At 54.4% G+C, this 69583-nt stretch overlaps 1 protein-coding gene and 1 long non-coding RNA gene across 2 annotated transcripts; both read left to right on the plus strand.

Annotated features, from left to right (window-relative positions):
- The first annotated feature begins 3677 nt into the window (after window positions 1-3677).
- Window positions 3678-5565, plus strand: LOC123827919. Its single transcript, XR_006787383.1, has 3 exons — window positions 3678-3755; window positions 4710-4843; window positions 5370-5565. It is a non-coding gene; the product is annotated as an uncharacterized LOC123827919 (long non-coding RNA).
- Window positions 5566-19762: 14197 nt separating this feature from the next.
- On the plus strand, window positions 19763-31782 carry LOC123827946 (60S ribosomal protein L32-like). The gene is made up of 3 exons (XM_045852388.1): window positions 19763-19904; window positions 25390-25552; window positions 31259-31782. Exons 1-3 carry the CDS (start codon window positions 19763-19765, stop codon window positions 31731-31733), a joined length of 780 nt encoding a protein of 259 aa, XP_045708344.1. The 3' UTR covers window positions 31734-31782.
- Window positions 31783-69583: the final 37801 nt, after the last annotated feature.

The following is a 69583-nucleotide window of genomic DNA, read 5'->3' on the forward strand; positions in this document are numbered from 1 at the left end:
CTTGTTGCCTGTTTTACAGTCTTAGGAGGAGACTTCATACCATCGAACATGCGCTCCTCATTCTGCCGTGGATCTGGCAGAATGAAATGACTTTAGCGTCCTCTTTCAACCGTCCAATTTAATCTGCTTCGCTGCAGGTACGGTTCAGGGGGATAAAGGATTTGCACGACAAGTGGTTATCGGCCAGTGTCCAATCAGTGTACTCTTCCGTGTAGAAACCAGGTATTTCAAAGAAGGAATTTCCCTGTCTAGAGACTTTGAAGTGCATGATTTGAGAGGGAAGAAGGAACCACAAAAGGGGGTGGGGATGTTACCCCAAGATTAGTAGCTGCAGGAAGTCACTGCCCCCTTACAAGCGAAGAAACCGGAGGGAAGTCATTGCCGCTGAGACTGAGCTGGCGCAGCAGAAACCTAGAAGCCACCCTTGCCAGCCTTCGCTGTGGCTGCCGCCATAGCCAGAGGCACGGCTGGAAGGTGGAATAATAACATCGTCCTTCCTCCCCATCTTCCAACAGGGGTAGCAGGAGTCTGGCTGGCAGGGATTCTGGGAAATGTAGTTTCCAGGCATCCTGTCCCGAAGTCTGGGGTGAGGACAGAGAAGGGAGAGAGTGGAGCTGAAGAACGAGAGACACTTGTCCGCTCCCGAGTGTCTCCCAGGACATCTGCCGTGTTCATTTATAGCAGATGCGCATTGCTTGAGATATCTCGCCTTGACATCACAGATATCACCCCTGTGAGATCATATACAATTCTGATCTGGCATATACACACAATTCTGAAGTTGTATGGATGCCAGTAAGCGTTACATTGAAAATGTTCATGTTAATATTTATTCTGACTTTTTTTTTGTAAGAAAGAAGACCAAAGCTATCATTTGCATCCTTTGCCTCCATCGTGCCAACCCTGTCTTTCTATGATGATCAAAAATAATTAAATTTAAATGGAAAAGGTAGTGAAGAAATGATATGAAACCCTCCTTAAACCTCCTATGTGCCTCTCCCCCCCGTTGAGAGAAGAAGTCAGGCAGCAGATAAAATGCCCCGGCAACCCCGGCCGAGAAGCAGCTGGGGGAGATGTGACATGCTACAGGAGCCCAGCTGCCCCCTGGGGTCGGGGGCTTCTGGTGGTCTACGCAAGTCACGGAACTGGAGAGTTGAGGACACAGACAGAAGCCCTTCGCTCCGCTTTGTGGCCCAGCAGTGTTTTACGGGGCAGCCTTAAATACAAAGAAAAAAGAAAAAAGCCTCTAGGCCGTAGTGGCATTGCATAAACAGGACTGGCTCCTCGTTTTTGTTCGAGTTCATTCTCATCTCTTCCCGGGAGTCTGGGAGGTGCTTCTGGGGGGCACTTGCCTCCCTGGCGGGAGGTGGCTCAGCAGACTGGCAATCACCATCGTGTTCACAAGCCCAGTCCCGTAGCTGGAGGGTCCAGGCGGCTGCTCCCTCCCTCCCTCCCTCCCGAGCTGCCGTGGGACGAGGCGGAGCGGCTGACACCACACTGAGGGGGCTGGCGAGCTGCAGACAAGTAATCCGCCGGGGGAGAGACCTCTTTGATCTTCGCACCAGACAGCAATTTCGGCAGAAACCTTCTCTTTTTTTCACGGCGGCGGGATGAGCATCGGCGACTCACCTGGCGTGTGTGGGGGTTGCCAAGAGGAAGCAGAGCTGGTCTGTAGCTCACCTGTGTGCTAAGCCGTGCAGTGAGAAAGGTCCGTGTCTTTGTTAACTACCAGAAATGGTCTGAGTGTCTCATACAGGCAGGTCATGTGTTGTCTCATGTTTTTAATGACCTGGTGGATTTCGGCGGCTGTAAGATGCTCGCCGGGCCCGAGTCAGGTCACGGCTGCTTTCTCTTGGATCCTGGGAGTGAACCGTACGCATTCCATCACCGTTGTTAAATCCAGTGCAGTGCTCGCCTTTCGATTTCCCGGGCAGCACCCGCTGTCAGCCTCCAGGGAGGGAACAGAGCTGTAGGTGGGCCCTTGGGAAGGCTTCCGACCCATCGTGTGGCCACTTGAAGGACCAGGAAGGCTGCTTAGGTAGAGAGTGGTCCGGAGAAGAAAGCAGGTCTGGACAAAGGGCGTCTGCTGATGCCTGTGGCCAGGCTTCTCATCCCAGGCCGTGCTGGCCCGGTCAGCGTCTGCGGACGGACAGCGCAGCCAGTGCCTTGGGAAAGGGGCCGTGGTAGCTGCGGGAGGCCCCGTCTGTCCCGCCTGTAAGTCCTCTCCGTGAAGCACCCAGTTCAGCTCATCGGAATCCGCTGGTTTCGGGATCGTGGTCTTTTCTTGAATTCAGTAAGCTACGCTGCCTCCAGCTGGACAGGCGGTAGGGCGTCTATGGTAGCCACTGTTATTTGGATCCTGTGTTCATCTTCTGCATGTACCAACAGGCTATCAGTAAATACCTACAGAGCGAGTCAGCAGACGGGTTCTGAGCTCGGGCCATTGACTTCCTGGTGGAACCCCCTCTCCCAGCATCTGCGGGACACGCCGGCTTCCTTGCCTGTGTGGGCGTCTGCCAGGCTCGCCCGGGAGGGGTTGCGTTCAGGGGCACAGGCCACGTGACGTGTCAGGCAGATCAAAGCAGGGATTTCAGGGCTGCCTGCAGGGGGAAATGGGTAGTCATTAGTGCAAGGATGTGGAATGGGTCATGTTGATGGAAAGAGCCTGGAGCCTTGGCAGAAGGCTCCCACAGGCTGCCAAGACGGACAGACCGGCCGCGTGAGTTGTGCACGAGGGAGGCTTGCAGGGTCGGCGCTGCTGCGTGAGGGGGAACGGGGTCCGAGGTTTACTGACACCCAGGCCCCGGGCACACCGATCGTAAGCGCCTCTTCACCTCCGGCCACAGTTTTTGCTTTGTTTTTAAGTGGAGCCTCCAGGGACCGTTGGGGGGGCATAGAGACACTTGATGACGATGTTTCATTCTGAGAGCCAAGCTGTGGTTTCTCATTTGCCATTTCTTTTCATTGCTTCACGTTAATATGTTTTGTCTCTAGATTCAGGATCAAAGGAACCTTCCCCTTGCCCTTGATCACTCATCTCTCCTCCCCCCGCCCCCCCGCCGTGGGCAGTCTAATGCATGAATGAAACCACGTCCACGGCCCGGAATATGTGCGTCTGCTGGCTTCTCCGCCGTGGCTGCAGCCACCGTACGCCTTTTCGGTAGCTCGGAGGTGAGGCGTAGAATGTGCGGTGGGTTGGAGACACAGGTAGTGGTGTGGGGAGAGAATGCATGGGAGGTGAGACCCATCTCAGCAGGGGGCTGCTGCTGTGCTCTGGAAAGTCTCTGCTAACAGATTGAGAGCGTAGGAGGTCTGGGTGCAGCTGTGTGTGTGTGTGTCCTTGGGAGTCTGCGGACAAATCACGGAACCTCCGGAGACAAGTTCCACCGATTGGCTGGGAGACGTGTGAACTTATCCATCGCCTCATTGAGTCCGTAATCCGTTTCTCCAAAGGAGGGATGATGTTTGATCCTTTCTGCAATCTTCGTAAACATCTCAGGACATGCTGTCCCTGCAAGGAGCGGATTCCGCTGCTCTGAACCTTGTGACAGCGCAGTTTGTTACTTTCTGAGTTATCTCTGTCCTCTTCCTTTGCCCTCCCGCAGTCGCCTTCCAGCTCCCGCCGACCTCCTTCCGCACACCGGTGCCGTGGACGGCAGTGCAGACCGGGGGAGTGTGCACACGGCACGTGGCTGCCTCACCTTCGGTGGTCGAGGGTGCGGTTCCCACCCTGGGAGCAGACTTCGCCGTTATGGGTGATCTTGTGTATGGGGACCGGCTTGCGGTACATATGAGAGATGTGAAGATAATAAGCAATTAGGGGCGTTGGGGACATGGGACTTTGCTCATTTCTCTGTCTTCAGAAAGGGGTTAAGATTTGGCCAATCTTAACTTATAGAGGGAGACTACACTGTACCTACAAAACCATATATCTATAAATATGATATAGTTTATGATATAATAATGTGATGCATTTTATTATGTTATGTATTACATATGTTATATGTACTATGCATAGTGCATGTCATACACATGGTTCCATATGTGTGCTTGTGTCATGTGTATACATGTGATTCCAGTGAGAACAGCCACATCTGGCTTTCCCAGAGTTCTCTGTGGCTTTGCCCCTCGGATACGGCAGAGGTGTTTGTTGCTGCTCTGTTACAGGATGCTCTTTTCCCTTGGGAAAGAAACAATGTCTTAAACTTTTCATCTGTGATCTTGTTTTTTAAGATTTTATTTTTAGAGAGGGGAAGGGAGGGAGAAAGAGAGGGAGAGAAACATCCGTGTGTGGTTGCCACTCAAGTGTCCCCTACTGGGGATCTGACCTGTCCTGCAGCCCAGGCATGTGCCCCAACTGGGAACTGAACCAAAGACCCTTTGGTTCGCAGGCTGGTGCTCAACCCACTGAGCCACACCAGCCAGGGCTGTACTTCTGTGTTTGATTCAGTGGCTCCTGGCATGTCCCACCGAGCTCCCTGGGCTAGGAGGCTCCGTGGTTTTCAGTGCAGTCCCGCTAGGCTGGGCCGGAGGAGCCAGCTTGCATGGAAGCCTGAGATGAGAGTCTTCCATCGAAACTTTCAGAAGTGAGGACATTTTGTTTCCAGATAGGGAACAGTACTGTGTCTGGGCCGGCCACCTCTGCCCACACTTCCTCCTGGAGGCTGTGCCAGCAGACACGGGGGCTGAGTGCTTCTCTCCGCCCTTAGGCGCTGCCCTGGGGGCATGCGGCGTGGATGCCACCGGATGCACCGTGCAAACAGCGGCCTTCCTCTGTATCGACTGGGCAAGGTCCCAGTCCTGTGGGTGAACACGTCGCTTTACGGCAGCGTGTGGGCTCCGAGTGAGTATTATGGAACAGAGAAGCGCTTTGTCTAAGCGCGGGGTCCCTTTCTAGGTGGGGGAGACTAGCGCTCCTGCCCACGGGAAGAGCTGGAGCGCAGCGATGGGTGAGAACAGGCCGACGGTCAGGGCTGCTGCAGGAGGCGTGACGAGGGCCTTTCTGAGGACCTGCCACCTAAACTGCATGCACGGGGCAGGGAGCAATCGGCCAGGCAAGGACCTGGGGGAGGAGGCTTCCAGGTGGGGGAAGAGTAGGTGTAAACATCCCCAGGGAGTGACAATGTACCCTAACTACTCCATCTTCTAAGAGCACCCTTTTCCCCGTGCACCCCTACTTTCTTGTGGTTCAAAGAGAAGCATTCTTTCAGAGCCCGTGAGCATACGGGGTGGGGGGGCTGCTTCCAACAGCATGGGTTATTTACTTTTTTAAACAGACTTGACTTTAAAAAAATATTTTCGTTTTAATTTTTTATTGTCACCTCTTAAAAGTACTTTTACGTTCATTTCATTTTTTTCATTGCTTTTAGTGAGAGAGGAGGGTGGAGAGAGACACATGGATCTGAGAGAGAAACGCAGACTGGCTGCCTCCCGTTCATGCCCTGACCGGGGATGGAACCCGCAACCCGGTGTGTGCCCTGACCGGGGATCAAACCTGCAGACTTTCAGTTATGGGACGAAGCTCTGGCCACCTGAGTCACACCAGCCAGGGCTCTGTGCACTTGGCTTTCGAGAGCAGGTTTTGAGCAGAAGGTACAGAGATTTCCCATACGCCCCCCTCCATCCCCCACCCCCCGGTCCCGTACATGCGCAGCCTCCCCCACCCCCCATCCTGCACATGCGCAGACACCCCCACCCCCGGTCCCGCACATGTGCAGCCTCCCCCACTATCGGCGCCCCCCAGAGCAGTGCATTTGTTGCACCCGAGGGCCCGCATCGACCTGTCGTCATCACCCTGAGTCCACGCGTCACCTCAGGGCTCGCTTTTGGTGGTGTGTATTCGGTGGGTTTGGACAAATTACAGCGGATACAAAGAGTTTTACTAAAAACCCTCCGACTGACTGGTTATTGGCAAGTACAATGCAGCCTCCCAAACGGCGCGTACGTGGCAGGAGGAGGACAAAGGAACACAGCCAGGGCAGCTCTTCCCCCCTCTTTCTTCAAGATCGTAAAGGTCCTTGACACGTGGAAGGCAGGCTTTTATTAACTAGGCGTTTGTATCATAAACATAATTCCCAGACAAGCAGGAAAGTCCCAGAATTCTGAGTCATTGACGTCTGAATGGACGTTTTGTCAGGCCAAGCATTTGCTGCTACAAATAAAGCATTGACGAGTGAAACAGTGGCTTGAAACGAACAGGGAAAGTTTTAAAATGTGCACTTGGCCTTCAGAAGACAGTGCTGTGATTTATAACAGATTTCCCCTTTAATCTGTGCTCGCATTACAAGAAAATCTCTCTTTTTGGCCACAGATAGCCATCCATGCCCCATGCGAAGGAGGCCCATTAGCTGCAAATAACAAAACAATTACATACAATTTCATGCGGAAAAAACAAGACATGCTCTGGATAGAGGGTGGGTATCGGCTCCTGGCGGGCAGGACACAGGGCCGCCATAGCGTCTTTTTCCATGACGGGAAGTACAAGAAAACGAGGAAGGATTCTCCTTGTGCAGTACAACTTTGTCAGAAAGATCGGTGTGGTTTATTTCTTATTCGGGGCTGCCGGAAGCACGGCTGGGTTGTTTTAACACCTGTGTACACTGCAACAATAGAAAGGTGTGGCAGTAGAACTGGAGAAAGTTCAGAGAGGGGCGAAGAGTCAGGTGTGTGAGGCTCCGGGCTCTGAGCTCTATTTAAAAGAACTAAATACTCCATGAGGACTTGGCCTCACCAGCAAGAGATGACGGGAACCACTAGCTGTGCCCACACGGCGCTCGAAGGGAACGAGTTTCAAAAACGAGAGAGTGAATTAGCTTGGTACGAATGCTGGGCTGGACACTCAACGGGTGGAAGTCAGGAGGAAGGGGAGCCTCCTTGTGCAGATAAGGTCGCAGAATTTGAAACTGAGACACCCGCCCAGGATGCCCCCTCTAAGCCTCAGGGACCACCATGGAAAAGGTGGGCGAGGGAGACCCTAAGAGCTGGGCGCGATGGGTAGGCAAGTCTGACGCCATCTTACCAGCCCATCCTCCCTCTTGACTGAACCTGGACCCAGGCGCCCGCCCTATATCCCTCCCGAGTGAGGACTGACCCACAGAAAGGGGGGAATCGTAACCACGCAGAAATCTTGTTTTCTTTAATCTAGCCTTTTATTTCGATTTTTTTTTTGCTTTGACTCCCGCTGGCCTCACCCCGCGCCCTGACTCACCTACCTCCTGCCTCCTGGCTTCATCAGAGGCCCTCAGGACAGTGAGGCTCTGGTCAGCAGCCAGTAATCTCAGAAACAAGGTCCTGGGTCTATTGACTGTTGAGACAGAGTTTTCAATCAAACCAAAGACAGTATCTTGGCCTCAGCTGTGCTTTAGCTTCAGCCCCGGGAAAGTGGAATGATTCCACTGAACAGATCCCTGCGAACTTGGGCAGAACAACTGCATGGCTGACAACAGGCCCAGATGCAGCGATCCGTTATCCCCCAACTCAGCGCTGACCGCAGCCCTAACGCCATCGGTCACCGTGATGAATGACCGTTCCCCTGTATCATTCATCCCTGGCAGCCATCCGGGAGCGGGGCCTTTGAGCACGAGCTACCTGTGGCTCCTGGCCTGGCGCCATCTCCTTAAGAAACTCTTACTTTCTTGGCTGCAGCTTCCCCCCATCCCCCCAAAAAACCACCCCACCCTGCTCATGGGCTTAAGTACCATTTTTTTCCACCTTAAACTTTCCGTTTTCTTAACCCTTCCAAACAGATTTTTCCCTGACTCAAACTGTCCACTTGGGCAAGGAAGCCCAGCCCGAGAAACTCGGGTCGTGCAGAGGAGGGGGTGCAGCTGTCCATTCCGGGGGGTCTGACTGTGTGGGCGCAGCTCCCGTAGCGGGAGGAAATGCCGGGTCCTCTTCTGTCATTCAGTGGGATGGAATCATTCTCCCCCGCGGTACTGCAGGTCCCGGGGCTGAGTCTCACAGTTCCTCTGCTTTCTCCCCGACACGGAACCTGTCTGGGCTCTAGCCGAACACTCCTGGGGGTGGGCGAATCCGTCCTTTGGAGCCGGCTCATTTATTGGTGTTTCCGTCCATATTCACAATCGCGGCAGCACCATGAAATCGCCTGGTGGAGTTTACAAACCTTTATTCCCTGGGCCCCCCGTCCCCCCAGAGACCCAATTGTTCTGGGGAAGGTGCCGGCTTCAGTGTCATTGAAGACCCTTCACACGAGGGGCCGCTGAGGTTGAGAGCGAGGGCCCTGGTGTAGGAAATGCTGCCTCCTGCTGAGGAACTCGCTCCCTGGAGCCCCCGGCCAGGGGGGCCTGATTCTGTCCCCTGGAGCTAATCCGCTTCCTCTTTCCTGGGACAGGCTTTCCGACTCGTGAGGTCGATGACCTGCCCCATCACTTCCCCGAGGCTGTTTCTTCACGGGGGCAAAGTCACTCAGTTTTCTCCAAGTCCCTCCTGTCCTGCGGTTTTAGTTCCTCACCATCCTCATCGTAAGCCGTCTTGTCAGGATGCCACTTCCAGTGTGTGTCTCTTCACGCTTTCGTTTCATCGCGAGCTTGCTGCCGGCTAAATCCCCTCAATTTTCTCCTGCAAGGAGCTCTCGGCTCAGCCAGGGAGCCGAGCATGCCAGCGAACCAAAGCTTCCCCATCCTGTAATTACGAAATTGATTGTTAAAGTCTGGATGCAGGACTTCTGTTTATCCTCACTGAATTTTACCTTGCTGGGTTTAGCTAGTTAATTGTGTCCTCCACACAATGAAGGATTGCTTATCTAGTAAGGCATCTTCCTATCTTTATCCATGTTATCGATCACAGTGGCAATAATAGCTTCTAGGTATATTAAATTTTCCTTGGCTTTATTGGGGCGACACTGGTTAATACAATTGTATAGGTTTCAAGTGTACAATTCTGTAACACATCGTGTGCAATGGCTTCTATCTGTTCGCTACGAGAGCACCTCAGTGACTGTGAACACTTGTGGCCCAGAAGCGTCACCAGCCTGGATGGAAAGAGACGGGTAGCGCCCCAGTGTCCACGGGCAGGAGGTATGGCGGGAAGGCTGCAGAGTCACCAGCGAAGTGTTCTTAGAACGAAGGAGGCCCGGGGACAGGGACAAGAGCCCAGCACGTAGGGCTAGGAGCCCCTGGAGAGTCCCGGGCCGAAGAGGGACGCTTGCACACCCGTGCACCGGGCTCGCAGGAATGCTGCGGACTGGGGCCGACCGCCTGCCCCGGCGACTGTCTCTCCCCTCCCGAATGCGCATGTCTGCCGCGGTTATCCTGGGCTTGCCGCCCTCTGCAGCGTGGTGTCTGTGTGTGTGTGTGGGGGGGGTGGCGGTGGTGAAGATAGCGTGGTTCTAGCTCCTTGTTCACAGTGTTCGGGCGGGGACGAACAGGTACTCAGGGAGCTGTACCCAGGGAGTCACATGCAGAGGACTTCGGTGCCAGCTGGACAGGGGTCAGAGCGGGGAGACTTCCGGCGGGTCTTGGGAGGGGGGCGCGCATCTCGCCGATGGGCGGGATGCGAAGACGGTGTGTCCAGAGGCGGGTAGAGTCTGGGCTCTGTAACCGTTTGACCGGCCGCACGTGCGGAAGGGGCTGTGCTGGTTTGCAGGCGCCGGCCTTACGAAACGGGCAGCTTCTGCTTCCACCTCTTGAGATGCTTATTCTCGGAATCCAGGCGCCTTGCCGAGAGCAAGCCCAAGCTGCCCCGTGGAACCCCGGGTCGGTTCCCACGGAACCCACTGCCAGCCGTGTAAGAGACTCACCGTGCAAGCAGGGGCTCAGCCCTGCCTGTACCAGCTGGGGCGGGGATGAGCCCCGCTCCGAGCCAGATGTGTGAGCGCGAAATCACTGTGGCTGTTTTAAGTCACTAAGTGAGGAGTGATTTGCTTCACAGCGATAAGTAAATACAATGGCACCAGGCACTGGGCCGGTGACTTTTCATGTATTTTCTGATTGAAACCCTCCCAACAGGGCTGTGACACAGGCATGATTCCCCCTGCGAGATCCATGAGAACGCAGGCTCCCCGGCTAAAGAACGGGCCCAAGGTCCCGCGAATAGTAAATGGCAATTTTGGGATGGAAACTGGGCCTCGTATCATTCTCTGCACCTCTAAAAGGCTGAAGAGGAGGGCAAGGGGGTCGTGGAGCCACTAACAGCTACGTACAGAGTACGTTTTCTGGAGAGAGCAGTGAATGAAACACAGTCTGCCGAAACGCGACAGCTTGCGGGGGGAGTCAGACGCGGAGACGGAGGAACGCAGTTCGGCACGGTGTGCGGTGGGAGTGGAAGCAAGGAGACAGAGCCGTGTCTCCAGTCCTTTCTCCACAGCTCGCTTACCTGCACAGGTGCATAGATTTTACGTGTATCCACGTTTTCATGAAAAGGTAGTCTGCAAATGTTCCATGACCTAACCACGTTCACATCTTTGTCCGTCACGTAGAACGGGCCCGCTTGTTTTAAATTGATGACCATTTCTGTTTTTGGAACTTCTGGTTTGTCTTGGTCAGGAGTGCCTTGCTTCAAAGTTATAAATTCTCTGTATGTGCTCTTAATGTTTATAGGTTTTTTTCCCCCTATTTTTAATGTTTAACTCTTCAGTCCATCTGGAATTTATTTTGGAGTGTGTGTGAGGGAGGGAGGTCCAACTTAATTTTTCTTAATAAATATCTAATCGTCTCAACACTATTTATTCAGTTATCCATCCTCTCCCCGCTGAATTGAGCCATTATAAACAGGAAATATGTATCTGGGACTCTTTCTGGGCCCTGTTTTATTTTATTGATTTATTTTTCTGTTCCTGTACCAAGAGCACACTCTTTTCATTAATGCAAATTTGAAGTATGTTTTGACGTTTAATAATAGTTCCCTTTAATCTTTTTAAAACATTTGATTCTTCTATATTTTCTTTATTTTTTTAAAGTTCCATTTTAATTTTTTGAGGAATCTCCATTCTGTTTCGCACAGTGGTCTGCGTTCCCACCAGCAGTGCACTGGGTCCCCTTTCCTCCACGTCCTCGCCAGCACTTGTTGTTTGTGGATTTACTGATGACAGCCATTCAGGAAGGAGTGAGGTGGTATCTCATTGCGGTTTTAATTCGCGTTTCTCTGATGATTGGTGACATGGAACATTTTTCCATATGTCTATTGGCCCTCTGTGTGTCCTCTTTGGAGAAGTGTCTATTTAGGTTCTTTTCTCATGTTTTATATTGGACTGTTTGCCTTCCTGGTGTTGAGTTGTATGAGTTCTTTATATGTTTTGGAAACTAACCTCTTATCAGATGTATTATTGGCAAATATGTCCTCCCATTCAGTGGGTTCCACTTTCATTTTTTTTTATTGCTGTGCAATGACAGTTGTCCCCATTGCCCCCAGTTACTCCCCCTGCCCTCCCCTCCCCAACCCCCACATTCCATACCCCCCAGCCCATTGTCTTTGTTCCTGGGTCCTTTGTACACGTTCTTTGACTTGACCCTTCCCTTCTCCCCCCCTTATCCCGCTCCTCTCGCCCCTCTGGTCACTGTCAGTTGGTTCTTTATTTCCATGTCTCAGGTTCTGTTTTGCTTGCTTGCACATTTTTTCTTCATGACGAACTTTGAAGTCAGCTTGCTAGTTTCATAAAAAATTCTGAAGGATATTGATTTATATTGCATTGATTCCATAGATTAATTTTGGGAGAACTGATGGCACTTTCTGAATTACATTATTTTAAAAACAACATCATTACATTTTATAATAAAGGTTTTTAACCCTGGGTGTTTTAACCGTACAAACTCTGATTTAATTAGTTGTTTGTGATTCCACTCTGCACCCAGGGAGCAAAACCATTCATGTGTGTGTGTGTGTGTGTGTAATATATAAAGATATATAGTATATATGTAATTTAGGTTCTGTATCTTTTTCATTATGCTTATTTCAGACTGGGAATTTTTCTTTTTGTTTCTTGATTATTTTTCTTCTCTATTTATAGATGTTTTCTATTTCTAGAATTTTCATTAGATGGACATTGGTTCTTTATATCTTATTTCTAGGTCTATTGTATATTTGTTGCGATTAATAACACTACTCCTAAAAGTATTAAAAGTTTAAGTTAGATTTCTATTCTATACCTTATGCCAACATGAATTCCAGATGGATTAAAGAACTAAATATAAAAAACTAAACTATAGGCCCTGGCTGGTGTAGCTCAGTGGATTGAGCTCAGGCTGCGAACCAAAGTGTCGCAGTTTCGATTCCCAGTCAGGGCACATGCCTGGGTTGCAGGCCATGGCCCCCAGCAACTGCACATTGATGTTTCTCTCTCTCTCTCTTTCTCCCTCCCTTCCCTCTCTAAAAATAAATAAATAAAATCTAAAACAAAGAATCAATATTAAAAAAAAACTAAACTATAAAAGTATTAGAAGAAAATATGAGAGATACTCAATTTGTTACAGCCTGTGTATAAGAAAGCTATTGATTTTGTATCTGATGTTATTTTGAATATTATTTCCCTCACTTCTTTTTGGATAACAGTTTGTTTACATGCACCTTTTATATTTTGTTCACATTTATAGCTCTTGTTCCTTTCCCTTTTCTCTTTTTAAACAGGACCTACAATACAGAGCAGGGGTGGAGGGCAGCTACGGTGGTTGCCTTGTTCTCAACTTTAATAGAAACTTTCTAATCTCTCATTGTTTGATATAGCATTTTCTCTGAGTTTTTCCCTAGGCTACATGATTTTACATCCTTTCTTAGTAATATGAGTTTTTTTTTTAATCTGAAAAGCGTATCGAATTTTATCACATGAATTTTTAGAATACATTGAGAGGAACATAAATCTGTTGATATAGTTTATTACAGAAGAAATTTCCTAATACTGATCTGCTTTTGCCCATCTAGGTAAATTGTGCTAAGCTACCATTAAAATAATATATTATTGAATTGGTTTGCTAACGTATTTTTTAGTATTTTAAATCTGCATTCATATGTTCATAGGTAACTTTGACTATGGCTTCCTTTATTTTTTTGTCTTGGTGCTAACTGGATCTGTCTTTGGAATCCAAGTGATTCAAGTTGGGTAGAGTGAGTCTAGAGTGTGTTCTTGTGTTCTTTCAGATAGGCATATAATTTAAAGATTATCACTTGTTTCAAGGAATATAAATCCCTATAAAAGTGTTTGACCCTGTTGCCTCTTTCTTTATTTTATTTTACTTTTTTTTTAACTCCCCACCTGAGGATATATGTATTGATTTTTAGAGATAGAGGGAGGGGGAGAGAGAGAGAGAGAAGAAGAGAGACATTGATTGCACCCCCACTGGGGATTGAACCCACAACCTAGATATGTGCACTGACTGGGGATCAAACCAGCAACCTTTTGGTGCACAGGATGATGCTCCAACTAACTGAGCCACGTGGCCAGGACCCTACTGCCTTTTTTAAAAAAGGGAGTTGAGCTTTGCCTACCTTTGAAAATTTTATAAGTATATTAATCTATTCATCTGTTCACATTTTCTACCTATTCTTGGATCAATTTTGATTAATTCATATTTGTTTTTTACAGGAAATCATGCCCTTGTTGAGATTGTCAAAGTATTATGCAGTATTATTTAATAAAACCTTGTATCTAGAGTTATGTCCCTTTTCTTATTGCTAGGTTAATTAGTGTTCGGACTATTAACTCTGAATTAAGTATTTGGAATTAATCTTGCACACACCAAACAAGAGCGTGTTTTCACTCTATCCTCTTCACAACCCTGCCACCACCCATGTTCAGGTCATCTGGGATTTGATCTGTAGATTATTGTTAAAAATTTTAAAATATATTTCCAAATTATGTTTTATTGTTTCTCTGTTTGCTGCTGATTCTTGGGTCCCGTGTCTTCCCCTTTTGGAATTTCTCGTTTTTTGCTGGTTAAGTCTGTTAGGCAAGACCGGTATGTGAATGTCTCTGAAGATGTCTGGAGTTTGTTTTTCCTCGTCCATGCTAATTTGGACAGGAAGTAGATTCTAGATTCAAAGTGATCCCACCTCAGAACTCTCATGGTATTACTTACTGCTTTTAGCGTAGCAGTGAAGTACTGTCAAGGGGGAGTTGACGCTGCTCAGATGCTCATTGTAGGTAGCCTGTTTCATCCTCTCATGAAGCATTTAAGATGTTCTCTGCGTCCTTGAACTTCTGAATGTTACAACAGAGTGGGTTTTTTGACAAGTGATGGATGTTTTTAGTTCATATGTTTCTTCAACCTGGAAATTTTTCTTTTTGTTTCTTGGTTACTTTTCCTCTCTATTTGTAGATGTTTTCTATTTCTAGAATTTTCATGAGATGGATAGTGGCACTTTATATCTTTATTTTCCATTTTTCCTTTTTCATGACATGTTTTTAAATAATCCCATGGCTCAATTTTTCCAGGGCCACAAATGACTATTTAACTGTGAACTTTCTCCAATTCCATTTATCCAGTGAACGTTCTGCTTTCTTAATAAATTTTTAAAATTTCTAAGATTTCTCAAAATTTCTTGCATAACAGCTGGTTGTTAATTTATGAACATGGTAGCTGCTCTTATATTTCCAAAGCACGACGTTGCTGTTCATCCTCTTCTTTTGCTTTACAAACTCTGTTTCCTTTGCTGCTAGTTCTTCTTTGTGGTGGCTCTGCCACTCCTCCCTGGAATCACTGACTCTGTTTTTCTCTGCTCGTCTTCATCTTGTTTGTCCCTCCGTGGCTGCCAGTTCTGATCCCAGCTGCTCACCTCCAGTGGCTGAGGGCTGGGCAGGACGAGCTGTCGGGAGGGTGTTCTGGCTTCTCCCACTTGTCTCCCAGATCTAGGCTGTGTGCTCATCAGCCTGGTGCTGGACCCTGAAACTGGTCTCCGTGTCCCTGAGCTCCCTCGCCTGTGGCCTTCCAGCCGGTTCAGCCCCTGATGAGTCCTGATGAGCCCCCCCAATAAATCAGCAGCTATTGTTCCCCCGGGAAACAAAATGCATTGACCTGTTGGATAAAAGGAATAAATCTTTATCTCTCTCAATACTAAAGAAGTCCTGCTGAGAATTATCCTGGCTACCTTTCAGACATTCGTTTGTAAGAAAAGCTGATGGTTATGAATAAAAATAGCGAATATTTATTGAGCACGTAGTTTCTAACCTTTATGAATGCTACGTAGATTAATTCATTAACTTTCAACAATCAGGTGAGGTATTATTATTTTGCATCCTAGATAACTGAGGAACACGGAAGTTAGATTTTTTTTTTTGCTCCAACTCTTGTAACAAAGCAAAGATTCAAACCTAAGTGCTCTGAGTCCTAGGCCTGAACTCTTAACCAATCAACTCTGTTTTTCTCCATAATTAACAGATTCATTAATAATGGCCCTATTTACATATTTAAGCATAATCATTTTTGTCCTAAGATATTCTGACTGTGATAAAGTTAACAGTGCCATGCACTGGGATTTTATGATTTCTCTTGCAGAGCAAGGGGTTCATTCAGTGTTTTGATAGAATGCTGCATACAGTCAAAGAAGTGATATCCTATTTATTTTAACAAAAGACAAAGCTTCCCAAGAGAAATACAAAGGGTGTCTTCGTTTGTCACCTGAACCACTGACCTGCCCACCCAGTGACATCACTGGCGTCAGGTCTTCGGCCGCCACGTGGTTATCTAAGAGCACAGAGACAGTCCTTGACCTTGCAGATGTCTTTCCCCAAAAGGCACCCCGTATCTGACACCTTGCTTCGGCTAGACTTCTCCACCATATGTATGTCGCAAGTTTTTCAGATACCTCACGGATTACATGTGTGGTGGAAAAAGAGATCTTGGATCGTAGGACACGCCCCAGCAAAAAAATGTCCATTCCAAACCTCAGCGGGAACATTGTTAAAAACAAAATCGTGAAAAAGGTTTCCTGTCATAACGTTAACCAAATGGAGGTTGATGGAAAAAAACAGTTCTGGAAACTGGGCTGCAGGCCTGGGCCCCACAGCTCGGCTGGACCGGCACCAATTTACACGAAGGATTATATAAATCTTTGGAGACCGTACGGGACCGTCTGGCCACGGTTTTGGTTGTCAGCATTTTAACCCTTTCTTTGGGGACTTCTAACCACGCACAGTGCCCACCATGACAGCCTCTCAGGACAGGAGCTGAAAATGCGCCCCCTCCCCACCCCCTTGCTCCTCCCACGCCTGGTGAGAACAACTGATCACGTGACCTCTTGCGGCCAATCGGAGCCTCGGGCTGGGATTGTGCCCCGGGACTGAGTGACTCAGCTTTATTTTTCACCACATTTACGGCTGCGTTTTTGGGTTCGTTTATTGCATTTCCCTAAATGAAATGTGGGTTTCTACGAGGGCAGCACGTTTTGTGCACTGCCATGTTCCTATTACTGAAAATAATGCCTGGCTTGCACAAGGAATTCAGTAGGTTTCTTGAACGAATGAACACGTGGATGGATAGAGGGATGCCCATGTAAAGAAAGGCTAATTTACTATTCCCCCTCCCAGAGTGCCCTGCACAGCCAAGAAGTTCATTCATGTCTTTCTTCAATCATTGTTGTCTAGAGAAAGACACGATGGGGCAAAACAAGGTCATTTCACTGTTTTGTGGAAAGATGAGTTTGTTCCTTCTACTTGGCAACGTTTTTGTCCCTGTGAACCCTTCCACTGGCAGTACATAACTCAGCTGGGTGTTTCTAAATGGAGAGGCTTTCCCTGTTTTGTTTTGTTTTTTTTTTTAAGATTTTTTAAAAATTTGTTTTTAGAGAGATGAAGGGGGGAGAAAGGGAGGGAGAGAAACATCAGTGTGTGGTTGCCTTTCAAGTGCCCCCTACTGGGGACCTGGCCCGCAACCCAGGCATGTGCCCTGACTGGGAATTGAACCGGTGACCCTTTGGTTCGCAGGCTGGTGCTCAGTCCACTGAGCCACAGCAATCGGGGTGGCTTTCCCTACTACAGCTTGGCCCAAACATGTCCAATTGTCAGCCACTGTAGATTAGACGTGTTACCCAGACAGTGACTGTCACAGATGTCCTCTACTTTGACTTGCACTTATATATGTGTTGGTGTGGATTTAGTTCTATACGACTTTATCATGTGTGTAGGTCCATGTACCCACCATCACAGTCAGATAGATAGACCGTTCTGTTACCACAAGCATCCTTCCTGTTGCCCTCAAGTGGCCACACCCACCTGCCCCCCGTCCTCCAGCCCCCAGCCTCCAGTTCCTGGCAACCACAAATCTGTTCTTCATTTTTAAGCTTTGTCTTTTCAGAAATCTTTTATCAATGGAATCCTACAGAATGCGCCCTTTTGACTCTTTAAAAATTCAGCATAGTTGCCTGGAGATTCACTGAGGCTGGGGGTGTCAATAATCCATTCCTTTTTATCGCTAGGTACTGTTCCACGGGGTGGATGGACCGGACCAGGGTTTGTGCAGCTGTCATCTGTCGAAAGACGTCTGGGTTGTTTCCAGCTTTCAGTTATGACTCACAGAGCTTTTACGAACGTTCATGCGAAGGTTCTCGTACAGTTTCACTACACGTGATCATGAATTTCCATTTCTCTGCGATAAATACCCAAGCGTGCAACGGCTGGGTCATATGGCAACAATATGTTTAGTGTTTACAACAAACCGCCCAACTGTTTTCCGGGGTGGCAGCGCCGCTTCCTGTGCCACCAGCGGCGTCCGAGGCACCCGGTTCCTCCACATCCTCGCCAGCACTTGGCGCGTCACACTTTTACTCTGGTCATCCTTTTTTTTTTCTTTTCCCAATCGGTCTGTTTATTTGGACTTGGTTTTTCATATGAGAAAACTTCATTTCCGTTTTAATTATTCTTACTATGTCTTTAAGCAAATGACAAAAGGAGAGCGTGTATACAAATTGAACCTAAAAATATAAATACAATTCTTTATTCATCTGGGGTATAAAAGTAGCTTGCAAAACAGGGATAATGTAGACAGGAGACATAGAGGATCATTTATAGTGATAAATATGAATTTTCATAAGACTTAGTGACGTATGCCCACGTGGGATGCTTTTTATTTTCGAATAGATAGCCCTGAAATTTTCATTTGCATTTCCCTGATGACTGGTGATGCTGAGCATCTTTTCATGTCCTTACTGGCCAGCTGGATGTCCTCTTTGGAAAAATGTCTATTCAGATCCTGAGCTCATTGTTTAATTAGATAGTTTTTTTCTTTGCTATTGAGTTGTGAGTTCTTTATATGTTTTGGATATTAATCTCTTGTCAGATATATGATATGCAAATATTTTCTGTTTATTAGGTTGTGTTTTCATTTTGCTGATGGTTTCTTTTCTGTACAGAGCCCCTCCCCACCTGAGGACATGCTTATTGATTTTAGAGAGAGGGAGGGAGGGAAAGAGAGAGAGGGAGAGACACATGCATCGGTTGCCTCTTGGACACGCCCTGACCAGGGACCAGACCTGCGACCTAGGCGTGTGCCCTGACCAGGAATCGAACCTGTGACCTTTCGGTTTATAGGAGGATGCTCCAACCAGCTGAGCCACACTGGCCTCGCTTGTTGGATTTTCACTTTCGTTACCTTTGCTTTCCCTGTCACATCCAATAAATCATCTCCGAGGCTCACCCACGTCAAGGAGCTTACTACCTATATATTTTTTTGAATTTTTATGATTTCATGCCTTACATTTAAGTTTTTCATGCATTTTGAGGATTGATATCCATTTTGAGGGCATTTTTGTGTGTGGCTGGAGATAGGGGGCCAGTTTCATCCTCCTGCTGTACACATGGCTGTCCGGTTTTCCCAACACCAGTCATTGAAGAAATTGTCCTTTCCCCATTGTATATTCTTGATTTCTTTGTCATAAATTAATTGATCATACTGGTCAGACCACTATCCTGTACACCTGAAACCAATATAAAATAATATTGAAAATAATCGGTAATTGACAAATAAAAATAAAACCCCAAAAGGTAAAAAGGCCTCCCTCCAAATTAATTAACTGACCATATAGGTGGGTTTACTTCTGGGCTCTCTGTTTTATTCCATTGATCCGTGTGTCTGTTTTAGGTCACCACCATACTGGTCTGATCCCCACAGCTTTGCACTATAGTCTGAAATCTGTAGGCCTGTCTGTGTGTGCGGAGCCCAAAGCTTGCTTCACGCTGAAGCTGGAGGACTAAAGCACGAGGCCTTTTTGACAGAAGGACAGCGGTGTCTCGCTGCACTGGCTGTGACCTGGGGATGGTAGTCCAAGAACCATCTGTCTGATGGTTACAGTTCTGCGGGACCCAGGAACTAACGTCCTTGGACCACCAGATGGAGACAAGACCGTCAGGGGTATCCCCTGGGTCGCAGCCGAGAAAACCATGCACCAGGCGCGGGTACAAGCCCTTGCAGGGAGATACGAGCACGCGGGGCACGCGCGGCACGCGCGGCACGCGGAGCTGGTGGAGGCAGCGCCCTCGTGGGAGGACAGCGCGCCTGCGCCCTGAGGGCTCCGGGCGCATGTGTGTTTATCAGAAGGCGGCCCGGGCAGCTACAGCCACTTCAGAAGCCGACAGGCCTCTCTCCCAGACACACTGGGCTCCTGGGTGGGGGGCCTCCGGTCGTGCCCTGGAGGTCGAGGCCGTTTACAAACTCTTTCTCCGCTGGTGGCTGTCCTGTGGGACCCTCATGGGAAAGGCCCCCGGGCTCCCAGAGCCAGGCCACCGAGAGGTGTCGCTGGCGGCAGGCGCGTGCCATAGCCCCCCCCCCTCCGGGGGACACTGGTGCCCTCGGGGGCCGCGGGGACCTACAGTCGCGCGAAGAAGATGACGCCCGGAGGGGGTGAGGCAGAGAGCGCGGGAAGGCGGCACCTGCAGCCTCCCTCCCAGAAGCAGCCAGCAGGCCCCGAACGTGCGGAGCACGGGGTGCCCGCCCCGCCGGCCTCCTCGGGCCCCTCCGCCCGACCAGGTGAGTCCTTGCGCGCCCGGGGCTCCAGAGGCCCAGCGTGCGCGTCTGGCCGTTGGTTTTCAAAGCTGCATGTTTTGGGGGTTTGTCTCTGGGGTGCAGGTCTTAAAAGTTGGGGGCGCCAATGTGGGGTTCAAACCCTTGGCTCCTCGAGGAGCAGCTCCGGGCTTGAGTTTCCTCCCGAGCGTGGGCCGCGCCAGGGGCGGGGTTGCGGCGCCGCGGTGTCCCGGCCTGTCCTGCTGCTTTCCCGGTGCGCGTCTCTCGGCCGCCATCCAGCGCGAGGGCGTCAGGGGTTACCGGCCAGTTTTCTGTGTTCTTCGGGGGAAGTTGTTCGCTGTGAACCCGCAGACTGCTGTGTGCGGGGGTGAGCACAGGCGCCTCTTACGGGGGCGCCGTCTCGAACTGGGACCCCCACCCCCGCCCAGCGTCGTGCCTTTTTCAAGGTTCTCAGCAGCATTTTACATGGCGCCGCCCTAGTTGCTGAACAGAGTTCGCTGTCATCTGCAGGGTCAGCTTTCAAGAGCTGGTGACAGCGCAAATAGGCCCAAGCTTTCCCTTAGAGATGTTTTTTGGATGTGACATCTGCGGATTTATATGAACTCCTTTTTGAACCAGGTTTTAATATCCGGGCAGTGAATGTTCAAGGTTCCTTGGGTTCCTTGGGTTCCAGCTCCCTGGGTCTGCCCGTGCCTCCCGCTGATGGCCCATGCAGCCTCCACGTGCTGAGAACACACTGTTGGCTTGGCCAAAAGGTCTGTTAGGTTTTTTCCCTACGGCTACGTTTTTTTTTTTTTTGGCCTATGGTTAGGTCCTTTCCGTTCATAGTTGTCTTTAACGTCATTGGAAACAATTTGGTTAGATTGTATTGTGACGGCTGTCACCTCAGTGTGCATTTAAAAAAAATGATCAAAACTGGTGATTTTTGTACAGCCATTTTAATATTGAAGGTGGAAGAATATACACAACATTTTCAGTGTGTTATGCTTTATTATTTGAAGAAAGGTAAAAAGGCACCTGACACACACACACACACACACACACACACACACACACAGTGCAGTGTGTGGAGAAGGTGCCGTGACTGATCGAATGTGTCCAAAGTGACTTGTGAAGTTTCTTGGTACTGTTGACACTTTGGCCGGATAATTCTCTGCTGCAGGGCTGTCTCATGCACTGGAAGATGTTTAGCAGCACCTCTGGCCTCTACCCACTAGAAGCCAATAGCAGGAGATAGCCGGCATACCCAACATATCCAAATCAATCAAGTTATTGGTGAAAATGAAAAATGTGTCTTTTATTTTAAATAAAAAATCCAAACAAACTGTTTGCCCAGCCCAGCACACACCAAGCTGCGGGTGGCTGATCAGTGGCCCCCAAAGGTGGGTGAACCCTAATCTCAGAACCTGTGACTGTGTCACCTTCCATGACAAACAGGAGTTTGCAGGGGGGATTAGTTTAAAGTGTTGGGGTGGGGAGAGGGGCTCAATGTAATCACAGAGCACTTATAAATGAAAGTGGGGAGAGGAGGGTTGGGGGAGACTCAAAGAGGCTGTACCCCTGGCTTTGAGGGAGGGAGGAGGGAGGGCCGCCAAGCCAAGGCAGGCAGGCAGCGTCTGGAAGCTGGAAAAGGCAGGGAAATGTTCTCCTCCCAGAGCCTCTGGCAGGGATGCATGACCCCTGATGACCCCTTGATATGAGCCCCAGGAGACCCAGTTCGGACTTCGACCTTCAGAGCGGTGAGGCGGCCCGTGCGTGGGGTTTCAGCAACTGAGTCTGGGGTGATTTGTTGTAGCAGCCGAAGAAAACTGACACCCAGGCATTGTGTTAAGTTTTTTTTATGTACATAATCTAAAGTGAATCCTTTCTTTACAGCCCTTAAAGTGAATCCTTTCTTTGTTTGTGGGAGATATTATTATTCTGGTTTTGCAGAAGAAGAGAAAGGTTTGCAGAGAAAGTTTCAGTACATGGGCACCTGATGCCAACGTTCGTGTGTTTGTTCGGCGCCCGGTCTGTGCGGGCCCGCTGGCGTCCGGGCCCATGTGTCCGCTGTCTGTCCAGACTGGACATTTGTGTGTTCCTTTACAGCTCTCATGCAAACCTTTCTGCCTTCCTGAGCAATTTTTGGGTCCTTCTTTGAACATTCTGTAATTCATTATGTGTTTCTTGGGGGACGAGAACTGCTCTAAGCTCTTTTCGAGTTGTTCCTTGAGCGTTCGGTTAGCAAGAACTCATAAGTCAATTGAGGAGGAAAGGAAAGGACTGCAGTTCGCAGAAAGGCACTGCCAGGGGCTTCCCACGGAGGCTCTCACGGGAACTTTCTGGGACCCCGAAGGTGTGCGTGTCGGACGGAGCTCACTTCACGGACGGGAAACCGTCCAGGCTCAGAGGGTGGAGAGCTGGTCCGGGGTCAGACACGTTTTACACGTTGGGGCTTGCATTTGAGCCCAGGGCCAACCTCATCACCAGTTCGAGGGTGCTGCTGAGGTCGCGGAGGGAGACTTCTGCGAACGCGGTCCGCGGAAAGGGTGGGGGGGGAGAGGGGAGGGGGAGGGGGGAGGGGGCAGGCCGAGGGAGGGGCAGGCGGAGGGAGGAGGTCAGACCCGCTGCGCTGGTGCAGGGCGGTGCTGTGAGCCCATTCGGAGGCCGGCGGAGCAGGTCTCCGCTGGTGGAGCCGGAGCTGCTGTGTCTGGCTGTGTCCTTTCCCTGCTGACTGTCACCCGCCCTCCTGGGCCTTGTGGCAGGTGAGAGTCAGTGAGGTGACTCTGGCAGGGGAAGACATGGAGGCAGTGATTCCTGGTCTGTGACAGGGTGTGGGTCATAAGCCATGGAAATGACATGTGTGTGTGGTGTGTGTGTGTGTTTGTGTGTGTGTAGCAACACAGGCATCTCATATTAAATATTGGGGAGTCGGGGTGGGGGACAGGGTTTCAGGAAAGTGCCTGTACTTAAGTCCCAGGTGCTTCATCTTTGAATGGTTTTTACTGGATTTTGAAAACGAACCACAGTTTAGAGCCAATTTTTCTTTTGAGGTTCTCTAGTTCCAGGTCCTGGTTCTTCAGGAAGGACGTGATCCAGAGTGTTCAGAGTCTTGTCATTTGGCCTCTGGGTCCAACCTTGTCTTGGCTTATCCCTGTCCCATCCCTGATATGTGGGCCAGAGGTTTTGGGGGCGAGGTGTCCTCTTCATTTCTTTACCGATCGTTTCCTTATCGAGGCCAGTGTGATTGCCCCGGGGGCATCGATGTCGTGATCTCCGGAAAGAAACGGGAGGCTGCCAAGCGCTGCTTCCTCCTCCGGGACGCCTGCCCAGATTGCGCCTTGGCATGTCCCGGGCTCCAGGACTCAGTAGCCGGGGTGGCCTGATGTCTTATTTATTTATTTATTTTTTTGGTTAAGAGATGAATCTGAAAGTGCAGGCCTTTTGTTTGGGGCAAACAAAAGCTAATCCAACATGTTCTCCCCTTAAAGGAAAAGCAAGCATACGGTTTTAAAGGTGGCAACATTAAGTCAGGAAGTTTGGAAGAACTGTCGTAGGCCCTTAAGAATCTGGGCCATTTAGAAAGGTTAACCGAGGGATGGAGGATTTCGAAGCCTTTGTTTGGCTAAGAAGAGGGAGACCTTTTCAGTCATGTCCCCTAAAACGGAGCCCGAGCCCCCGTCCTGAACTGGAGGAGTCACAGATCTGACACTCGGACGGGGCTGGGCGAGCTTGGAGAAGACGCCGCGGAGTGATCCAAGCCGGCCCACTCACTCCTTGGCCCGGAGGCGGAGCCACACTCCGAGTACCGTACGTCTGAGTCGGTGAGTCGGCACTACGAGACTCGGGCTTCTGGAGAAGGAACGTCACAACCTCTCATGGGGCCTCCGTGGCTGTCACAGCCTTCCTCGCACCTCCCCCAGCATCCCAGCCTCGAACCCTCTGATGGGGCGTGTTTCCGGGGTGCAGAGCATTTCACGGATGGTGGTTCTGCAGCAGCTCTGGGTCTGCGACTGGTGAGGCTGGGGAGGGGGGGGGACAAGGCCGGCCTTCCTTGGGAATCTTACTCCTTCCCACTTCTTCCTGAGTCTCCTCCCTACAAAATGCTCGTCCAGACTGTCTCTGGGCTCCCCCGGACCCTGCTTGCTTTCTTTTCTGTTTCTAAGATGAGCCCCCATGGTATGTCACAGCCCGCTTCTCGGGCCCCGGCCTGGTTCTCGGCCTTGAGGGTCCTCTCCTGCTGGGACCCCTTTGAACGAAACGGAGACGCTCCGCTGAGCGTCACGCTCCAGCCCTTCCCTGCCTGGTCGGGGCAAGGAGCTGAGGGGTTCTGGCCCTGTGCTCTGGGCTGCAAGAAGTTCACTCTCTGGCCCTTGTAGGCCTTCTGCACACCCACAGCTGCCTCCTGGCTTCCGAGTAGTCCCAGGGACCCGGGCCCTCCCGTGGCAGCCTGCCAGACAGACACCCCGTCTCCCCATCCCCGTGTGGACCGGCCCTTCTGCTCGCCCTCGCGGGTCCTCCCCGGGGCTGGGCTCTGGCGCCTGAACCGCGGTGTTCCGGCAGGAGCCCCGTCCCCGCCACCCTTCTCTGTATGCATGTGGCTGTCTCTCTGCCCACTTCCGAGACTGGCTCCTGCTCCCGGTTCAGCGTCCTTGTCGGAGAACGTGATGGTTCACCGCGTTGACGGATGCGCTCCCTTCCCTGGCCGCGTCCCCGTGCTCGCCGCCTCCCCGGACGACAGCTGGTGGCTTGTGGCCAGCCCCCCTTGGACATCGAGCTGGATTCCGAGGCTAGGTCCCTTCAAGTTCCGCGTGGGGCCCCTCCCCTTCTCTTTCCTCCCACCCATCGCTGCTAATCAGCCTTTGTCTCTGCATTCCCTACCCCTGCATCTCACATTTGTCCGGATTAAAATTTCCCCACCATGTAATTTCTCTCTCCCAGTATTGCTAATCTGCTTTCTCCTGTGTGGTCTCTCTTCACTGGCGCGCGTTTAGAGGCAACGTGAGGTGTAATTATCGGTGATTGTCCCTACCCGGTAATTGCTCCTGTCTCCACCGGTCGATTACACATGTGCCACCCAAGCATCCTCACGGCCACCTGATTGACAAAGCCGTTGGCTGCATCTCAGCCCTCCTCCCCTCTTCCTGAATCTCCTTCCAGCACTTGGCAAAGCCGGCCACCCGTCCTTTCGTAAAACACCCTCTTGCCTGGCCTTGGGTGGGAGTTCATTCTCCCCGCCCTCCCCCCGCCGGCACCCAAGGCTGTGGCTGCCTTTGCTGATGTTTCCTGAGCCTTCTTCCTCCTCCCCCCCATCCTGGGGGTCCTCGCCGTGTCTCCCGGGACCTCTGCTTTGACTCCCTCGATGATGTCACATGCAGCTCTGAGCCTGTACCCTGCAGTCCCCGCCTCGGGGACACTGCCATTTCAGCACCGGAGTGGGACAGCTCTTCCATGTGCCACTTCTTCCTTCCGCCGTTACACTCCCCTTGCCGTGCCTCCGCTCCCTGGACAGCGGGCCTCGTGCTCCCCTTTAAGCAGCATCCCAGTGCTGCGTCTCCGAGGGCTGCCGCCTTCTTCACTCCTCCCTGGTGGGGACACCTCCAGCCCGTGCATGGAGGTGTCGCTCCGCAGCAAGAAGGCCTGCTGGACTCGGGGTCGGCGGTGGTTCACTTGGAGTGAGGCATTCTGGGAGGATGCGCACACGCATGCACGGGAATAGACGACGTGAGGAGAGAGAGACGCGTTCCTGGTTCTCGGGCAGTTGTTCTCTCTGCATTCTGCTGTCCACCTTGGTGCTTGTCCCTGCGTCTCAAGCTCCACCTCGTCTGTGGAGGGCTGTCCCCCGAGGCTCCCGACACGCTGACACACACGCGTGTGCCAGAGCTGTGGACAGTGTGGCTGGAAGGCACGATGGTTGGGACACAGTCCTGAAGAAAACACTGAACTCTAAAGAGAAATCATCTCGCTGTAACCTCTCACACTAAATGAACACACAAAAGTAGTATCTTTGGAATTATTTTTTTTCTCGGTCAGTTTGCTTTTTACAATGAAAGCAACTCTGAAATTCCGAAAGCTGCCTCCTACTACTCACTTATGAGCCGTCTGACCGAGCTGGTAAGTGGAAGGTAACATCAGTAATACGTTTAATGTGTTTGGCATCTCACGCGATCCACACGGCACTCCTGGGATCATCCCCTGCTCCCTCCTTTTGCAGCTGAAGGGGTCGGCCAGCGGGGGGGACTTCATACCGCCCACGAACAAACAGCGCCGGCCCTGGAGCACAGGGGCGCTCCTTCGAGGCCAGTGCTCTTCCGGCTCTGTTTCCCCCGATGCTGTGTGCTGTGCTCACGCTGCACGCTCCGTCTGTTGGAGACCGTCGGACAGACTGTGAGATGAGTCTGTCTCTTGGCAAAATCTCAAAGCACCCGAGGAGCCTCTCGGGGCGAAGCCTGGCTTACGCGCGCCGATGGTGCGCAGCTCTTCCTGACCACGCACCGGCAGAACCGGCAAGCACGACGCCTCAGGTCTCTGCTCTCCGTTTCCCGAGACCCGCTTATTGAATGTTCCCCAGTGCACCACCGCCTGCCAGGGGCCCGAGGGCCCTGGGCAGCAGAGTTTGGAAATTACCAGTTTGGTGGTTTGGTATGCTGGCCAGTAGTGGTACTGGTTCACTAGAGCTGCTTAAACAACGTACCAACCACCGAGTGGCTGAATCAGCAGAAACTTCTTGCCTCGCAGCCCTGAGGGCTCAGGCTAGGCAGGACCCAGGTGTCAGCAGGGCCCAGGTGTGGGCAGGTCCCGCTCCCTCCAAGGGCTCGGGGGAGGGTCTGATCCAGGCCTCTCTTAGCTTCTGGTAGTTTCTCGTCTTAGGACAGTATGACTCCAGTCTTTGTAGAGTATTCTCCCTGTTCTGCGTCCCCATGTGCCCTTTTGTGAGGACACATGTCATGTTGGGCTAGTGTCCATCCTGGTGATGTCACTTTAACCTCATTTCCTCTGTGGAGACCCTGTCTGCAAAGGAGGTCACGTTCAGGAGTACTTGGGGCGAGGACTCCAACGTGTCCTATTTTGGGGGACAAGATCCGATCCACAAAATTCAATCCAAACAGTGGCCAAGCGCGGATTTTGGTCCTTTCCTAGCCCTCAGTGATTGTGGAGCCTTCGTCTGACACTTAGCACCGGTTCGACACCCCCAAAATAAGGAGGTTGGAACATACAAGATTTGTGAGATTTTTCTCTCTCCGCGTCCATGGCTGTACAGACAGACACATGCACTGTTCCCGACCGTCCATCAGCGGGCTCCAGCGTTCATCTGTTGTCATGGTTTCTTTATACTCAAGGGAAGCTGTTTCGCACGGGCTGGTTGATAGCAGTAGTTATTTTTCTTTAAACAACTACAATATTCCAGGCATTCCCTTTTGAGCTTTGCATATTTTTTACCCCTCCCCGAAAGTCCTGCAAGGTGTTTATTAGAACCCTTATTTGATAGCTGAGGTGTCCAAGCGCAGTGAGCGGCCCTCAGTTCGCCGGAGACCTCTGTGTGTGTATTCAGGGCGTTAGCGCGTAACTTGGGTCCCGGTTTTGTTTGTTGTACTTCTTATACGTTTGGCTTCCTTCTCTCGCCTGCTGGCAAACATGTTCAGATTGGGATGGTGAAGTTCTCGTGGGACAGGCCGGCTCCACTGCAATGACTTGGCCGGAAGCGGACATGCAGGTCGAGCGTGAGAATCACACTGACGCAAAAATGTGATCTAAGGCGTTCTGAGGCTGGGGACGTGAGAGCCCTTGGCAGAGCAAGGTAGAAAGCGGTCTCTCCTGCAAGTGTCTCAGAATCAGCTCGGTGCCCGGTGTCAGAGCCCTACGTCAGGGGTCACTGTGACTTAGTGGGGAGAAGTCCTTCCGTGTGCGTTGCATGTTCCAGGCCACCGAAGGTCCTTGCGTTGCCATGCAGGTGGCTGCAGAATGACCAGCTGGCGACTGGCTCCTTCTTCCCCGTGTCAGTAGGTGACGTGGGAAGTGGGGGGGTCTCACATGGATTAAGGGGAAGGTTCGTGCCAGGGCCTTTGCCGTTTAGCCAGCCTGGCGAATCGTCCTCTTACACACGAGTCACCAAACACCAGTCTGAAGTGTTACCGCCTCAGCTCTCGCTCCCCGCTGCTGGGGCGCCCTGGCAGCCAGGAGGGGGGCTGCCCACACTCCTCTCCTGTCCCTGCATGGGCTCGGGGTCGGATTGGGGCCGATCGGGGGCTTCCTTCTCCCCCTTCCCTCTCGCCTCCTCCAAAACCCATGTGGCATTGCCTGCTTATTCCATTGGTTACTTTTAGAAATATTTTGAATGAGCCATTTCTGTTCCCAGTGGAAAAATTCGAAGGTTTGGAATGGACGTTTCAGAGATTCGGGAGAGTGGTCTCACAAGCAGGAAGGGCCCCTTCTCTGACTGTCTACTCCCCCGCCACAAGCGCTTTGCAAAGGGTTCGGCAGAGCACCTGTAAAAAGGTGAGGCTGGCGGTTCTGTCAGGTGCTGCCCGGGCATCCTGACTCAGGGTCAAGGCCACTGTCGGCTACTTCAGGCGTCCCAGATGCCGATAGTGTCCATCTTGTGGCTGCCGCTTCCCATGCAGCCTCCCGGGCCGCCCCCACGAGATTCCATTTCTAACACAAACTCCGGGTCGGCACCGTACCATCAAACCAGGGTGTGAGCCATGGGTGCGATTTAAACTTTTCTAGTGGCCTCATTAAAACGGTAGAGAGAAACACGTGAAATTTTAGTAACATACTTACTTAATCCCACATAGTCAAATGATCATCGCAACATAAAATCCGTCTAAAAGCTCATTATTCAGTTGACTACCTTTGGTGCTAAATTGTTGAAATTCAGTGTGTGTGCTAGGCCTGCGGTATGTCTTAGTTCGGACTGGCCACACTTCACTCAAAAGCCACAAGTGGCTGGAGGCTATCGAACAGGACAGTGCAGACCCCTTACCTGTCCCTGCTGAGTCACAAGCTGCCAACAGAGCGAAGAGCCACCCGTGCCAGACTCATTGGAGCCCCTGGAGGCATTGTGAGGGGCAGTGTCCGAGGGCCCTGTCCCTGGAACCTGTCATTGAAGTGTGCGCGCTGCAGCGCACCGGTGGGCAGGGGTGTGTTTACGCAGCGGGTGCACAGGGGACCGGGGGCGGTGGGAGGACACAGACGTCTTGAATGCCCCTCACATACCCCTGAGCGTGTGTGTTTGCACATGTAGACTGTTGTGCAAGCGCTGGGAACTGTATGTGCTAAAGGCACAGGCTCCCGACAAAGTGTGCCAGTGGCACTGTCAACCAGAAGCGGCTGAAAGTTCTCCCCGTTTAACTTGTAAATGCAGCCGGGGCATTTTTGCACATGAATCAACTTGTTTGGCTCCACGAACCTCTGTGCTCTGTCCCCATCTCTGTCCCAGGCTGTCCAAGGTGCTCTGTGTGTGAATTTGCAGGGGCGGGGAAGACGGTGCATGGAAGTTCAAGGTGAGCTTTTCTGAGGAAAAAGTGCAGCACCTGGGAGCCGGGTGGCGATGCAGGAAGGGTCCGCGTTCTGACTTTCCAGTCTCCCCCCACAAGTGCTTTGCAGAGGGTTGAGGGTGGGGGAACATCTGAATTCCGTGTAGTAAGACAGGGCGGGGCTTTCATTTCTGTAGATGTGTTTGTGTAATTAATTAATTAATTCATGTGACTAGCGCTTGATTATATCTGAAGACCAGTTGTAAAGATATCTGTGGTTTAAACCTGAATCTCAACATTCTTTTTCATCGGCCTTATGCTGCATTTTGATTTAAAAAGGAAGAAAAAGGAGCCCCCAGGAAGAAACGCGGTATCTTGTGCACAGTCTGTGCTCGGGAGGCCGTCCCGTCGTGGGGTGTGGCTGCTTCAGTGGCATCTACTTACGAGGAGGCCCTGTGTGGTTCCGGGCGTGCAGGAGAGCGAGCTCCCAGAATTCACAAGGGCAATAATGTGTCGTAGCAAGAACAGCGACCAGCGTTTGCCAGGCATTGCCTGTGTGTCCAAAGACCCTCCATGTGCATGAACTCGTGTAATCCTCGGAACAGGCAGGAAGTAGACGCCAGTTCTCACCGCCCCCCCCTCCCTGCCCCGTTACCACGGAGGAAACCGGGGCCCAGGGAGGTTAGCTGCTCTGCGTACGGCATCCAGCTGGTTGGGGGCAGAGTGATGGTCGAACCCAGGTGGGTCCCTAGTGCTTACCCAAAGACCTCACCTGCTGTTCTTGGAAGACTCTCTAAGTGTCCTCCTGCCGGTTTCTCTCCCCAGAGCAGGGGTCTCAAAGCCTGCCAGCCAGGTGGTCATCCGGACCCTCACCGCGTGCGCTGAGCCACGGGGAGCTCATTACTTCTTTGGTAGAAGGACTCCAGTGACTGGGGAGTTCTTCCTCACGTGAAATCTGTCTCTGGTGACTAGCAAACTTCGATCCCCCCAATGTTCTCGGGGTGGAGACTTCTCGAAGCTGCAGTGAGATGGAATGACAGACGACGGGACTTACACCTACCTCTGCGTGTGTATTAATGTAGTTGGAGATGAATTACATTGGAAGAATAGTTATAAGGATACCAGTTATTGGAATCTGCATCTCCTCACTCTTCTTCGTCTGTCTTGTGCTCCGGCCATGGACCTGCTTGCTCTGCGACCTGTGATGTATCTCAGGAGCCCCCCCCCCTTCCCTGCCTGGGCCTGTGCTGCTGCCTGGGGAGGCCTCCGTCCCACCGGTTCGGAAACAAACGCTCTCTCCTTTTGAGCCTAAGTGAGTTCCACCACGAAATCTTCTTTGGTAAGGGGAGAGGTTGTTTTCACCAGGGAGAGCTAAACGACTGTTCATCTAAGGAGGATAAACAGGCTGGAGGCGATTTTCCTCCTTCTGACCAGAGAGCACGTTGAGGACGTCTGAGCACCCGTGTCACGCTGGAGCGTGGCTTCCTCCAGCGCCACGTGATGTATGGGCCACTCTTTTCACGGTGGGCCCGGCTTCCCCGTGGGCAAAATGGAGAGCTTGGGTCAGAGGACCTCGCTGACCAAGGGGTGCTTGCGGGGACCCCCTGGGCAACTCGAAAAAGTGCCCGTGATGGTGGCCCTGGGGCAGCCCCGTGAACTCGGGATCCGCGGTAAATGGACTTCTCTGAGTCCGTGCCGGGAGGGTGGAGGACGGAGGGCGGAGGGCGGCCGCCTCGACGGAGCAGCGCGGGCGGGCGGTTCTGGACTCTGAGGGGGCTGAGTCGGCAGCGGAGGCGGTTGTCGATGGCAGCGGGAGGCAGCTGGGCGGCTGGGTGGTGAAAGCATGTTTCTGCTGTTGGCGTGAATTCGGGGGCCTGGGTCTGGGGGAACGAGTCTGACTTTAAGAACTCGAGTGACCTCTCTCTTCCTCGGCGCTGCCTACGGAGGTGGCAGCCATCTCTTACTCGGCACCGTGGCAGCCCTCAGACCCCTCATGAAACCCAAGATTGTCAAAAAGAGGGCCAAGAAGTTCATTCGGCACCAGTCAGACCGTTACGTCAAGATTAAGTGGAACTGGCGGAAACCCAGAGGCATTGACAACAGGGTGCGCAGAAGACTCAAGGGCCCGATACTGATGCCCAGCATTGGTTATGGGAGCAACAAGAAAACAAGGCACATGCTGCCCAGTGGTTTTCGAAAGTTTCTGGTCCGTAACGTCAAGGAGCTTGAGGCGCTGCTGATGCGCAACAAACCTCACTGTGCCGAGACTGCTCACAACGTCTCCTCGAAGAACCGCAAGGCCGTTGTGGAAAGAGCAGCCCAGCTGGCCATCAGAGTCACCAATCCCAATGCCAGGCTGCGCAGTGAAGAAAATGAATAGACAGATTGTGTGCACATTGTATTTGTGTTAATAGAACCTTAAAATTCTGGGGGAAAAAAAAAAGAACTCGAGTGTGAGCGACCCCGAGCGGTCCTTGGGGAGCAGCAGGCGGAGCAGAGGGGAGAAGGGGGACACCCCGCCTCTGTGGCCGTCGGGAATGGAGGAGACTCCTGGAAGGGCTGCCAAGATGTGCGTGCATTGATCTCTTTTTTATGCCGTGGTTTTAAAATGCAGCACAGAAACACTTTCAAGAGGAGGGCGTGGTGGGCACCGAGGCCCAGGAGTCAGGTCCTGCTGGGAGAGGGAGGGCTGGGAGCCCGGCAGAGTCCTGAAAGGGGGCGCAGAGAAGGTCCCAGTGCACAGGTTCCCCTCCGAAGCTGCCAGGAAGAGCTGGGAGGGGGTGAGGGCGGATCAGGGCGGTGCCCACGGCAGCAGCGGGCAGCAGGGCTTGTAGGGCTTCCAGCACACGGGGTCAGAAACTGCCCAGAACGGCTTGGAGTAAGCTGCTAGTCACACGGAGGCAGCTCAGCATCCTGGGGTTCCCCACGGGGGAATCCACACTCGACCAAGCGGAGCGTTGTGGTCTGAGCTGCCCCAAGCCCTGGAGTCCTTGCAAGCATTGCCCTCCTGCTTTGGTTTTCACCGCTTGGCGCTTTCACGTTCGGTACCTCGCAGCAGAGCCCGTGCTCCAGTCTGGTCCTGTCCCCAGACAATGCAGCGGGGCAGCCTGGAAGGGGGAGACCCGTGGGGACAGCAGTGGCCGCAGCCACTGGGGAGGCTGCCTTCGGGACGGGGGAGCCTGCAGCCTAAGCAGGGGCCAAGCAGCCAGACCGACTGACGTCCCTTTTCCCCACTGCCCGTGTGTCCAGTGGGCTCGTGACGGTCCGGGGTGGGAAAGAGAAAGGACAGGCGCAGTAAGGAGCCCATGTCAGTGGTGATGATTTACATTTTCTCTGCCGCTGAACTCCGTGTCCCTCCAGGAAGCTTCGGAGGGCTGGCGTCCCAGGCTCCGCTGGTGGAGCGAGCCGCAGCTTGTGGGCTTGCTTGGAGTCACGGATGGAGAGCCTTCTCGGAGCCCCAGGATGGTGACCACTGTGCCTGGCCGGCATCTGCGTCCTGGGGATTCTCGACTCTCTCCCGTCCTCGTGCAGCCGCTCTTCACCGGCGGATCACAGGTCCTCGTCAGCCCTTGGAGCCCGCCGAGACCTGCCGGCTGCCCTGGTCAAGTGCGTGATAAAAACGGAGAGCGAGTTCTTAGAGCTGCCGGAGACGCTGCCTGGGCCAGGCTCAGGGGAGGCCGAAGGAGGACACGGTGCCGTCCTCGGGGGAGTGCCCTGCCACAGGCGTGTCAGGTGGCAGGACAGAGCCCGTGAACCAGAGTCCGCCTGCGGGGCGGGGGGCACAGCCCAGCGTCTCCACGAGCCGTGGGACCCCGAGTAAGCGACTTCGCTCTCTGACCTCAGGCTCCTGCCTCCCTGTCCACCAGAGACACTGCCCAGATTAAACCTCAGTGCTCGTTGGCCTCAGAGCTCAAACCTGGTACTGGTTGCAATGTGACGAGAAAAAAAACTGATCGTGCTCAATTTTGACGAGCGTTTCAGCACTTGGCGCTTGCACGAGCGGCACTTGCTAGAACTTGTACGAGTCACGCCGTCGTCCCACAAGAGAAAATGCTCCGTCAGTCGTCACCTGCTTGTCACTCACCAGTACCGAGGTGCTGCTGTGACGGATTAATACGGTCGGCTCCCCTTGTCATCTGCATTTCCTTACAGTATGCACAAGGAACTTTCCTGGGCAGCACGGGCTGTTCTGGAAGCTTCTGTGCAGCTCTGCCATGCCCTGACTCCTGGCCTACAGTTCTAAGTGCCCACCGGACAGCTCCGCCTGCGTCTCCCGTAGGTACCCCAACTTCTGCGGGTCTCCGGTAGATCTTATTACTCTCCACTAAAACCTTTTCTGCTTTCTGTGTTCACTCTATCAGACGAATGGAATCTCGTTCACTGCCTTCCTTCCGTCTGGGCTGGAAGTGTGGGCACCAGCCTCTCCTCCTCACGCTCACCTACACTTAGAACTGGTGGTCATGTCTCGAGGCTCACCTCTCCGGCGCCTCCCGACTCTGTCTCTGTCCCTCCCCACGGCCCCGTCGCAGTGGGGGCCAGTGTCAGGTGGGGCAGGCGCCGCTGGTGTGGCGCACGGATCCCGAAGCGCACAACGCACAAACCCAGGTTAGCTCTAGCGCAACGCAGGTTAGCTCCGCACATGAGACAGCGAGCAAGCCACTTGCGGGGCAGCCTGTCCCTGCGGCCCTTCAGGGGCTCGGCTGGTGCAGGCTGAGCCGTGTTCACTAGGATGCTGAGGGCGCCCTGCGGGCAGCGTCATCCCTGCCAGCGGGAAGGACCAGGCACGCCTTGCCCCTCAGGGCCCACCCCTCCGGTGGAGCCTGTGCTCACCTCTGTTCTGGGCCACCGTTTCCGGCGGACGTGAGTTCCTGAGAACCGGAACGCCCTGGGGAGCCTTCCTGGGGCCTCAGTGTGAGCCCTGTGTTTGGCACATGAAGGAGCAAGTGAGCATTTGGTGTTGAGGAATGCACGTGCCTGCTCACCGCCTTAGCCGGGTGCTGCTCATCCTTGCCGCGCGGGTCTGTGCAGGTGGATCTGAATTTAATGCTTGTGCAGTCAGGGCCTCTCGAATGAGCTGTCCCTTTGATAATTTGAGGTCCCTACCAAGATGCCCAAATGCAAGGACATTTTTTCATGTGTCAAGGAGGACAAGAGTAGGTAAAAATCTTGGGAAAACCCAAAGCACCTAAGAAAAATATCAAAAAGAAAGAAAGAAAAAAAAATGCTTAGGAAAATATATGTCAGAAATGGAGTTCACATTCTTGAACCGTTTCTTCTTTTTTTAAAAAACTGAAACATCTCCAAAGGGTACAGCCTTCAGACACTTGGCCCAGGTGCATTTAATTTTCCAGAACAATGTATGATGATGATTATCTGGGAGCACGAATTCTTAACCCTTCGGCTGACACCTGCTGCTTGTCAGCCACCCTGGAAGCTTCAGGGGGTAAAGCCTGAGGTGCAGGACACTCCGGAGGAAAGGGCTCCGGTCCGCCTGGAGGTGGGGCAGGTGGGGCGGACGGGCGGCACAGGAGGGGTCTTCGGACAGGCTGGAGAAGCTGGGCGCGTGACGCCACCATCCGAATTTCGTGGGCGTAGACTCTCGAATGTTTCCTCAGTCGTATGAACTGGAGCAAGAGAAGCCAGTCACAGATCTTTTTTTTTTTTTTACTTTTATGTTCAGCTGGAGTTTAGAATGCCGTTGTTCTGTTTGAGCTGCAAGATCAAGGTGTCTTATATTGCTTTAAAGTTGATGTTTTTTTAAAAGTAAACAAACGGAAGTGGAATTTGAGATGCCCCATGAAATTTGTGGTTCTAAAACGTATAGGTGAGACCTGGGCTGGAGAAATAGGTTTTGAAGTCATCAGTGAAGACCCAGTGGGACACTCAAAACCCCCCCGGGAGGCTCAGCTGGCTTGATTAGACTGAGGTAGAGAAATTGCCCCGAGTGTACAAGGCACAAAAATCACTCCCCCTGTCCTGAATTCCCTGCTGATGAGAGAACGACTGTAAGTCTCACGGTCTTCACTCCTATAAGTAACAAACATAATTCTTTTTTGTCTTTGATCAGTATTTCTCTGTAAGCCTGTCTGGGTCTTGGAGCAGTTCTGACCACACAGGACACCGCCTCCTCCCAGTCCACACCCACGGAGGGAGGGAGTGGAGGCCAGTGTGATCTGGGGCGGGGGAGCGGCCCGTCTGCGTTTCCTGTGTGCGTGCCTCGCTCCCAAGCCCCCGTTCTGCGCCACCGCCAAACCGTGGGAGGGGCTTCGGCTCACGCCCCACCCCCTGGGTGTGTCGTCACTAACTGCAAAGGTTTTAAAAACCATTAAAACCAGCCCCTCAGTTGTTAAAGATGCAAAATACTTATACACCTTTTTCAAGGATTCCCCAAACTATTTAACATTTTAGAAAGATTTTGTCCTATTACATAATAAGTTATATTCGCAGAGTCGGGCCGTTGCTATGGGGCATCTCGTCACCACCACCAGCATGGTCGCCGGTCACTAGGCCGGACATCCTGTCGCCGAAACCCACTTACTTGTAGGTGGTGGTCTCTCTCCCCTTCTCCCAGGAGGAGACGACGCTCTCGGAGGCCCTGGAGTGCGCACGGGAGGGCAGGCGTTTGAAGTGGGATGCGCCTGACTCCGGACACCAGGGACCTTTGGCCGATGCGGGCCTTACCTTTGGGGCCTGGACACGGATGTTGTTACTTATTTGCTTTTCTTAGGACTTCTAAATGGGTCCCTGCGAATGGGTCTTTGTTCCATTCCTGCTCTATTTCAACGCTCCAAGTGTCGACTGGTCCCATGGAAGCGATGGCCTAGGGTTTTTAGAGGTCGCCTGTCAGTTTCCCACACCCCCCTACCCTGGTACTGGCTTACCTGTGTCTGTGAGGCACACTGATGCTGAGAGGCCCCGTATAAACTGCTAAATATTATCGTCTCCATCCAGGACCGTGCAAGAAGCTGCCGGTTAGAGATGAGTGAGCTTTGGTCTTGGGAAAAATTTGGTTTTTAGATTGACAAGTGTGGCGCCAGAAGACTTCCACGGTGAGAAAGCGGTCCTGGGCGCCGCAGTACTGGTGGCAAACACAAGGCCCGCGGGCCGAATCCGGCCTTCCACCTTGTTTTAACTGTTAAGGAGTAGTTACATGTATACAGTGCTAAAATTACATTCGGGCCTTTGAAGGCTGATGTGGCCCCCAGTGGAAATGAGTGTGACACCCCTGCACTAAAGACTGACTTTGAGGGCTCGTGGCTAGAGAGGTTAGCTACTGGGTTAGGTCCTCGTCTTTAGGAGTGGTGGGGGGCGGAGAGGGAGAGAGAGAGGGAGAGGGAGAGAGAGAGAGGGTAGAGAGGTGCTCCTCAGGTACTGGTTTCATCTGGGAAACAGGATATTTTGTATGTGCCCCTGATAGTTACCATACATGGTGCTTTTTTTCCGAGAACGTTCTCAGAAGAATGCATTCTTGCTTTCTCCCCTGTCCACACCCGCTCACTGTGATCGGTGCCACGTGGGTGACTCTGGGAGGTAGTGTCAACCAGCCGCAGCACTTAATCGCTGCAAGGCCGGGGGGGAAGAATAGTTTCCCCATTGAAAAGTATTAGAGGAATTCACAGGCTGTCCGGGTGTAATTAGCCATGCAAGATGTTGGCAAGGGCACGGAACTCACATTCCTCTCTCATCTCCGAAACCTGCTTCCTTCCAAAAATGGCAAATCTTCCCCATGCCCTGGCATTCTCGTCCTGTTGTTCTGCTCCTTGAATCTCTGCCCTGGCTTGGTTTTCCTGAAGCTTCTTTGTTGTCTCCCTGGCGCGCGTGTGTTCCTCTAACCGCCTGCGCTTAGGTTGTGGATCCATCCGCGCCGCTCTGCCGGGCAGGCTCGCTGCCGCCCTGCGTTTGTGCGCGCGCGGATATGGCTGGGTTAAGGCCTAGGAATATATTTTATTAGATGCTCTAGAAGGTCAAATCTGACCTAGTTAGAAGTTATCAGCACTGCTAAACGAATAGGTTTGTTTACCTACAAACATTTGACATAGGCTGTGTGTTTGGGGGCGGGTAAGGACCACTTTGAAATCTGAGGTTCAGGGGTCATGAGTTTGCCCAGAGCGATGGAAAGTTACGAGGCTTTGTTTGGTGCTCACAGAGGGTGAACTCTCACCGGGCCTCTGGCTCGGGGATGGTTTATGCCGCCTCCCCGGGAAACGGGGCCTGTACTTAGTAGGCACGGAAAGGAGTGTGCTCGGTGGCTGCTCCTCGGCAAGTTAGACACAGAGCTGCCAGGCGACCCAGCCGTTTCACTCCCAGACGCACCCCCGGGAGAACGGGAGACGGGGCTCCGACAGACGCGCGTGCGGAGCCACCTGGCACACTCTCCGCACAGCCAGACGCTGGCGGCAGCCCAGGTGTCAGCAACGGAGAAACGGGCGAACAGGTCGTGGTGCAAACATACAGCGGGGTGTTTTATAGTTCAGCCTGAGAAAGGGAGGAAGTGCTGGTACATGCTATAGGTTGGGTGCATCTTGGAAACATCACACTAAGTGAAAGAAGCCAGACACAAAATGCTACATATTGTTTGGTTCCACGTAGGCGCCGTAGCCAGAATGAGTAAGGCCATAGAGACAGGAAGCAGATCGGGGGTTGTGAGGGCCGGATGTGGGGAGGGAAATACGGAGTTCATGGCTTCACAACTGTGGGGCTTCCTTTTGGGTCATGAAACTCTTTGGAACTAGATATAGCTGGTGGCACAATATGGTGGCCATCCTAAATGCCACTAAGTTATGCCACTTAAATGTGGCCAGCTTCCTGTCGTGTGAATTTCACCTTAATGAAAAAACAAAACTGCAAACGGCCACTGAGTACTTGCCGTGTTGCAGGCCACGCCCCGGGCATTTCACCATCCTCCCACTGAAGTTTCATGCGCCCTCTCCGAGGTGGGTGGTGTGTTCCTTCTGGTTGATGGCGGAAGACGCAGGCAGAAACCCAGGGAAGGGAAGCAACACGCTCTCCTCCTGGCAAGCTTTCCAGAACCTTACATTCCCAGAGTTATACATACAATGACTTGGAGGAACCTGGTTGGAGGTAGATTTGTTGTTCAGTTGCTTCAGTGATTTTTGGGGAATGCCTTTCTGCTCTGGATGTAGACACTGGGCGGTAAGCGACTCAGCGGCTGCGGTTCTGTGTTTGCAAGGAATGTGTGCAGAGCCATAGTTCTGGGGTGGGGGTGCAGGAGTGTGCTTTCCAACCCTTTGGGGACCATGCAGTGTGAGGCCAGCCAGACGTCTTGATGGGAATCTCATAGTTAGGGGATCCTGGAGGGCCGGCGGGCGGGGCAGGGGGTGTGAGGATGGACACAGGTTCTGAAGTCGTACTTGGCTGGCCTGTCATCACGTTCCCTTGTAAGTTTTTTATTTATACAATTTTACCACGAATCTCACTGAGCTGGTGAATAGGGATTTAAGGATCTTCAAGCAGGTTGGCTGTGAACTGTCTGGGTCGACCAGGTTTTACGTGATCTGTCTTTTCCCTGCGGTTCACTAACGTCATGATTCATGAAGACTTCGCTGTTAGAACCTGTCTACCATACTGGCGTGCTTTTTCCTCTCTCCATTCATTTGCAAACTCCCTTGCTCCCTCACTCATTCATGCACTCACTCACTCTCACCGATGCACACTGCAGTAGGGACCACTCGCCCCCTAGCTCACGCGTCCCTTAGCTCACTTACTCATTCCTTGATTGATTGCTTCATTTAATCTATATAAATAATACATGAAAAGCTGCTGGTAAAAATGCAAGCACTATAAAAGTACATCAAGCAAACAGTGGAAGTCCTCTTGTCCTGAGCCGCCCAGCTCCCTCCCCATCTTACGCCCACCTCACCATTCGTAGCTCAGAGCTCGGTGCGCAGGCTTCAGGACTTCATCTAGACATCTGCTTATGGACAGGTGTACAAGGGAGGACCCCAAAAGCCTGGAATCATCTTCCAGAGGGCAGGCCCCTTGTAGTATGGGGTTCCCTCACTAGGTCAGTGTTCTAGGAACCCATCTGGATCAGTGTGCCAGCTGGTGTTGTTGTGAGAGGCTGTGTTCGGCTTCAGTGAATTTTTTTTGAGAATCTTTCAATGCATTTGCTCATTCCATGGTGGGTGATTTACAGGTGTACCTGCCCACACTGCACTGTGTTCAGCAGTCTTCGTCCAAAAATGGCATGACCCCCATACCCCACCCTCCCTGTTCACCTGATCTCTCCCTGAGCAACTGTTTTTGGTTTCCCTTTTGAGGACAAAAATGTCCTCAAAGGGAAATGTTTTGCTGATGTGGACGAGGTGAAACAAAAAGTGGCAGAAGTGCTAAAAGGCGTCAAAAATGAACAAGTTCAGAAACTGTTTTGAGCAGTGGAATAAAATGTCTCAGGAGGTGTATTGTATCAGATAGAGAGTGCATTGAAGATGACTGAAGTGTGATCATGTAAGAATAAATATACAGCATTTTATAAATAAATTCTGGTTTTTTAGGCCCGCCCCCCTCATATATTGTAAGGGGTCCCCAATGCTGTAAATCATAATCATGATGGATTCTTTTCTGGAGAGTATTTCTCAAATAGCTATTTTGTTTTCTGACCTGCAACCATATTTCAAACCTTTTTGTTATGAAAGAACTTCACCAGTTACTCCAGAAACTCCCTCACTCTCACCAGAAATAGTCACTTGTATGGCTTTTATGGTATTAAATGCATCTTTATGGTTTAGCAGAAAGTGTGCAGTCCTAAACAGTGTAATCAGCTGTCAAAAGAATTTTAGAACAAGAAAGTTATTTGTATTTTTAATGACAGTTGACATACAGTATTATTTCGTGTTAGTTTCGGGCGTATGGCATGGTGTTAGGTGATCATATACTTTACACAGTGAGTCCCCCATTGTTTCAAGCACCCACCTGGCACCACACGTAGTTGTTACAATGCTGTGTTTCCTGTGCCATGCCTCACGTCCCTGTGGCTGTTCCGTAACTGCCAATTTCTGCTTCCCAGTCTCTTCCCCTTGAATATATAAACTTGAAGACCTGGCCATGCGACCTGTGGAGTGTCCCCAGGCCGGGTGTGCTGAGTGCACACTCATGCCACAGTTCAACACGCTCCTGTGTTCTCTGTCCTGTCAGTTGGGGGCTGGCTCCGCGGACTTGCAGACTCAGGTCCCGCCCCTGGGCTGGCTGCCTGCAGGTGGCGCTGTGTCCTTCACTGCGCATGCGCACGGGTTCCCCCCTGTTTCCGACGTTGGCAGCTGTGATGCGTGTTGTGTGGGTCCATTCATTCACGGGGCTGCAGAATAGTGACGCTCTTATTCCGGCGTCTTGCTTTCATTCATTGGCTGGGATAATTTTATAAGGAGATACTTCCTGTCATTGACTATTTGGTTAACCTAGTGGTATAGTTCGTACACTAAAAATAAGATAAATGTTTGATACTTTCCTTTCGCTTACTTAGTTCTCAAGATAAAGTGTTGGTTCCTTGTCATCCCGAAAAGCTTACCAGTTAGGTTTTTAAACGTGTCATTGTGAGCTCATGGACTTAAACACATTTAGTGAGGTTCAATCTCTTACAGTTCTCATCCTACTAGGAGTTCACATCGTTCCGTCTCTGACCTGCAGGAACTCCTGAAATTAGGCCTCTGGGACCAGGTTGCTCTTGGCATGATTCTAGAACAGGGTTGGCCGCTGTTTTCAGGGTTTTTTGGTGGACAGAAACAGGAGCGCACAGACACACGTATGTGTATGTGCATGTATCTCTTTCTCTATGTCTGTCCATGTGAAGATAAAGTGCCCTGTGGACGCACGCCGGTTTCTCACTCAGAGTCACGTCTGTATCTGTATCCTTTCACACCAGGAGCCTTAGCTCTCGGGCACGCAGAATTGGAGGGTTACAGGAGTTCATCATCCCCAAGCTCTTATTTTATGAAATGTTAAAAGGGACTTATCTGAGAAAAAGAAGATAAAAAAACATGTATAGTAAAATGACAGCAAACTCACAATTATTAACAACCACACCTAAAACAAAAACAAAAACAAATTAAGCAGTCAACTAGAACAGGGACAGAACCACAGAAATGGAGGTCACATGGAGGGTTAGCAACAGGGGAGTGGGAGGAGGAGAGAGGGGGAAAAGGTGCAGAGAATCAGTAGCATAGAAGGTAGGTAGAAAATAGACAGGGGGAGGGTAAGAATAGTACGGGAAATGTAGAAGCTAAAGAACTTATAAGTATGACACGTGGACATGAACTAAAGGAGGGGATGTGGGTGGGAGGGGGTGTGCAGGGTGGAGGGGAGTGAAGGGGGGAAATGGGGCAACTGTAATAGCGTCACCAATAAAATGTATTTAAAAGAAGAATTGGAACGTCCACTTGCTTCGCCTCGGAGCAGCCACACGACGCCGTTGCCCCCATGCGTGCCTCCTGGACACGGTCCCCTCTGGTCCCGCATGCACTTCATTCCCCCTCCGTTTGTTCCGAGGCTTCGCTGTGTCCCTGTGGTCAGACCCCGTCTGCACTGCCACGTGTGCCGCATGGTCCCCCTGTCAACCCTCGTCGAGCCTTAGTTCTTCAAGCGGCCGCCGGTCAAAGCGCGGGCTGTCCGTCTTCATGCCTCTGCCTCCCCGGCCCTGGCTGCCCGCACCTCACACTCCGGTAGGTTCCTGGGGAGCGCTCACGGGGACGGTGTTTTCTGAGTTCCCGCGTGCCGGCCACAGGTCTCCGCTCTTTACACACACAGGTCAGTGTGCTGAGCGTGTGGCACACGAACGCCGTGTGAGATCCGGGACTTTCTTCTGCTCTACAGGACACTGAAGTCTGTGCAATAGGTCTGAACCATGGCATTGGTTGCTAATTTTCTTACTTTGATAATTGTGCTGTGCCGATGGGAGAGAACGTTCTGGTTTTTAGGAGAGCAACAACTCAGTGGTTAGGGGCAAACGTGCATCCTGTCTGCAGCTCACACACGCATGTGCCCCTCCTCAAGCACAGGGTACTTGGTGGTATTGGGGACACCCAGGGGGAGGGCACATGGGAACTCCGAATTCTTTTTTTTTATTTTATTTTATTTATTTATTTATTTATTTATTTATTTATTTAAGAGAGGGAATGGAGGGAGAAAGAGAGGGAATGGAGGGAGAAAGAGAGAGAGAAACATCAATGTGCGGTTGCTGGGGGTCATGGCCTGCAACCCAGGCATGTGCCCTGACTGGGAATCGAACCTGCGACACTTGGTTTGCAGCCCGCGCTCAATCCACTGAGCTACGCCAGCCAGGAATAGAACTCCGAATTCTTTATACTCCTCCCCCACCTTTCTATGTCTAAAATTACATGGAAATAAAAAGTTAAAGATATTTGTATGGACATGCACTTCTCAATAGGCATACAAATACATGCCTATTTATGCCAGCATCTATAATTTTGTAGTGCAGTTTTACCATATCTTTTGAACTGTATTTTTTTTAAAGGTCAGGAGTAGAAACTTATTATGATATGATATTTAAGGATTTATATGGGGGTATCAATGATGGATGCAGAAAATATGCAGGGAAGAAACACACAAAGGTCTTATTTGTGGAAAAAAAAAACAAAAAAAAAACAGGGTCCATGGGCGACATGGAGATCCAGAGAGTCAGCCTTTATTCCTTTTGCACAGATTTTAATTTCTGCATATTTTCTCCATATTTTCTTAGTCGTTAACTGAGACCTTGTTCCCCCTTCTCCCCGCTACTCCTTCCCTTTAAAGCCAAGTAAAAGTCAACAGAACTACGATTATTTTGCATTGAATGTTCCAAGTGGCTTTAGATTGGTGGTTTCAAAGTAAACAAACAAGAGAAAGATGCAATGGAATTTTGTAACTAGATGGGCTTTAGGGTGTATCAGTTTTCTTAGGCGAGTTCATAAAAATAATAAAAACAAGTCTCTCCGCCCACCACCACCGCCCCGTCCTGTCTCCCTAGGGACTCATGTTCTAAAACAGGAGAGCAATTTTCCAGTAAAATTAACTCCGTGAAGATGTTACAGATTTAAAAGACACTTCACTCTTGTGCACATGTTTTTAAGGCTTATAGAGACGGGGCCTTGTGTAGCTCGTTGGGGGTCTGCCCCGTGGGCTGGGTTCCTGTCCCGAGGTCTGGGGCACTGGTGCACATAAGTGCCCTCGTGCTTGAGACTCCTGGCCCCTTCATTCACAACACTTATCTCTCCTACCAGACTGCAGGTCCTCCTTGAAAAGTGGAAGCACCCCGTAAAGACAGGAGATGAGTCTCCGTCGTTTGGGGGTCCAGTCCACCACTCATGCATGGATTGTCTCTGGAGGTTGTTTCTCAGTCAGGGGCTTGACGTTCAAATTTGCATTTTTCCACGGACATGAGAGTTGGGTTCCCAGGCCAGCTGACCAAAATTGGCTCAGCCCGCCACGCTAATCTCTATAGTAGTGAAGCAACACGGCAGACCCTAGTCACCCGGCGTGACTGTCCTGGGGCCGTGGCTCTCAGCCGGGCTGTGGGAGGTGACTTCTTCAAGGCCCCGCTGGCTGCATCTGACACTGCCTCTGTGTTGGTCTCCCCGGGGTGCAGTTACCTGTATTTCGCCATGTATAATGCATACTTTCTTGGCCCAAATCTTTGGGGGGAAAATAAGGATGCGCGTTATACGTGGGTATCATGGTTGCACACCATGGGTGTAATAATCCCGTGTACGATGCGCACAGAAACACGGGTGTGCATCATACACGGTGGAATGCTCATGCTGTTCCCCTGCCCACTCCTGCGCCTCAGTGGCCTCCGAGTGCGCGCCCGTCCCAGGCAGCACGGGCACCTCCGAGGCTTCGCCCCACCCTTCCTAACTTCCCACCTTGGCCTCCGCTGTTTGTGGCACCGAGAATCCAACTTCCACCTGCAGTGCCCTCACAGGTAACGTCTTCGCTGGCTCATCTCCTGTGCCACCCCCTTTTCTGATGTCTCCCACCTGGAGCTTCCCTTCCTCTCCTGTGTCCATTCCCGCCCTCCAGTTATCTGACCCGTCTTAAGGTTTGTGAGGCCGTCTTTATGGGACAACGTTCGTTAGCCTGTTGCTGACCCCTGTGCAGCCCTGAAGGGCAGGGAGCCGTGTCTCCCCTCTGAAGACCCGGCAGTCCCTGGCCCGGCGCTCTGCGTGGGGGGCTGCACAGTGAGTTCTGCGGGTGCTGAGCGGCCTCCCTGCACCCACCCGTGTCGGACGGAGAGGGGTGGGTGGCAGGTGCCGGCCGGAGGCCCGAGACGGGAGCTGCCCGGGTTGCTCTCCAAACGTCAGTGTCCACCACGGACGGCTCTGAGCGCGGTCTGCCTCGGGCTGTGCGTCAGATACAATCAAACGAAATCGGCCATTACGACGAAGGCCGTTGAACTCTCGTTGTGAGGCTCACCAAAGACGTTTGCTCTCCCTGACCGGTGTCAGATACAATAAACATAATTAACCTCGGGAAACGCGTAGATGAAATTACTTAAATCGTGGCTGCAGTATATTTCCAACCATCTGAATCTCCCGGGTGCAGGGCAGACCACGGGGCCCTCGGCTGCTTTCGGTGCCTTGAGCCTTCTCCCAGGCTGGGCCCCGGGGACAGGGGCTGTTCCCCGGGATTTTAGACTTAAGAGTGGGGGGATGCTGGGCTCCCCGGAGCCGTCTCTCGGAGACTCACGGACAGACAGTGGGTTTTCCCAGCAGAGGGGACTCCCTCTCCTCCCCCTCCCCCTCCCCTCCCCTCCTCCCCTCCCCTCCCCTCCCCTCCCTCCCCCTCCCTCCCCCTCTCCGACTGTGTTTTCACAGCTAATAAAGTTAAGGGTGGACGTGGCACCAGTGTCCCTGAGGGCACATTAAATGAGACCACAGTCCCGAGAGTGACTGGCACGGCGTCGTCTTCGCCACCTTGGTTCCACCCAAGAGCTTCTGGCTGCGGGTGCCCGTGGCTGCAGAGCTCCCGTGGCGTAAACATCGCCCATGGGTGAGTTAGTGGCACCCTTCGGTTTTGTCCGACCCAGCAGCCCCATCTGATCAGCAAGAGCCCCAGGGCTCCGAGAGCTGCCACGCCCGAGTGTCCTGAGCACCGGCGGGTGTTCTCCTGGCGTTCTCACTACGCCATGAATTTTCCTCCCACGTTTTCCCAGCTGGGAGTCTTTGTGCCCCATTCCCCCGTTTCCACGGTGGGCGGGTCTGGCCCGCCAGGTGCGTGTGCCCTGCACTCACCTGACCAGCGCTTGCAGGAGGCCCACTGTAGGCCAGGCCCGTTCCGGGTGTGGGGCCACCGAGACACAGGCGGTGCCTTCCCTGGAGCACCTCCCAGGTTCCCGGGGCAGCCGGGGGTCCGACCGGAGGGTTCGGTGAAGCCCGGGGAGTGTTGATGGGCAGGCACAGAGAGCCCGGAACCTCGGGCTGGAGGCTGGCAGAGCTGGAGGCTGGCGGAGCTGGGCTGGAGGGCCCCGAGCATCTCACCCTGAGGGAAAGGAGGAGTGTGTGCGCAGGCGGCGCTGCAGCGAGAGCTGGCCTCCGGCTCCTCCCGCTCCTCTGGCGTCTGCACCTGCTCCGGACGCCGCTGGGGCCTCACCCTGCCTCTCTCTGCGGCCTTCGCTCTCCTGCCCGGGTGCTGACAGAACCCCCGGCGTTGGTTTTCAATTCTTTGTCCACGCTTTTCTGTATTTCCATTCCTTTGCACATCCCATGCCTGTGCTGGGCATGGAAACTGCTCCCAGCCCTACCTCTGCTGTGGGATTGGGATTTCAACTCCAGCAGCCTGGGCTGTTTTGGCCGATCCGCCCTCATGACACCGCCGTGCCCGTGTGCACCTCCACCGGGCTTTGTGGGGACTGTCTGTGCTTGTCTGTGTCCCTCACTGGCCGGTGAGCTTTACCTTGGGGTCAGAGGGGTGTCTTACTTGTCTCAGCGTATCTAGCACAATGTCTTGAACTGAATTATTCGCAGCGCACGCATGTGTTGTATCAGCAGATGAAGAACAGAGGCCTCCAGACTCTAGTGCGGTTCGTCTTCCTGCCTCCTTCTTTTCCCGTCCCTTTCTGCCACTCCGTCCCTCTGCCCGCCTACCCACCTCCCCGCCCTCCCCCCTCCCCTCTACCCATCCAACAGATAATTCTAAGAATCCACCATGAGCTTGGCCCGGAGCTGCTCCCAGGCCAGCAGAAGGGTTGGGTCGATGTTAGATCAGCGACAGTTTAGCAGGGGACTGGTTGTTGTCGGAGGTCAAGCAAAGGGCTCCGGAACGCCGAGGGTGGACCCCTGTGGTTGTCCGTGGTGACCTGGGAAGGTTTCGCCTGGGAAGCACTGCTGTAGGAGCTGGGTCTTGAGAGGCGGGAGAGCGTTGCCCGGTGAGGAAAGGGGGCAGGAAGGGGCTGCACAGGAGGCCGTAGCCCATCGGAGAAAGGGCCCTGAGCTGCGGGAGGGAACAGGCTTAAGGTTCAGGGAGAGGGGGGTGGACCCGGCCATGGCCCAGTGAGAGGCGTTGGGGGTGGGGGAGGGAGGGGAGCCGGGGCCCCGTGGGACAGTGCTCTGCGTGTCTCCGTGAGCTGTGTGAGCTTCTCCGGGGAGGCACTGGGGCCCCCGCTGAGGCTGGGAGGCAGGGCGGCGTCTCCTCTGTCGGGTGGGGGGCTGGCGCACCTCCCTGGGGCCGTGAGAAGCGGAGACCCCAGAGAGAGCAGAGGCACACCTGGCACGCAGGTGCGCGGAGCTGACCCGAGCTCCCCTGGTTCGTCATTCTTCTCTTCCAGCAGAACCTAGTCGGGCCACTGCTGGCGCCGCTGGAGGTGCCGCGGGAGGAAGAGGAAAGGCCGGGGAGGAACCTGCTCACGGGCGGGCGAGCGTTTTCCGCCTTCACTGCTGGAGAAATGGGGCTTTCGGAGCGACGCTGTTACCGGCCCTTCCTGTCACTGGTTAGGCCTCTCTTTCCTGGTTAGGCCTCTCTTTCCATTAGTAACCCTCATCACCCAGGCAGTGTATCATCTGGCACCGCCTTCAGCGCACATTTCCCGAATTCTCCCAGCGTAGAGCTGACGAAGAGCCTCGTTCTTCCTGGGCTCTGCCTGTCGTGATAACCACGGCGGTGAGTCTTTGCCGACCGCCTTGAGGAAGCCCCTGAACTTGACAGTAATGACTGTTGAACCCGATGTTTGTTTACATCAGGGCTCCCTGGACCCGCCCAAGTGTTTCAACTGCTTAATTAATGGGGCCAGCTGAGGTTCCGCATCACTGTGATAATATTTACTCTGAAAACTCAGAGTCGGACTCAAGTTTCTGTCACGGGCTCTGCTGACATCAAGGAATCTTGAACTTCCTTCTCCCAGGGAGGTTTATCAGGGCCTTATTTTGGCAGCGAAACGCAGGTGCCCGTCGCATTCGTGGGCTCCGAGGGACTGATGTCGGACTCGAGACGATCTAGCCCATCGTTTGGAATCCTGGCCGAGCCCCAGAACCCACTGGGGAGACCTGGGAAATTTCTGGATTCCTGGGCTCTGCCTCGGGTGCCTGACTTGGGCGGTCGGGTAGAACCAGGACACCGGCGATGTATTTTCGGCAACGCTCCGGTTGTCCTTCCGGTTCTGGGAGCTGCTGCTGGCCCTGTCTGATGGGCACCGAGGCTGCGAGGGCCAGCTTACGTGGAAGGTGAAACCACTGCGGACGCCTCCTGCGTCTCCGAGTGGGAGAGAAGCTGATATTATGGACCGTCGGGGAAATACTTATTTATTTTTAAACATCACCAGCTTTGACCTAAGGGAGGACACTTTCACAGTGCTTTTGAGAGTGGGTTCTCTGTGCTCACAGAAACGCTGGGGTGCTTCCTAAAAATGCAAACTCCTGGCCTGGCTGGCGTAGCTCAGTGGATTGAGTGCGGGCTGCGAACCAAAGCATCGCAGGTTCGATTCCCAGTCAGGGCACATGCCTGGGTTGCAGGCCAAGGCACCCAGCAACCGCACATTGATGTTTCTCTCTCTCTCTCTCTTTCTTCCTCCCTTCCTTCTCTAAAAATAAATAAATGAAATCTTTAAAAAAAATGCAGACTCCTGGGCTCTCCCCTGGCCTGCGGTATCACAGTCTTCGAGGGCGGGACCTAGGAATCTGTGTTTATTTCTGAGGCACATTCTGGTGTGAGAGCCGTCAAGTTTCCTCTCTTCACGTCAGCTGGCACTTCCCCGTCCATGGTGGACACTCAGTGCCAATCGTTGAACTCTGACCCCTGAGATTTGCCCAAAGTGACATGTCCAGGGCCCCTTCCTTCTCCTCCTTTGTGGCGCTGGGCACTGCTGACTGCACACCCTTGAGATGCTCTACCTGATGACGTCTGTGTCACCTAACTCTCTCTATCCTCCTCGGCATCATCCCCACACCTGTCTCCTTCCCGGACTCCGCTCCCTCCATCTGCCCCTCCCGGGCAGCCACGCGTCCTCTCCCGGTTTCTGCTGTCATGGCAGCGAAGGTTTCCAAAGGCCTTTCTTTCCCCAGCCCCGACTCACGTTCTAGCTGCAGACCATCTGGGCGGCGGCCCGTCGAGCACCCGCACTGTGGTGTCCCACGGCCCTCCCATCCCCGATGCTGAAGGGAGCTCCTGGCCCCCGCCGCCATACACCTGGTCCCCCTTCTTGGCCACTCTCGAGTCGATGGAGCTGCCGTTCATCCAGTGACCACCCTGACTTTCCTGGCCCTTGGCCTCCCTCCGTGAGCAAACCCGGCTGATCTGAGCTGCTGTGTGCACTGGAGTCAATGATCGCTCAGGGAGGTCGGAAAGAGAGACGCACCTGAAGTCTACTCTCTGCTCTCTCTGCCCAGCGCCACTGACTCACCCGAGACCTGCCTCCTCCCTCCTCTGGGCCTTGGCGCTGCCTTCTGCGCTGGGCTCCTGCCCACCGGTCTCTCCCCAGCACCCCCACCCCAATCCATCAGCCGGTTTGTCTCCACGGCACCGTGGTCTTCCAGGCATCTGCCCACACGGCCCCTCTTGCTCGAAACCCTCCGGAAACTCTGCGTTGCCTCCAGGACAAAGCCCACGCCCCTTCGTGTGCCCCTCGAGGTTTTCTGAGCTCTGCTGCTCCTCCTCTCGTGTGTGATGTTCTAGTCGTTCTGGACTGCTCAGCTCCCGTGCCCGGGCGGGTTTCAGGGGAAATCTCTACCCCTGAGAATGTCCTTCTGTCACTGTGCCCTCTCTCCCCACCCGCCTGTCCAGTGAGTCCCTGATCATCCTTCCGGAGGCACCTCTGCCTCTCTGAAACCTCGGCTGACCCTCTGGCAGGGGTGCGGCCCTCACACTGTCCACCAGCCCACTGTCCGCACCTCCATCAGTAATCTGTGAGTAAGGATTCCTTCGCACACCTGTTGCCGCTCCTTGACTTGATTCATCCTTTACCTCCAGTGCTTAGAATAGCGACCACCTCTTCGCGGGCACTTAGTGACGAATGAATGAATGAATGACTGAGTGATTCACAGCACCTAGCTTTTAGAACTATACATCATGAAAAAAATCTATACTTATATTTTAGCCGCTCTTCCAATTTATGAAACACATGTCATGAATTAATGTGCTGGCAGTAGAGTTTATAAAAATAACTATGCCTTCTGATTTATGGGCACATGTTACCCAGTTAATTACGTAGGAGGGGGTCAGCCAGAAGCTGGGAGGGAGGCAGACACACTGTGGCCGGGTCAGCCCTGCAGCCGCGTCCTGCAGGCTGCGGATGGGAAGCCCTTTTAAAAAACACCAAGGTTACTAGGCATCGCTTTGTATTTTATGATGTATTCAGCTTTTTAAAAAATATATATATATTTCATTTTTGGACCACTTTGAAAAACCATTTTTCATTCTGGTAAGTAAGACTCCTGCTAATGATGGAAAATAAAATTGTTTCAGCGTTTTAGCTAAAACTGTTGTGTCAGCTGTAAGTGAAAGGAAGTTTCAGGCTCCCGCGTGGGTCTGCACTCCTGGTCCTCCTGCTGACTCCTGCAGCCACGGCCTGGAGGAGGTCCCCAGGGCCTGGAGGACCTGTAGCCAGGGCAGAGCACTGGGGGCGGGTCGGGTGGAGGGGGAATGTGTCAGGGGTGCATCCTGGGAAATGATGAGGCTCCAGCCACACAGACTCCAAGGCCACGGGCATGTACCGATGTGTCCCTCTGGGCCAGGCACGGGGCTGCGTGTTCTGTGTGGCCCATGCCATTCAGGCCACGCTGCACCCCTGCGAAGCTATTACGAATTTCTTAATGTACACACTGGGGAGCTGCTGACTGGTTCTCAGCAGTGCAGGAAACAGCGGGGGCGGGGGCCGGGTGCGGTTAGGAAGCATGCACGTGATCCAGGGCAGGGTGAGTAGCTTGCCCGAATCCAAACGGGGAGGAGACACCCCTTGTAATTCTTTGGCCCTTGTGCCTCCCAAATATTGTCCCTCAACTTCCCCAGAACCTGTGCCTCTTGGGTTCCTACCTCTTGCCCTGACGGCAGGAGCAGCCGTTCTGGCTACCCAGCTGCCCAGGCTGGGACGGCTCCGCTCCCTTTGGAGGGAGGGGGGCTTGGAGGGAGGGGGGCCAGAGCCACTTCTGTGTGGGTCCCAGCGGGAGAGTGCAGCCTGGTGGCGTCTGAGCGCCGAACGCCCCATGCACTGCGCTGGCAGCCCTGCTGGCTCTGGGCACACCTGACCTTCACCTCGCCAGAGACTCCCAGGGTGTGAGGATGGTCAGGGGCTCTGGCCTCAGCTCCCCTAACTTCACGGGTGAGGGCATTGGGTCCCTGTCCGAAGTCACGTGGCGCTGGGTGTGGAATTCGAGTTCCGCGGCACGCCCAGGACTCTTGCTCCCGGGCTCCTGCGGCTCACTGCGTGCCAAGTTCGAGCCCCCCCCACCCCTACTCACCGACACCCACCCTCTCTCCTTGCCGAGAAAGGGCAGGCACCGTTTTTATCCACCCGAGCCTCGTTGGGTCTGCTCGCCTAGCTCCCGAGGGCCGTGCTTTTGTCCTGGCGTTGAGTCCTTGTTTCCCACGATCCCCTGGCGAGGCGACCCCAGGGCTCTGCGCGTCCTTCACCCTCTGGGCCCCGGCCTTGCGGTCTCCTCCGCAGGTCACCGGGCACGCGAGTCTGCTGGGGCGCGTCACTCACACGCCCCTCCCTGTGGGGCCCGTGCTGAGCTCTGACACCAGTCCGACTGCTTTTAGGAAACAGTCTCCAGCCACTGCACAGCGTCCCCGCGTCTCTGCTTCGGGACGCAACAGTCACGTGCCCTGACTAGGCCGGCGTTTTCCCGGGTTATTTCCCGGGAGGTCGGTGCCTGGCACCGCCTCCTCCTCCCTGCACGCCACGCCCCCTGCCCCGCCTCCTCCTCCCTGCACGCCACGCCCCCTGCCCCGCCTCCTCCTCCCTGCACGCCACGCCCCCTGCACCGCCTCCTCCTCCCTGCACGCCACGCCCCTGCCCCGCCTCCTCCTCCCTGCACGCCACGCCCCCTGCCCCGCCTCCTCCTCCCTGCACGCCACGCCCCCTGCACCGCCTCCTCCCCCATGCACGCCACGCCCCCTGCCCCGCCTCCTCCTCCCTGCACGCCACGCCCCCTTCCCCGCCCGGGGTGGGTCCACGTCGGCCACCTAGGAAGCATGGAATGTCCCATGTGCCTCGGGTCCCTGTCGCATGTCAGCACAGTAAAGGCGTTGACCGACCCTGCCCCACGGAAACTGGGTTCGCTTCTCTAGCCCCGTACCTCCCAAGTTCATGTCCTTGGAACTTCTCACTCGTGTGACCCCTGTTAGCGCCTGTTGCCGGTGACCTGGGGAGCGCTCTTCTGGGAAGTTCCCGGCCCACAGTCATCGAGTTGACAGTAAGTCTCACGTCCGCAGCCACGCCGTACGTTTTTGTGCTGCTTTATCTCTCCTCAGTGTCCAATGGGATGTTGATTTCTTTCCTTTTTTAAAAACAGGTTCTGTGGGGGCAGGAGGGCCGAGGGGGGGTTGCGTGTTTGCCAAGGTGGGTTCCAGGTGCAGAAGGGGGCTTTCCTTACACCGAGGCTCGGCAGGGAGGCGGCGCGGTCCGCGCGAACAGCAGAAACTGTCCGGAGACAGGAGCCGCTTGGAGCATACAATCGTCGTGACCCTTCCTGGAGGCTGGGTCCGGAAAAGGCAAGCCCACTGCTAGGAAGTCTCAGTGGAAAAGCTGGAATTTGAGACCCCCCCCTCCCCCAAAGAAAGGCAGACAGCTCTGATGGAAGGCAACCTCTCTGAGCCCTGCAGAATGAAAAGCAAATTGAAAGATGAAGAGAAAAAGGGGGAAAAAATGGAACAGAATGGGTGGTTATGAAACGCTCATTTCATTTCAGTTTCAAAACTTTCCTGGGAGGGGCTGCCCGGTCCTCGCCCTGCTACCAGGAGCCCAGGCTCCAGCTATTGAGGCTCCGTTCCTGCCAAAACGCCCTTTTTTCCCTCACTCTCCTCTTGCTCCGTGCTCCAGTAATGACCTTAAAAAACCCACGTCTTCATCTGTTCGGTCTAGGTCTGCTCAGCGGCTATTGACCGAGCACTCGCTCCGAGCCAGGCTGCACGGGGGGGGGGGGGGGCACTCGGATGAGCCAGGTGGTCTCGTTTCTCGGCCAAGGTCCAGCCGGCGGGGTGGGACGGGGGGGGGAGGTTTGGGACACAATGGAAGGAGGTGGTTCCAGCCTGGCGCTGGGACCGCAGCCCGGGGACTCCCATGGCTTTCGGCAGGGCCCGCTGCTCTGTTAGGCCAGGAGCGCTGTGCCCAGGGCTGGCTCGTGAGGCCTTGAGGGCCCGTGGAAGTGCTTTCGTGTCTTTTAGAATCAGAAGAAGGAAGCGACTGGGAGCCAGCCTGGACCTTACTTGTCTTCGTACCAACACAGTCGCAAAAGGATTTTGAACACCTGGTGTGGAGGCAGGGGGCCCCCACAGCTCAAGTGCCCACGGCCCGTGACAGTCCTCTGCGACTGTATCCGTTCCCCAGGTCTTTGAAGCAAAGTATCACACCCTGGGCCACTTAAACAGTAGGAGTTTATTCCCGCACAGTGCCGGGGGCCAGAAGTTCAAGGTGCAGGGTGTCGGAGGGGCTGTTCCTTCCGAGGGCCGTGGGGAAAGGTCCGATCCAGGTCGCCGTGCTGGCGTCTGGGGGCCCCAGCGCTCCTTGGGGTGCAGACTGCAGTCTTCTCCTCGCGTCTTCACGTCTCCTTCCTCTGCAGGCGGCGTCCTCTTTGTGGAGAACCTGGCAGGACCTCCTTCTCACTGGGCTAACTTGGTCCGCAGCGACCCCGTCTGTGGTCTGCAGTCTGCGGTCCTGCACTGGGGTTTCAGCATGCGCGTTCGGTGTGGGCGTGCGGGGTGGCCCCTACAGGGACTCTGGGTCCCTGGGGACGTCCAGTCTTCCCTCCTCCTCTGTGACCTGGGGTGGGAAGGACGAGGGGTTCCCGTGGCGACGACTTTCTGTGGTGGCAGGTCGCCTCGCCCCCCCTCCCCAGGAAAGGAAACCGGTGGCCGCCTGCCCCGACGCAAGCCCCGCTAGTGGGCCCGCTTTCCTCGTCGTAGGTCGTGAGACCGCTGTGTGTGGATCTGATCAGACGTTTCACTCGTTGCCTTTCCTCCTCACTGCAGCGGCCACATGTAACACTCTGAAAGAGCCATCTTTACTCACCCTTGCAAGGGCTGAGCTTTGCATCTTTGGGAAGTGAAGCCCCTTGGCCCAAGTTCTGTAAGAAAACGTCTCCACAGGCGCCATGCCCCGCAGGCCGGGGTGCCCAGGATGGGGTTCTGGGGGTGCACTGCTGGGAGCTGTGTTTTCTCCCTGTTTCGTAGGGACCGGCCCTGAGGCGGGAAACAGAGGCCAGGAGGCAGTGATGGAGATTTCGGGGCAAATGGCCCTCCCCTGCTTGCCACCCTCGCGTCCTCAGGGTCGGGGCCGGCGCACATCTCTCCCAGGTTCCCCGGGCCGAGCGGCTGCCCAGGGCACAGGCGCCCAGCAGCCTGTTGTGAGTTTGCATCGCTCTCTCTGCCTTCGGGCCAGGAGCGCCAGGGTCACTGCCTCCCTCCACCCCCGCCCCGGGGGCCTGCCTAGCTGGCAGCGGCCGGGCCATGGCGCTGCTGCTCACCCCTGCCCCACCGCCTCTGCACATACTCCTGGTGTCTGGTCCTCATTAGGGCCGGCCGCGTCGACCGTTTACAGCTTCCGCCTGAAGTGCCACCTCACCTGGGGTTGACCAGACGGCCCCGTCTTCACTTTTGAAGAAACGGCCCCAGGGGACCTCTCCGGGCTTGCACGCCGTGGAACCCGGCGGCCGCTGTCACCACCTCGCCGTCCAGGGGGCCTCGGCTCACCACAGGCCCCCCCCCACCCCTCCTCGCCGGGGCTTTGCCAGACTGCCTGGACGGCGGCCATCCCAGGTCCTCCCGGAGCCCGTGGCCCGTCTGGGTTGCTCTCTCACAAGTCGTAAGAGAAACAAACTGAGAATGTGCTAAGTCCTTCGTCACCTCGTCCGTTTTCCAGCCCCTCCCTGGGAGCCCCGTGCGTCTGCCCACACCCCCACTCCTGCAGGTTTCCGTGAACGCAGCTCCGCGCGGCAGCCCAGGGCGCCGGTCTGGGCTTTCAAGTCTTTGCCGCGGGACCTTCTCCTGCAGCCGCACTTGGTGGCTGCGGCTGAGAGGGACGTGCGGAGCACAGGCTTTGACAGCGCGCCCTCTGTTTCCGAGGCCTCTCCTCCGAGTGGCTTTGCTACGGGCAGAAGGAGACCTTTGGAAACGTCCAGGGCGCGTCCAGACATGTGGGCGCTCAGCTGAGTGGAAACGCAGCCTCAGTATTTTCTTGCACATCTGCATCCCTGTGCGATCGGTCAGGGCTTTTGAAGAGTGGATTTCCTTTTCTGAAATGTTTTCTGTTACAGCTGTCTCTTTTTAAAAAAAAAATTTCGTGACCCAATTATATGCCTCTTCTGCATGGAGAAATTCACATTATTTGTTTAAAAACATATTGTCGAACTTCCGTAGCAGGTTTTGTAAGGTCGAGTTCCATAAAGCACCCCCCCCCACTTGAGGACATGCTCGCTGATTTCAGAGCGCGAAGGGGGTGGGGGGAACCACCGATGTGAGAGAGAAACACTGATCAGTGGCCTCCTGTACCTTCCCCAACTGGGGGACTGAACCTGCAGCCCAGGCATGTGCCATGACTGGGGATCGAACCTGCAACCTTTTGGCTTATAGGACGATGCCCCAACTAACTGAACCACACCAGCCAGGGCCATAAAGCTTTATAAGGTAAGGTGTTTTGAGACAGGGCAGAGGCTGAAATTAGAAAGGGGGTGAAGATCCCCTTTGAACGTGCCATTGCCATCCATTTGTTAATGTGATGGAGAAGGTTGGTGCTGGGCTGGAACGTTCCGGATGGTCCGACTCAGAGCCCGCCTGTCCGGGGCGTCTGCACCTCGGAAGTCGGGAAGTGTCTCCCGTTTTCCTTACCCGCAGGTACAACCATGAGCCACGGTCATTTGTTTGCCCCTAGTATTTTTTTTTTTTAACAGCGAACTCTTTAAAAGACTATGGAGTTTATTTTGTTACCTAGACACATTCCAAGAGTTCTGGAAACACATTTGTTGCAGATAGAATATAATCTGGAGATTTACATTCTTGAGCGCTTGCTACTCGGGAGATACCTTAACACACAGGTTCTTTAAGAATAAATTATTTATCGCTGTGATGTTTCCTTTGTAATGCGTTCCAACCAGTCCATCATCGGTGAGGGAAGGGTTAGACTCCCCTTTGAAAGCCAAGGCGTTTGCTTCCAAGTGAGAATTTAAAGAAAACTCAGTGTGTTTGCTTCTTTCCCCGCCTTATCTTTTCCGCGAGTTAGATATATTGTGTGAGCGCTCCGCACACCTGCCAAAGTCAACTTCCAAAGCCGACGTGGCGTTAAGACCGGCTCGGCCCAGCTCGGCCCCGTGCGCTGGCGGGGCCGCATCCCTGAGGGTCGGCCTGCCAGCCGCGAGGCCTGCAGAGGCCCATTTATTAAAGAAAAAAAAAATCGGCCTTTGGTTCGCACCACCTCGTGCATCAATGACATCATCCAGTGTAACGCGATAGGGAAGCGTCGGAAGCCCCTGTCCCCGCCGCAGCTGCGCGGTCCGGGCCGTGCGGGCCTGGCCGCGGTGGGAGGAGCGTGCGACGTCCGCCCGGGCCCCGCGAGACTGACCCGCCTCTCTTAAATGGGCCGGCGGTTCCGTTCACACAGGGCCCTCCCCGGGGTTCTGCCAAGGGCCCCCGCCTCCATTACCAGGGGTGTTACGGCGTGGGGAAGTGACGAGGCAGGTGGGGGACCGGTGCACGCGCTCTCACGCATTGCTTTTGGGGACCTTCCGGCTGGGCACCGGTGCCCGGAGCCAAGACCGCGGGTGTCCCGTGGCGTGGAGGCCCCGTGCTCAGGGTCGGCGTCCGGGTTTGGAGATGGACTCACTGCCAGGAGTCCAAGACACGAAAATGAGAAAAACATGTACAAAATCGCGCAGCCTTTGTACTGAGGGTGGTCGAACGATCCGCAGCGTGGATCTACACGTGACTTCAAAACGGGCGTTCCAGCCTCCGGCAGCCGCTCGCCTGTGGTTCTGCACCGCGGCCAGCCCGGCTCCAGTCACCGGGGAGACGCCGCAGTGCCAGAGCTTGTGGGGGGGTAGAGCGTGTCCCCCGAGGAGACGCACCGCCGCCCTGTCCCACAGCGCCTGCGCGTGGGGGCTGGAAGTGGAGTCCCTGCAGAGGGAATGACGCTGCGGGTCTCAGGACGAGACCCTCCGGGCCCAGCACAGGGCTCCCCGCTACCTGGTTTACTATGTGGTGTTTACCGATACGGGGGACTCTGGGCTCCAGGCTGTCGATTGGTGCTCTCGGATTCTATGACGGGGTTCAGGGGAGAGACCGTGAGCCCTCGTTTGAGATACTGTCTGCACCAGGACAGGGGGTGGTGTCTGAGCAGAGATGGGGAAGGAGGAGCCGGTGGGGGGGGTGGGGGTGGGGTGGGGTGGGGGTGTGACCAGAGAGGGAGCAGGAGTCAGAGTAGAAACAGTGTGGGGGTTTGCAAGGACTCAGCGTCGGGGAGGCGAGGTCGGGGGTGAAGCAGAAGGGTAATCGGTTGAATGGAGACATGCTGAATCCCTAGTCAGGTGGTGGCCGTGGCGACGAGAGCCCGGGACGGAGGGAAGGACACCGGGGAGGCAGAGCCGTGGCACTTGGCAGCAGGTGAGCCCTGGGGGGGATGGAGACTGCCGAGCTGATGCCGAGACCCCTGGGCGAGTGATGCAGAAGGTGCAGGTGTCATGACAGGCCGGCTGGGAGGGAGGGCTGGGCTGGAGGGGCTGAGCCGCTGAGGATGGCGGCGGGGACTGCTTCGGGTTCCCGGAGTAGTGAGAAGCGCACAGACACACCATGGATGTGGACGCAGAGGCAGGAGGGACGTTCCTTGCGTGGACGGCGGTTGGCCGAGGGCTGCGGCTGGCAAGAGCAATGCTCCCTGGGTGAGTGAGGTCTGGGGGAGCACAGGTGGCCCCCCGGGCTCAGAGGTCTCTGGGACATCCTCAGGGCCGAAAGGGGGTGCCAGTCCTGTGCCTCCCCAGCACCCCACTGGGGCTGGTGACCCATGGCCTTGAGCTCTGGTTCTGGCTCTCTCCACGCAGCCCCTCTCGGGCCTGTGCCTCAGCCTGTCCTTGTCCAGTCCAGTCTGGGAGGGACACTCGGACCCTCCTCCGTTTTCTTGGCCGTGGCTTATCCCCAGGGACCAGGCCTGCCCTGTGAGTTTCAAAGCACCCGCGTCTTGTCCCTGTTCTGATGCCCTGTAGGGAGCTACCTGGAGATTCCACGCTTCTGTCTGTACATTCTTCTGGGCCGGTCTTCTCCGACATCCAGGGCTGCTGGTCAGGAAGTCAGGGTGAATGTATCAGACTGTTCCCCGAGCCCAGGCAGGAGCCACAGAAAGGTGGGAAGAGACAGAGACGCGGCCCACTGGGGTGACACAGGGGGACAAACAAACCAAGTTCATCAGAGACAGAGGTGCAGAAATCCACTCACTCAGCGTGTAGGCAACCCACAGGGATGGGGGGTAGGGGGGTGGGGGAGTGCCTCCTGGGGTCCCTTCTGACTGTCTGTGGCCTCACGGGCAGTTCGGCAGGACGGAAAAGGTGGCTCTGTGGGCTTAGTGGCTGCTCGTGTGCTTTCTTTCTTTCTTCCTTTTCCTTTCTTTCTTTTCCTTTCTTTCTCTCTCTCTCTCTCTCTCTCTCTCTCTCTCTCTCTCTCTCTCTTTCTTTCTTTCTTCTTCTCTCTCTCTCCCTCCCTCCCTCTCTCTCTCTTTCCTTTCCCTCAAGCCCTATGGGATGACTTGGGGCCAACATCCCGAGTGGCGTGCTGACCCCCCTTCCTGGTGTGGGGAGGATGTGGAGGAAATCCTTTGGCACGCAGCGAACACACACACACACGGAAACAAAACGACACGCAAAGCCCCACACCGAAAACTTTTCCACTTGCAAACATGTTTTGGTTCCTGCCAAAGGCTTAGGATTGCAACATTTCGGCGTCTTTGGCCCCAAACCCGAGGACTCTGCAGTTTTCCCAGAGCACCTAAAATAAAGAATTCCTTTGGCAAAAACAGTCTGTTTGTAAATAAGAAAGGCTTTATTTCTGAGAAACTCGATTCCGCCTCAGATGTGGCGTCCTCGGACGAAAGCCGCCCCCCCCCCGCCCCCCGCGGCTGTTTTCCGAGGCGGCTCCCGCTCCAGGTCCTCACTGGCAGGTAGCAAAGGTCTCCCCGCCGTGTGTGTGGTTTCCGCGGGCTGGGCGTGTGTTCGGAATGTGTGCTCGTCGGCCAGTTGCTGATTGCCTTCGATGCTTCCCGAGGGAGAGCTTTGCACACGAGGTGCCGGATTCTTCTAGACTCGCTTTCTGTGCCCGGGGATCATGAAGTGGGGAGCCTGCCAGAAAGAGGGCCAAAGCTCGCCGGCCCTTGTCGGGAAGCCTGTTGCCCCCGCGGGCCAGGGAACCCGGCGGAGAGAGCACGCAGACCTGAAGTCAGACCGGCCTGAGCTCCATCTGCTTACCAGGACCACTTTGCTGCTGAAGGCAGCGGCCTCTGCCCTGCGGCGGAGCCCAGGTGTCTCAGTTTCCCTCCCCCTCCTCACCTCCAAGCCCGGGTGCACAGAAGGCCATACGACCTTCTGACTCTGGAGTGTGGCCCGAGGTCCTAGGTGAACCTCACAAGGCATGCTCACTGCGTATTCACAATTTAAAACACCCTGGCCTCAAATCCCACGAGAAAAGATAGAGTTTTTTAATCTGTGATATTTCTGGGCTTGGCCGTAGAAGGGTGTCTGTGTATACATATGTATGTGTGCATGTATATTTGTACATAACACACACATATATGTCCAATATAACATACTTGTTGGGGCGAATGATGTAAAATGAACCATTTCACATTGAAGGGCAGCGCCCCAATCAGTGACACTTAGTGCATTCGCATTGTTGCATAACCAACACCCCCATCTTGCTCCAGAACCTTTCATTCCACACATCCCCACCCGCCACCGTGTAAACCCCCGACCACCCATCAAGCAGTCCGTCCTGGCCGCCCTACTCCCCGGCGCGGGCAGCCACCAGCGTGCCTTCTGCCGCCGGGGCCCAGTCCGTTCTGGAGATGCCGAGTCAGCGCATTGATAAAAAAGGCAGCCTTTCGCGTCCGGCTTTTTTCACTCAGCGTCCTGTGTCCAAGGTTCATCCGAATTGGAGGACTTCTCTCCCAAGGTCCCCGGTGCCGAGCAGCTGGTGCGCCCCCCCCTCCCCGAAGGCGGAGCGGGGGCTTTGAGGACCCGAGTGCTGAGCGGTGCGCCACCGCCGCCGGAAGGACGCTTGGAGGCTGCGGCCCGGCTCGCGGAACACCCTGCTCTCACCCCGGCGCGGGCGGGGGCGCCCCCCGGGGCCCTGGCGTCCTTCCGCCCTCTCTCGGGCCCTGCTTCTTCGCACGCCACGGACTGGGGTCCCGGGTCCCCCCGGCGGCGAGACCTCGGTGCCGCCCCGCCTGGCCTCTGGGTGTCTGGTTTCGGCAGGCCTTGAGAGAAGAGGCCTCGCGCAGACGTGGGGCAGGAGGTAGTGGGTTTCTGCAGCCCCGGCGCCCGTGGGCGGGCGGGCGGGCGGGGGCGGCAGACGCGTCCCCGTGGGAGAGGGAGCTCTCGGGAATGGTCTTGAAAAGTTCTTGCTGTGCGCCTGCAGGGGATTTATTATAAGGTATAAACTTAAAAATAGCCTGCCATACCGCTTTTCCCCTTTTATGTTTTATTACTATTGTCTTTCCTTTCTTAAAAAAAAAACAAAAAAAACCCGGTCTGACATCATTCCTGTGGCTGTTAGAGACTTTACCTGTTTTTAGTTTCCCCCTCATTTTTATATCCTCACTATATTTTTTACGGCTTTATCTGGACGTCAACGAATAGATCCTTCTGGAACTGGAATTCATTCACTCTGGGACTGGGAACTTGCATGTACTAAAACTTCACTAATTTTTTTTGTTGTTGTTCTTCTGAACCGATCTCGTTGAATTGAACGGGGCAGTTCCTCTTCAGGCAGCCCTCCCAGCCACTAGGTGGCGCTCACATGCTATTGTAAATGGGTCCCGATACATTCGTTAAACGATTTGGAAAAGCAATTTGTCTTCGTTTAAGGTACACGCAGGAATTGGCCCCTAAAAACTCCGTGCTTTCTGGATTACAGAGTCCACCCCCGCCCTGGCCGCCTTTTCCACTACGTCATGGTGATTAAGCACAGGGACTCTCGAGTCAGGCTGAGATCAAATCCTGCCTCGTCACTCACTTGCCCCAGAACCTTGAACTAGACACTTCACTTCAGTGTTTCCATCCCCAAAACGGAGTTAATAACGACACGTAGCTCACGGAGTGGTGGTGAGGATTAAAAAGGCAATACATACGAAAGCACATACTGTTATGTGTTTGCTTTTTAAACTTTGTTATTAAAATTATTTTTAAAAGATTTTATTTATTTATTTTTAGAGAGGGAAGGGAGGGAGAAAGAGCGAGAGAGAGAGAGAGAAACATCAATGTGCGGTTGCTGGGGGCCATGGCCTGCAACCCAGGCATGTGCCCTGACTGGGAATCGAACCTGCGATGCTTTGGTTCACAGCCCGCGCTCAGTCCACTGAGCTATGCCAGCCAGAGCTTATTAAAATTATTTTAAATTACTATTCTATTACAGTTGTCCCAATTTTCCCCCTTTGCCCACCCCGTGCTCCCGCAGTCAGCCCCCACACCCTTGTCCATGTCCATGGGTCATTCATACGTTTTCCCTGACTGGTCTCCCCCCTTCTTCCCACCCTTATCCGCCTCCCCCCCCCTCTGGCCACTGCCAGTCTGTTTTGTGTTTCCACGCCCCTGGTTCTATTTTGCTCATTAACTTATTCTGTTCATTAGATTCCTCTTTTAGGTGAGATCATATGGTATTTGTCTTTCACCCCCTGGCTTATTTCACTTAGTGTAATAGTCTCCAGTTCCATCCATGCTGTCACGAGAGGTAAAAGATTTCTTCTCCCCCAGCTTTATGAGACAGCTGACAATGAATGTTGTGTAGTTTTAAGTGTACAGGGTGATGCTTTGATCAGACACGTATTGTGAAATGATTACCACTACAAGGTCCATTACATGTTTGCCTTTGCCATAATTTTTTTTTCTTTACTGTGATGTTGCTCATCACTTAGACCAGTGACTTTCAGCCTCCTCCATCCTCCGGCACGCACAAACTAATTACGACAATTCCGCAGCCCATGAGAAACATATTCTTTGCCGATTGGACAAAAAACAGGTTTAATTTTGATTCATTCACACTAACCAGCTATTGCTGGGTTGGCTCTTGTCCTTTTTAAATTTGACAGTCTCCGGAAAAAAGGTCAGGGCCGTTGGCTACACAGTCAGGTACCACACGTTTTAAAAGTTCTCGCAGCACAACAACAATGTGCTTCTCGCAGCACGCTGGTTGAACGTCGCTGGCTTGGACAAATGCTTCCCAGATACCATGTCAAAGACTAGCAACATCAGCCTCACTTCAGGACCTTATTTGAAATACAGATTTATAGCCCTGGCTGGCGTAGCTCAGTGGATTGAGCGCGGGCTGCGAACCAAAGTGTCGCAGGTTCGATTCCCAGTCAGGGCACATGCCTGGGTTGCAGGCCATGACCCCCAGCAACTGGACACTGATGTTTCTCTCTCCCTCTCTCTCTCCTTCCCTTCCCTCTCTAAAAATAAAATAAAATCGTAAAAAACAACAGTTTGGTTAAAAAAAAAGAAATGCAGTTTATGAGCACCATAGCTGGGGTGTCCATTTCAGTGATCCTCAGCCAGGGCTTAGGGGTCTATATCCTTTAAAAGCTCTTCAGGTCATCCTGATGAGGAGCAGGATTTGGGGACCAGTGATGTGGACCACTCAGGAGTGTGTTACTGCCCCCCACCACCCTGTGCATTCGTGGGGCATGGAGCTCATGCTGCCTGCACACGGGACTGGCAGTTTCCAGTCTCTGTGGGACGCAGCGTGTGCCATCAAAGCTTTGTCTACTGGGCAGTTCTCTCTCGCCGCTGTCTGTCGAGGCCACCCCCTGAGTGAGGCTGGCCTGCCACAGCCCCTGGTGTGTCCGGCCGGTGCCCTCCTGTTCAGCCAGCCTGTGGGTGGATCCAGCGTGGGCTCTGTCCCCTGTCGTCAGCGCTCACAACAGACCCGAGGGGAGGCACTGGCGCTGAGTGCCTGGGGGCCCGGGCTGCCTGCCGGTGTGGCTCGGGCCCCGGGCTGGATGCGCACTCTCACCTTGCAGCGAGGGGGCCCACCTGGTCGTCACGGCTGGTCTGTTACTGGCGTCCTGTCGGTGGGAGCTGCACGGCAGGGGCGGGTTTTTCTCCCTGTTCACTGCAGGCGTCCAGGCCTGGCCGCAGAACATCAAGCGTCTGCGCTGTGATTTCCTAACGTGGGTCGCCCGAACGCCGCCCAGTGCCCGTTTCCACGGCCAGCCCTCCTGGTGCCGGGGGGCCTGCCGCAGCCCGCACCTCAGCTGGCGGGGCCGCCTCCTGCCTGGCTCCCATTCAGACCGGTGTCTCTTGTTCATCGGGGCAGGAACGCTAATCCCCGCTGTGGAATTAATGCCTCCAGAACCCAGAGCAGCCCCCGGGCATTGCGCTGCACTCTTTGTTTTGGGGAGGGTGAGATTCAGTAGCTCCTCCTTTCCTGTGCCTGAGATGACCCGGACCCAGGACCTCTAACAGGTGTGCCCACATGGCCGGCCTCTGAGTCTCCCTGGGGGCTGCTTCCCATTGCCCTGACTTTGTGACCCTGACGGTGAAGGCCCCGAACCTGCGTGCACCCTGCGTTCCTCAAGTCTGAGCGACGCGGCGTCACCGCGGGGTGACGTTCTGCAGGTGTCCGGCTGGCCCAGGTCTCCTCAGACTCCGTTAGGGCGGTAACAGGCCGAGGGGAGCACGGCAGCAGACACCCCTGTTGGCCCTGAGTGAGTGCGAGCTGCGTCAGATGCTCCGTTTTGATAGGGGTGAGGAGGACAGAGCCCCTGGCGCACAGGCTGCGCCCCGGGGCCCCTTGCCCCCTGAGGGAGGGCGCGCTGTCTGGCGAGGAGGCGTCTGGGCCAGCTGCGGGCTGACGCCGGGCTGGGTGTGAGGACCTGTCTGCCCCCTGCGGGGACCACACCGGTTCAGTCGGCGGCGACGTGGTGTGGGCCACACCTGCACCCTCTCGGTGTCGAGGGCGGTTTTAAAACCCTAAAGCTTTCAAGTCCAAGCCCATGATATGATGCTGTTTTTGACCAACTGCCGCGGCTGGGGTCGGCGGCAGTTTCGGAAGCTCCCCCTGGACTCCCCACTGTCCCCGCTGGGACAGCTCCTACCTGGGCACTCGTTTGGACCGTCAGGCGTGCCGATCCCATCATGCATTTGGAGCTTTGGTGATGACCGTGGGCGGGTTCTCTCGCCCAGCTCCCGGGCCATCCGCTGTTGCTCCTTCTGATGGGGCAGCCGGAACGGGGGACCCTCGCTTGGCTGCTCTGCCTGGCCTCTGGGGGCGCTGCTGTCTAGCAGTCCTCCGCCCGGATGACCCCAGAAGATGCCCTCCGACCTTTCCACTCATCAGGATAATTATCCGTCTGGCGCCTGAAAGCTGAGCATCCCCGCCTGGTGTCTAGTATTGTGGGTCCTGTCACCCCCTTGTTACCCGCGGGCCGACGTCTGCACCAGTGTCTCCCACCCACCGCCAGCCCTGCCCTTCGGAGAGCCGCCCCCACGGACATCGGCAGCGAGGTGGGCGGCTCTGACCAGCAAGCCCCTTGCTGCTTTGGGACGTGGGGCACCCTCCGGGCCTTCCCACACAAAACAGCGTCTGCTGCGTTCTCTGGCTTTCCGTGTCCGTCCACTCCCTCGGCCCGCTGCCCGAGCCTCGAGTCCTCCTTCCCCAGCCCACGGGGAAGTCCTGGCGCGTCCTCCTCGCTCCGTGTGGCCGTCACGCGCCCGAGGCGTCCAGCAGCACCCCCCGCCCCCTTGGGATTCCCGTCGGAGTGTCGTTCCGGGCTGGGTCCTGTCCGCCCGCAAACCCCGCTGTTGAGTCGCCGTCCCCAGTGTCTCTGAGGGTGACTGTGTTCACAGACGGGGCCCTCAGAGAGACCACTGAATTGAGATGAGGTCATTGGGGCGAGCGGTCACCCACCGTGACTGTGTCCTTGTGAGAAGAGGAGGCGAGGACACACACGCACAGAGGGGCGACCACGCGAGGCCGGGGGGAGCAGGTGGCTCTCTGCCCGCCAAGGACAGAGGCCTCCGAAGACGCCGCCCTCCTGGCTCCAGGACTGTGAGAGGACAAATTTGTGTCGTTGCAGCCATCTGGCCCGTGGCACCTTGCCGTGGCAGCCCTGGCAAACTCACACGGGTGCCGAGTCCCCCACCCCGGGAGGATGTTACGTGCTGACACACCCTTCCTCACCCACCCCTGTGCCCTGGGCTCTCTCCTGGCCCGAGGGCCCCGCCCTCCAGCCTCTGTGGGTCCTGCCCTGCACGCTGCCCGGTGCCGCAGCTCCTGCGGGGCCTGCCTGTCTTCTCCCTCAGAAAGCCGGCGTTCCCCTGGCGCCTTCTGTTGCCACTTATGTTAAGGCCAGTCGTTGGCCTGGTGGCCAGAGGGGACTCAAGGTCCGTCTCGAGTGTGTGTGAGCGTGGGTGCACAGGCGTCTGCGGGGCGGGGGCCTCTGCAGCCCACCACAGGGGGCTCCAAGAGTTCAGGGGGTCCTAGGGGTTTCCCATGGGGGAGCCCCCACCCTGTAAATCAGGTTGTTATTCTTTCCCCACGGGAGCTCTGAGCTTTGCTGTAGCAGGGCTGCCTGGTTGGGTGGGGCTGAGGACTGGGGCGCTCCGTGGTCTTTATGGCGAGTCCTGGGCCCAGTCCTCAGCCTTCTCTGTGATTTGGATGCATGCAGCACAGTCCTTCCCCGTGCCGGCAACGGGGTCTCTGGCCCTCGCACCTGGGATTTAATGGACGGCTAGTGTCCTCAGGCTCCACGTCACTCTCCCAAACGTCAGGTGCCCTCGGCAACAGCCGTCCAACCTCACCTTGTAATGACTCTTTCCCGTACCTATTTCTCAAACGGCTGAGTCTTAGCTCTGGTGGTGCATTTCCTGCCAGATGTACCGTCTCAGTTCACTTTGCTGGAGGTTTTAGCCGTTTCTCTGCTACCTTGAGCTAGGGTCCATGGGATGGGGTCTTCATTGCTGGTGGGTGGGGCGCCATCCAGCCCCCCCAAATCCCATCGAGGAGCCTCCACTTCCTCGAATCATGGCTGGCGTCAGGGTGGGCTCCTGGGGGAGACCCTGAGGGGGATGCGAGAGCATCGAATGTTTGCTGGGTGCTCCTGGGCACCAGGCGGGAAGGGCTGGGAGTGGGCCGGGGAGAAGCTGGGTGTCTGCTGTCCTCTCATGGGAGTCGGCGTGGCCTTCGGGGTCGTGCTGAGTTGGGGCAGGCGGGGCAGGCTGTTCCGTGTTCTTGGCCTGTCAATCAGCTGCTGATTGGTAAGTTGCGGGAAAGAATATTGTGCTGGAGACTCCCTCCAGCCACGGGCAGCACCCTCAGAGGACAGAGGGTCCTCCCTGCCCCGGGGAAGGGCACCTTTCGGTCCCACAGTGGGAGCTGACAAATGCATGGACAATGCAGGACGAAAACCCAAAAGTATTCATTTTACCGGGCCACACTGAACCTCGCACGGCACCAGGTTTGGTGCCGATGTCTTCTTTTGGCGGGTGGAGCGAAGTGCCGAAACCGAGCCCCCGACCGGAGGCGGCACTGGGACCAGACGTGCCATCGGGAGGAGGGTTATTTTCGCCGTCTGCGGAGGTGTGCTCTCCCCGGAGGCTCAGGCCGTGCTCAGCCACCTCTGCCGCTCAGACACCAGACCTCAGGTGTGAGTCTGGGACCCCACCTGCTGCCGAGCTGTCGTCACGCCAGAAGTGACACTGAGCCGCCCTGTCACCGGCGCGCTGGGCGCCTGTGAAGGTGAGTCGGGGGGGCTGCAGACGGAGACGCAGCGGGCTCGCGTGGTTTTTGATCTGTGCGTCCCGGGGCGACCACAACAAAAGCTCCGGAGCGGGAAGGTCAGACCCGTGAAGTGCTATTTGTTCTCGCTGAAACCCCATCCCACCCACTTAACACCCGTCTAACCAGCAGCGGAATCAATTACCACGTGTCAGCCCGAAATCCGACACAAGAAATGAAAGAAGGACACAGCCTCCCCAGGGGGCTTGCCTGGCGGGTGGGGGGCGGGGGTGGGGGGCAGCGGGGCGGGGGGAGCGGTGGAGGGAGGCCCTGAATGAGCCACTCTCTCCTGTGATTGCGGGTCTGCCTCCCTTCCCCGCCCCTCTCCAGCCTGGGTCGCTGTTTCTGGTGCACCCTGGGGCATTTCTGTCAGGAAGGGTGGTCAGCAAGCCTGGAGGTTATTTGACCTTGGTTACATAAATGGTTTCATTTGATAACCGAAGACCAAAACGTTGTGGGCGTTCGCGATTTCACAGAGCGGCAGGAGGGAGTGCTCCTGGCCGCCAGGACCTGTCTGAGCGGATTGAGTTGTCTCGTTTCTGGGGCCACCCCGCTGTTAAGGGTGGTGTCCGCTGGTCCAGAGCGCCCCCTTCAGGTGCTCTCCTTCACTTGCTACAATTACGGACGTCACTACAGGAGAGCTCTGTGGGCTGCTCAGGCGGAGGGACCCATCATTTCCCTGGAGAATCTCGGGGAACTTAGCCTGACGCTATTTCACTGTTCTGTTACACTGATGTTTTCAGTTCCCCAACGCTAAGGTTTTTGTTAATAAACGACACGCGAAGTCTTTTTTTTTAAACAGACAAGAGATTTTTAAAAAGATTTTATTTATTTATTTTTAGAGAGGGAAGAGAGGGAGAAAGACAGAGAGAGAGAGAAACATCAATGTGAGGTTGCTGGGAGCCGTGGCCTGCAACCCAGGCATGTACCCTAACTGGGAATTGAACCTGCGATGCTTTGGTTCGCCGCCCAAGCTCAATCCACTGAGCTACGTCAGCCAGGGCAACATCGGAAGTCTTAAACGTGTATTGACAGGCTCCCAGGATGAAGGGCCCTCTCGCCTTCAGGGAGCGCACCGGTGGTCCTGTTCCAGTCTGCTCTGTGGCCAGCGGTGTCCGCCACGGTGTCCGCCACGGTGCCCGCCACAGTGCCGCACCCTGCTGGAGGGGCGCATCGGTTAACCCGAAACACGGGCTCGGAGAGCGGGACGCAGCGCTGTGCACGCGCTGGTGACTATTAAAAGGCCTTTCCGTGTATTGGTAGGAATGCAAGCGAGGCCGAATTCTCGCTCAAAGTGGGATCGTAACTGGCCTCCCAATGCAGGACCTTTCCGGTGGTCCGAGTTGTTCGCTCTGTCTGTCCTGTGACGTCGTCGCTGCGTCTTCACGACACGGCTTCCGGATTGCTGCTCTCCTTCGGATCCGGTGGCGCTCGGGCTCCGGGGCTTCGGTCTGCAGAGAGACACACGCCCTTGTGCCTTTGTCCTGAGCACTCCCCAAGGGACGCCGCCCTCGCCGCCTACACCTGACCCCGCTGATGTCTTCACTGAGACGCCGGCCCTCCGTGTCCCCGGGCTCCGCTCTGCCCTGCTGTCCCCCAGACACCGTCAGCCCAGCCTGGCCCCAGTGGCATCAGGCATGTCCCTCTGATTTGTCTCCTCCTCCACAGCTATTCTCCACGTCACGTGGGGACAAAGTTCTAGGGGCCACTTAAGCTTGGAGACCTGGATACTTTCTTGGACCCCTGTCTCCCTCATCCCGACATCATCAGATGTCACTGCTTTTCCCTCCTAATACTTCCCCTGTTGTCACTGTCCCTGCTGCCATGGCCCTATTTCACGCCTGTAGGCTGTCTCTTCTCTCGCCTCTGTGGCTTTGCCTATGTCTTCTCCTGCTAGACTGTGTTCCTTTTCTAACTAGTGAACTGTAAGACTTTAAGACTCAAATCAGGCCTCACTTTTTTTAAAAAAAGAACACATCCATTACTTGTTTTCCAAACCTGCACTTTCTCTTGTGTTCTCTGTCTTCTCGAACTGTCCCTGTCTCCCCACTGCTCTCAGCCAGATTAGGCTCACCTTTGCCCCCAGATGATGTCAGTAGTAACCAAATGTTGACTGACTGCTGGACGTCACCCACCCACTCTCCTTCCTGGCTCCACCGTTGCTTTCCGGGCGGAGGCCCGCCTGCTTTCTGGGACAGCCAGTGCTCTCGTCTCCTGGAGACCCTTCCCTCGTCCTTCCCATGGGCACGCAGAGCATCACGTTTACGTCTGCAAAGTACTTGCTTGTTCAAACCTTCCCTGTCCCCCTTTTTCTGCAGAGAAATGTCCTGACCCCCTTAGCACTGCATCCGAGCTCTTTGCTACCTGACCCTTATTTGCTGTTTTCGGGGCAGGTGCTGTCGTGCCTCCCCTCCCCCCACTTCCATTCCAGCGTCTCCCAGATTAACAGCTGCCTTGGAGCTGTGCGTCCTGCTCACGCTTCTGGCCTGTGGCCATGCCGTCCTCGACTGGGACTGCCTCTCTGGGTGCTGAAGCCCCACTCACCTCTTAAGACCTAGTTTACATGGAGAACTGCACATGCGGTCCCTCCTCCTTCCACCGGTGACAACAGGC

The sequence above is a fragment of the Phyllostomus hastatus genome, unplaced genomic scaffold (assembly GCF_019186645.2).
Source record: "Phyllostomus hastatus isolate PE091 unplaced genomic scaffold, TTU_PhHast_1.1 phas_contig_948, whole genome shotgun sequence".
Classification (NCBI taxonomy): Eukaryota; Metazoa; Chordata; class Mammalia; order Chiroptera; family Phyllostomidae; genus Phyllostomus; species Phyllostomus hastatus.

What these genes read in the sequence shown, in the direction of transcription:
- LOC123827946 (XM_045852388.1), top strand. Translation starts at nt 19,763, where the DNA reads ATGACGCCCGGAGGGGGTGAGGCAGAGAGCGCGGGAAGGCGGCACCTG. An exon ending in GGGCCCCTCCGCCCGACCAG is followed by an intron (nt 19,905 to 25,389) that starts GTGAGTCCTTGC and finishes CTCCCTGGACAG; the next exon opens with CGGGCCTCGTGCTCCCCTTT. An exon ending in TCGGCGGTGGTTCACTTGGA is followed by an intron (nt 25,553 to 31,258) that starts GTGAGGCATTCT and finishes TCTGACTTTAAG; the next exon opens with AACTCGAGTGACCTCTCTCT.